A 72089-nucleotide genomic window follows, 5' to 3' on the forward strand; every position below is an offset into this window, starting at 1 on the left:
TCATTATCACGCAACACCGCAAACTCTTTAATTATAAAACTTTTGTCGGTCAATACAAAACCTTGAAAATCAACGAATGTCGGTGTCATTATCGTCGTCAGTCGCTCGATGCAATACTGAACGATCTTTTTTTTTTATCGCATTTAAGAAATTTCTTTTCCCCCTCCATCAGGGGAACAAATATGCTAAACGTATTAAAATTCAATGTTTTTTTTTGTTTTTTTTTTTTTTTAGAGGGGATAATTTCTAAGATTTTTTCCCATTGTAATTAAGGAAGAATGGACTCCTTATCAAATGTAACTTTATATTTTAAAGAAACGATAAAGTCTTTCTCTCGACGAAGATATTTCTTCGGATGCTTCATTTCAGTTCTTTTCTTCGTCGAGAATAGCGCGAGCGCAACGATGCATAGAATAACTCACATAATGGATATAGAAGGTTTCTTAGTTTATAAAAAAGAACTTAAATATAAAGATATAGCTATAATTGATTTAATAAGTAACCAAATTTCTTACGCATCTTTTCGTTTGCGTGACACTATTAACAACCTTAGTGAGAAAGACAAAAAAACTGTGTGGTATTTGCTCAATATGGTGCATGGTATAAAATACACTGATACGGGATTCGAGAAATACGAGCAGGAGGATGTAGAAGATTTTTTTGGAGATTGCTTAACCTGCGAGAATCCCGTAGTAGCCTACAAGGGAGGGAATATTGAAAAAAATATATTGAATAGGATGAATGTGGAAAATATCAATTTAGAAGTGTATGGTTGTCCTAAGTTTAAGGATTTAATTAAATAATATGATTTTGAAAAAACACCGTGTAATTTACACGTTCGAGAGAAGAACTTGGACAATGAACGTATCCACTGTCCTTACGAGGAGGTGTCAGTTTTTGCCAAGTGTATAAAGGCAAATATGTGATTCTTTGAAAACAATTTAGAGAAATAAAGAGGAGAACACAATTCCTCAAACTTCATTCAATCTTATACCGTTGTCGGTGCTGCACACAGGAAAAAAAAATGAGCTGCGAAAAGTGTAAATTAATCATGATTCAAGAGGATATTGTTCCCCTTTCACCCACTCTTCCCAGAGAATTGACAGAGGAATACGTCAATCGAATTAACGATTTTTTCAATTGTTACTTCGAAGAGTATGAACGGAAACTGCATCTTTATTTGCATAAAAACTGTAAGTATTAATTTTTTACATTTTTTCATAATTATTGTTTGTTTTTAATAAAGTGAAGAAAGACGAAGAGAAACAAGCTGAGGAAAAAGATATTGAGTCAAAGGAGACGAAGAAGGAAGAGGAGGAGGAAAAAGATATTGAGTCAAAGCAAACGAAGAAGGAAGAAGAGGAAGAGGAGAAAAAAGTAGAGGAGGAGGATATTGAGTCAAAGCAGACTAAGAGGGAAGAAGAAGAGGAACAACCACATTTCTATTTCTATTACTATTAAATTTTGTGTATAATATTTAAAAAAAAAAACATGAGAGAAAAAGTAGAGGTTAAATAAAAAATTATTGAAAAAATATTATTTTAAATATTCCCCTTCCTATTTCATCAGGAGTAAACAGAAAGAAATCTAATACGTTTTGATTAAGAGATGTAACTCAATCTAGAGTAGAGATAGATAAGGATTATTCGTACTGGAGAGCAATCTCGACTTCAGTAGTGTTTCTGACAGTAGACGAAATGGATTCAAACAAAAAAAAAATCAGTTTGCCAGACAAAAAAATTACATTATTGGATTATCAACAAACAGGAAAGCCTGTAGCAATCGTAAAGCCATTTAGGATTGTACAACAGCAAACACCGCAGTTAGTTGTACCAAATAGATGGAGACTTCTGCAGCAGCATCAACCAGTTCGTAGACCTTTAAATGCACCGCTGCAGCCTGATGCTGCTGGTGCTGGTGCTGCTGCTGGTGCTGCTGGTGATACCGATCATCAACCTATACCACGTATTGTAAGCTGTGCAATATGTGGTCTACGTGAGCATAGGGGGCGTGATTGCATTTAACAGCCACAATCACGAATCGGTAAGAAAAGTTTAAACTCTTCTAACATTAAGTACTTCACGAAATTAAAATTTAAGACTAATAATAAATCATTTTCAATTTTTTAATCACAGATTCTGGTGCTGGTGCTGCTGCTGCTGCTACAGTTTAGGAGCAATATTATTATGTGTATAATATTATTATTATTTTAAAAATATATAAGTTTTAATTAAAAACTCCAACGATCGTTCAACTCGCAACCCCCATCCCCCTGCTCCTCACCCTTGAAATCACGCGAAAAATGATAAAACGATATTATTAACGTTCGTCGTATCAGGATGCTAGTTAAAATATTGAGATCATCCAAAGTATGGACGAGGTAGTGGAAGATAGTAGTGAGATGGAAGAGGAGGATAATAACGTGTTGATAGCTATTGTTAGGTGGTGAAAGCTAATACGTATTGATAGAGAAAATAATAATACGTATTGTTAATATATTTCGTATTGAGCTTACATCTCTTCCATTCTCAGTCTACCGAGTTTGCTTAACGTGATAGTTCCTACAAAAAAAAATGGGTGTAATTAAATTGTACAGATTATTTATTGAACAAAATATTGATAACATTCTAAATATGGAAGAATCAGTGGAGGAAGAAGAAGAAGAAGTAGATTTGGAAGGAGATGGTGTGAAATTGAAGACGAGGATAACAACGTGTTGACCGCAATTGTGAGAATGTTGAGGAAGAAGCTTCAGCGGCAACAATCCCCACAGTCCGATGGGGATAATGACGATAATGATGATCGTCTCTCAGATTTTAGTAGTGAAATGGAGTGGGAGGGTATTGATATGGAACAAGAACTATATCCAGAAAACATAATACGGTTCGACGAGGATGCAGACGTTCTCCGGCTACTGTCCGATTCATCTACGGAGACCACCCACAATCGGTAAGAATCGATGAAAAAAAACAATTTTTTGACATGGAGTGCTTGGATAAGTATTATAATAAATATTTTTCCTTAAATTTTTTCTCGTAGATGATACCGCTCCTACTGCTACTGTCACTACCATCTGCCGCTATTTACTTAGAATAACCAATCAAAAATGATGTCAACATTTTTTCCCAGTATTTATTTAATGTATAGGTAAAACCTTCAAAATAAAAAATTATACTTCCTTTTTTTTATCAACCTTACAAATTAGAATTTGCTTTTAGAGGTACAAATAAAAATATACGAGGATGCTAGTAGGTCTCTATTGACATTCTCTTTGACTGCGTCCCACTTCTCGGAAAGGAAGCTAATACGTTTTGATAAAGAGAAGACTAATATGTATTGATAAAGAGGAAAGAAAGGCATCAGATTAACTAAAAAATACGTGCGTAATCGGTCAGTTCATATTTCATTGGAAGATCGTTTTGCATCTGAGCGACTAGTGACGAAAAATCTTGAGATCATTTTAACGCTAGCGACGGTAGTGTAAAGAACAATGTTGTGTGACATACCGAAAAAGCAAGAAGATGATTTGTGGGAGAATGTGGAGGTGGTGCAGGACATTGGGGATGACCCAGATTTTGCCGCCTTAGTTGAGGAACTTATGGAGATAACTAATGAAATGGAGGAACAAATGGAGCAAGAGGAGGAGGAAGAGCAAGAGGAGCAAGAGGAGGAAAAGGAGCAAGAGGAGGAAGAGGAGCAAGAAGAAAAAGGAGATGAAGAGGCGGTGTAAACCTAAAAATCGCGTGCTGAATTTTTGTAAGTATACTTGCTTTGTTAAAAAATAGAGCTATTACTATGCGAAAAGTAACAACATGATTTCAATTATGTCTAAGGTGAGAAATATTGGCTACGCAATCGGAGACTTTCGTCACGGGAACACAAGCTGCGCGCAAATGGAGCCTGAGGTAGACCTTACTTTGACGAGGCAAAGTGGACCATTTTGATTTTAGATGGAAGAACTAATCAAAACGCAGAGCCCAGCTATCGCGCTGCAGATTATCAGAAAAAAAAATGAAGATTGTGAAAAATATATATTTTAAATAATAAAGTGTGTTTTTTATGCCGCAAGGCTGTTTCCCAAAATCTACGTGTATTTATACGTTCCCTCAATTCCTTTCATAATAAATTAATTTTACAATATGTGTTCTCTCTCTCTCTCTCTCTCTCTCTCTCTTATATCTTTCGCGTAAAGGGCTGGGACGTTTGGCGGACCCGTTGCGAACACCGGCTGGAATTTTTCATTTGAAATTAGGCATACCAATGGATGAAATAACAAAATAGGCAGATAGGCGCGCGATGTACTACACAATTTATAAAATGGAATTTAGATTCGCAAACTTCTTATAAAATTATACTACGTTATCAGTACCAAGAGATCTAACGATATAAATAAACCTTTTTGTTAAAGGCTAAACAATTGGAATGTCACGTGATTAATTTTACCTCATCACCGGGCTTCCCCCACCACCCTGGAGTGGGGACAATCCCCCTCCGCTAAGAAGTGGGGGTATTTCCCCTACCTCCCCTTCCCCCGCGAAACCCCGACCCCCTCGCCACCCGGTCCCAGAATCCCTATAGCCACACTACTGGCAGCTTTTTCCCACAGCTGTGAAAGATCCATAGCTGTACGCGTAGTCTGGTGTGACTGGGTACCCGGAGGAGTACGCGGTAATGCCGAACTCTTTTCGCGCGAAAAATGTTTCCGAAGCCTCTGACGAAGGGTGGGTAATATGCCCTTGTCGTCCAACCGATATTGATTGAGGATCTTCCGAGCCTCATCTTCTGTCAATCCTTCGATCCGATCTAAATTGCCATAAGTCGCGGTAGCCATCGTTGGGATAAACGCGAAAACCGAAAAAGAATTAATAGAAAATGTCTATTTCCCGAAGCAAATCGAAGGAAAACCAACAGAAAGATTCCCGATTACGCGTTACCGAAAAGGGATACACACACAAATGGGTAAAACACAAATTAAACCATTAGTAATTCCTGAAAAGAAAAGGCCAGGCACACAAAAATAAATAAAATCCTAATTGGAAACTGAAACGATAATGTTCTCGATTTTATTTATATTCGGAGGATTGCGGAAGTGCAGCTCTGACTAATTTACGGAAGTCAAACCTTCCCAAAACAAAACAAAATAAAATTTAATATGAAATTACTAAGTGTAATTCGCAATTAGAAATTTAATAATTAAAAACTAATAATAATAATTAACTTATTAATTAGCAGGCGCAGTATTCCGTAAGTGTCCGTTATCCAAGCTCCCCTGAAAGTCACGAAAAACAAAAGGGGAAAAATGCTAAAGTAACTCGTAAAGATATCGAAAATAAAATTTATTCGCTTTGCGAATATACAGGGTGTAACGAAACGACCGCCTTTTCTCGTAACTGGAGGTTCGGGGTGACAAACTGAGTGCACGTGTAAAATTTCGTTCGAATCGTTCAAGAGGTTTAAAAGTTATTTCTATTTAAAAATCACCCTTTTTCAGTCCTTTTCGAACGACTTTAACTGCATAATGGAAAGTGGAGAAAGTGAAAAACAATTGATGAGCACCCAGCTAGAATGTTAAAATTATCGATCGCGTGCGGTAGTACTTTTGCTATTTAATTCTTTAATCTGGCTATTAGATTAATTTTAAAAATAACAAAATCCTTTATATTACAATTCCAATTCAATTCAGTACAAGCATCATTGACTGATTTGATGGAAAGAGCGAGTTGACGCAATGTAAAGGAAACTATCAAAAGCTAAGATATCGCGCGAGCGCAATGATAACTTAATAGACAATGCATGAGGGCAGTGAAGCCAGACTGGGTCTAAAATGCTTCCCCACTCTGCCTCCATAGGCTCACTAACACGTAGAGCTACTGAAGCATCGGTGAGAGCACCCCACTTCTACCTCCTCGAACGTTGCACGCATACCATTACTGCAGTACGTGCATGTTTCGTTGTCCTTCGTATAGCTCCGGTATATTTCGAGTACGAGAGAGAGCGGTATACTTTTCTCGGACCTCTCTTTCTCGCACTCCTTCTTCGCTCGTTTAGCCAACGAGCTTAAACGAGAGAAGCCGAGCTAGCCGAAGGAAATTAAGAAATGTCTTTTTCGCGGTCAGCTATGATAAAAGCTGAATACGCTAAATGTGAATGTATTAAGATAAAATATTTATAAGCAGCCGTTAACTTATTAGATTTTATAATAAATAAGGAAATGCGATGATATTACGTAACATTGGTCAATTGTCTTAAGACTCATGTTACGTATTATTGTTAAAAATATTTTATTTTCTTAATTTATTATTTAATCTAGTAGGTTAATGGTAATAAAAAAAATTAAAAAAGTTTGCATAAGTCTGCGGGAATCGAAACCCGAGCCCGCGTAAGTAGCAAGCAAGCGCCTTTCCATCTGCGCTACGGAACGTACTTGTTAACTGTGAAGCTTAGTAGCCTGATAGAGCAATGGAAGCTTTTTCTATGAAATTCAATTTACAGAATAAAATATCAATTATAATCGTACATATATTTATTTCGTATGTCTTTTCCTAATGAAATAAAATATTTCTTTTACATATTTCTAATCATTAATCACTTTAACAGCTGTAGCTTCAAAAAGTGACTCCAACATTACGAAGAATATTTTTGATAGCTGTGGAATTAAAAATAAGTAACCCAAGATTTGTATTTAGGATTTAATTTATTATTTCTATTGTAATCAATTTATTTTGAAATAGCTCATATATAGAAAAACGATTCATCGTTCTTGACAAGTAAACGCGCATGACTGACAGAGATAAGACGATGTAGCCAAACAAAGTATTTATATAGCATATATACTGTATTAAAAGGCTAACAGAATATAAAACTTATATATTGAGTAAGTACAACAGAGATCCCAAATACGAATCTTGGGTTACATATTGTTAATTCCACAGCCATCAAAAATATTCTTCGTAATGTTGGAGTCACTTTTTGAAGCTACAGCTGTTTAAGTGATTAATGATTAGAAATATGCAAAAGAAACATTTTATTTCATTAGGAAAAGACATACGAAATAAATATATATACGATTATAATTGATATTTTATTCTGTAAATTGAATTTCATAGAGAACGCTTCCATTGCTCTATCAGGTCACTAAGCTTCTGAGTCAACAAATACGTTCCGTAGCGCAGATGGTAAGGCGCTTGCTTGCTATTTACGCGGGCTCGGGTTCGATTCCCGCAGACTCATGCAAACTTTTTAAATTTTTTTTTCGTCATGATTTTTTTTTATTACCATTAACCTACTAGATTAAATAATAAATTAAGAAAATAAAATATTTTTAACAATAATACGTAACATATGAGTCTTAAGACAATTGACCAATGTTACGTAATATTATCGCATTTCCTTATTTATTATAAAATCTAATAAGTTAACCGCTGCTTATAAATATTTTATCTTAATACATTCACATTTAGCGTATTCAGCTTTTATCATAGCTGTCCGCGAGAATGACATTTCTTAATTTCCTTCGGCTAGCTCGGCTTCTCTCGTTTAAGCTCGTTGGCTAAACGAACGAAGAAGGAGCACGAGAAAGAGAGGTCCGAGAAAAGTATACTGCTCTCTCTCGTACTCGAAATATACCGGAGCTATACGAAGGAGACCGAAACATGCACGTACTGCAGTAATGGTATGCGTGCAACGTTCGAGGAGGCAGAAGTGGGGTGCTCTCACGGATGCTTCAGTAGCTCTACGTGTTAGTGAGTCTATGGAGGCAGAGTGGGGAAGCATTTTAGACCCAGTCTGGCTTCACTGCATGAGGGCATTCTCTTTCTACTAACGAAGCTAAAGGGAATGATTCAAAATCAATACATTGATGAAGGAGAAAACTAAACTCACCCATTAAATGTTCTGCAAGTTCCTTTAAATCGAAGTTTTTGAAAAAGCTTCAAACTGGCTCCTCGATGATTTCCAGAAAGCACACTATCACTGATTTTGCATTTAAACACTTGTGAATTTAAACAAATTAGGTATTAACCTACGTTTCTTCAAAACACTGGAGAATTTGACACTTTTGAACTGTTTGAAGTAGAGTGATTAAGAGTGGTCGAAACGAATTATTGATTATTCTATCTCTCTGTGTCTCTCTTTTCAGCCTACTTCAAACAGTTCAAAAAGTGTCAAATTAACCGGTGTTTTCAAGAAACGTAGGTTAACACCTAATTTGCTTAAATTCGCGAGTTCTTAAATGCAAAATCAATGAAAGTGTGCATTCTGGAAATCATCGAGGAGCCAGTTTGAAGCTTTTTCAAAAACTTCGGTGTAAAGGAACTTGGAGAACAATAATGGGTAAGTTTAATTTTTTCTATCATCAATGAATTGATTTTAAATAATTCTTTTTACCTTCGTTTGTAGAAAGAAAATGCCTTGATGTGTTTCCTATTAAATTATCAGTGCAGTCGCGTGACATCTTAGCTTTTGATACTTTCCTTTTCATTCTATCTTCTCCCTCTTTCCATCAATTCAGTCAATGATACTTGTATTGAATTGATTTGGAATTGTAATGAAAAGGATTTTGCTATTTTTAAAATTAATCTAATAGCCAAATTAATGAAATAAATAGCAAATGTATTATCGCGCGCGATCGATAATTTTTACATTCTAGTGGGGTGTTCGTCAATGGTTTTTTCACTTTCTCCACTTTATTATGCACAGTTAAAGTCGTTCGAAAAGGACCGAAAAAGGGTGAGTTTTAAATGGAAATAACTTTTAAACCCCTTGAACGATTCGAACAAAATTTTACACGTGCATTTGGATGGTCACCCCGAACCTCCAGTTACGAGAAAAGGCGGTCGTTTCGTTACACCCTGTATATATATATATATATATCACTATATATATGTCATATATTGTGAATCTAGAATACGGTGAGCCAAAACAAATTAATGTTACGGAGTGAATGTAGACGATTGGTGAATGTTTTGAAATGGAAATATTTACCAAAAAGAAGCTGGAGCAACCTGTCCATTGGACTCATTAGAATTTGGAGTAATCCTTAATGGGCTATTACCGCTATTATATAAACCTGTTAAGTTATTTATAGTAAAATACTTAAAATAAAATAATAACTTATATAAAATTACGTTGTTGAAAATATTGCATATTCAAATTAACACAAGAAGCTTATAAAATTTAATATAAAAGTTTGATCAAATTTAATAATTGTATACAGAATAAATAAAAAGATAATAATGAAATTGCTCTCTCCAGGTACTTTGTACCTTTCATGTTATTTGCACGTCAACACAGTAACAATAAAGCAAAAGTGTGAAGCTGTATTATATACATATACTGAATGCATACTAGTGATGGCGATATTGTATCGATATTTGTCAGTATCGATATTTTCATGACGATACTATCAATTTTTGTATCGATACTTTACTCTTCGATATAGGACAGTATTGATACAAAGGATTCAATATCAAAATAATCGATACATGCAGCAGAGCGTTTTTGAAATAATCGGATTTTGGATTTGAATTGACCTAACTGCAGTGATGTAACTGACGTGAAACGTCTAACAAAATGATCTCTAGTTTCTTATCCTAAATTTTTCACATTAACCACAATTGGAATTCGAATGGAGATTCAGAAGTTGATGGAAGGTTTAGGCTTACTCGTAGTTATAGGCAGAGTAAGTTGGTTTATCATGCTATTAAATTAATTTCATGGATAATGAGAAATAGTGCAAATTCATTGAAGGTAATATGATGATATATTTTTAATAGAAATATGCGCTGCAATATTATTAAATAAATATAATAATAGATAAATAAAATAAATAATCATAAATATGATAAGATTTAAACAAGGGAAGTAAAATATAAGTTCAAATTAGCTGGTAAATTAAAAAGTTATTGTTATAATATAGACCATGAGTAATAAATTATATTTTTATTAATTTCATTTACTTAATTATACTTGTTTAATTATATTATTTTGCATATTTCTTACTTTTTTAAAAATTATTTATCATTTTACATTCAGGAAATTTCTACTATTTCTATTTTTTGTTCGAATTTAAAAATGCAATAAACCATTTTAACTATCTTATAGAGACAAGTATTAGCCTAAGCCCCTATCAACTTTTTAATTTGAATCCGAGACCCTTATGTGATAATCGCGGCATGTTTATGATGACAATCTTGTGATTTTTTCGCTAGGCCTTTGGTCTTGGTTGCATTACTGCGGCTTGTTTAATCCGAAATGAATTCCGAATATTCCAATTGCAAATCAGAGACTCTTAGAATTATGTTATTTGATTTACATCTTGCTCGTAATAACATGTTCAATAATATTAGCGCCACGACCGCATTTAAAGCGCCATTTCACTTAACATTGTCTGCACATATAACGCCTTTGGCTGCAATACAGGGTCTTTTCCTAACAGCGGAGCATAGGAGATTCGTGTTAGTTGACTATAGCACTCGAAATGATGGAATCAGAGAGGGCTGATTGGTCAATATTGCGTATTACCAACATACAATAGGCCGTTACCGATAGTTGGATACGAAAAATGAGATTCATCCGCCATATTGGTGTGGAGAAATGGGTACACCCTCATTTGGCCTAAAATGGCGGCTGTTAAAAATGTATAGTAGTCTCCACTCTACAAATTTATAATCGAAGCATATGCTTCATCCACTTACTGTTAGAGTGCGCAATAATAAAGTTACTAGAATACAGGGACGCACATAAAAAGTTCATATTTTTGAAGGTTATAAAATGTTTTGAAAATATAATCTCCAAAAATAACCTTACACTTGTCAATTTTTACAGATGTATAATTGGCCAAAGCCAATAGCAATTTTATCAAGCAATAGTTTCAAATATCCTTTTCGATAAGTATATTTTTAAATATCCATAGTAGTTTACTTTGAATTAAGAATAAAATATCTTTGTGTAAATTTTATTTAATCTTTACAGAATCCAATTGTATTTCTAAGCGTAACATTATATTGTTACACTGGAGAAATTTAAATTGCACAGGCATAACATGGTGAGAGTGAAGCGTTAAGCTGCCCTACCTAAAATGAAAATATCTAAAGGCTAATGCGAAGACATAACATTATGAGATACTCAGTATAATTCAATGCAGGTGAATCAGAAAGGGTAAAATTCTATTATTTATATAATAATATTCTCCTAATATTTATCTTCAGAATAGGTACATTATAACTCCTAACCCTATGTTTGCTTCATATATAAGGTCTAATGGTGTAAAAGTGCGCAAACTCAATATTGAAACATATACAACATTTTATTAACAATTTTAAAGATGAAAGAGCACATTCATGTCAGTATAAACCTTCGATCATAATAATTAATTTAGGAATGACCTTAAGTTGGAATATTTAATCTATGTACTCTTAAGCACACTGCACAGTTTTACATCAACTTATCCTTTTATATCACTAATTTCTTCATAGATTATTGTAAGCATGGTATGAATTTTTGAGCATGTATAGGTTAATCTACGCAAAAGTATCACACCTAATTACTGGCAGAAGCTCATAGCTGTCCTAATAGTTTTTATAAACACTCCTCTCTACTTGTAACCATGTGAGTATAATTAATGGTTGAGCAATAAATTCTATGCCATATTTGGGGAATACTTACAGCTTCAATTCTAAATTATTTTCCTTTCTACCACTGGATTTGTGTATGCCATTACTTAGAATTAAAAGAACAACATACGCTCTATTTATTTACTAAATGTACTTTATTTATCTGTCTGTTGCAGATTTACTACGTTGCTTATGTGGTTATAGACTACAGAAATAATGCAAAGACAATGTTGATAGACTTCGAGTTAGAAACCGTATTCAAATATATTTCATCCAGATATTTTTCAAGCATGTGCAACTTTTTGGCTATAATTAAGAAATAATAGTTATTCTCTTTTTGTCTAAAAGGCCAGCTTATTTTCAATTATCTTAATTGCAAAGGTACATGTTTTGATAATCGAACGAATGTTGATTTTAATTATTATCATGTTATTAGAGATTTTAGTAAATTTTTTGTTTGCAATGTGGACGAACAAATTAGTTCTTAATTTGCATTTTCTGAAACCAAATACTTTCTGTATTTGGTGTAATTACTTATTTCAATCGTAGTAATTATATTATATTGCTTAAGAACGTTTCTATTCACTATTTATTGAAAGTAATTTTAATATTTCGGACAAGAAAGTTTTCATTTAAGAATCTTTAACTAATATTAACCATTTATGTAGAAGAGTGTCTTAATAGCATTGAATTACATATGATTTAAAGCGAGTATAATAAATGGTTTTGCAATATTCCTGTTGATTCTGGTAAGATAAGTCTTGTATACAAAAAGAAAAACACAAAACTGTTTATTTAATCTTAAACTTAGTACGTCTTCCCTTCGTATTTTACCCTAGACTTTGAAAACAGCGTTTACCTAAAGGTAATTATTATAAAATTAAATTAAATTGTGCATTAAAATTTTTCAGACTTGGAATATTTGTTTTATATTTCTTATCCAATAACTTTCTTAGTTTTTATAAAGGATTATTTTTTATAAACAGCCATTTCTATAGGGTTTATTATAATTATATCGCCCAAGGTTTATGTAAAACTTCGCTTAGCTTCGTTCATTATATATTATACCAATTTTAGCATTTTATATTCTTAGATTCATATAGAAACCTGCACTTTCAGAAAAGCTTTTTGAATAAAATTAATATATTTTGAATTTGCGAAGATACAATGAAGTTTTACATTCATGCTCTGGACCGAATTAAACACCACATACTGTATGAAATTATATGTTTATTCGTTGAAATACTTTTATATTATAAAACATTTATTTGTACTTTTTCTTATGCGTTGCGTCGTTATGTGTAACTTTAATAATGCATTAGATGTATATTTATCTATATTTATTTAACACTCGTTATTGTATTTCATTGATAAAAACAATTGACAAAATGAAAAATAACTAATTTGTGCGATAGATTTGTCGTTTTTCGTTGGGTGTCATCATTTCCTTGTAAGAAATATTATATAAAAATGAATACTACCAAAAATATTTATAAAGGTACTAACAGGATATACCCAGATGGCCATGCTTATCAAATTAATAGAAGTATATTTAATGTTAATAAAGGTATCACGACAACGTAAGTTTTGACAATCTGAATATTAATGTCATAATGTTGTTAGCTTTAATTCACATTGATTTGATAATAGTATTTCTCTTGATTCATCAGTCATCTTAATAATTAACACCTTCCCAATCTTAGGAGAGATATTTCGTCAACCTTTATCATTTGACCAAACAAAAATTTTGAGGTCCATTAATATCTCTTTAAGAAAGCGAAAGGGTTAAAGGAGATTCGTACAAAATAAAAATTTAACTTATATCTTTAAAAATGTACAATTTACGTTAATCTTAACCAATATTGTATAATTTTGAACAATTTATATTCTTTTAAAATAAAAATTAATTTAAAATATATAGATAACTTTATTCTGGAAAATATGAAACTTAAGAGGTTGCATTCTTATACCAAATATTATACATATATACTACACTACCTTACCTAATAAATTAATAAGTATTATATGTAACATGCAGAAAATCATTGTTTTTTAAATAGAAATGTTTCACAAAAATGTTGTCAAAAATTCCTGAAGCTTTCAAATTGCATTATAAATTTCCTTTAGCCTAAATAATTCTACACGTTCCTTGCTTTGCAGTAATCCTGAAAATGAACACAACTAGATACAAATATATAGTTGGTGTGGCATGCAATGTACATTTGTATTTAATTGTGTCTGATTGTGTTGACTTTCAGACTAACTGGAAAACCACCATTATTTGTGACTTTTTAATAGAAAAATGAACATTTATCCACCAGAAAATTTGAGCATAAAAGAATCTATTTTCAGAATATACAAGAATCATTTGTCATTGCAGCATTTTGTATCAATAATATTTTAGACATAATTTTGTTACCTTCGCGGAAGACAGATAATGATATATACCCTAAGTTAGATCTTATCATTTTAAATCTACGTGATTGTTATCTTCAGTCTCCCATACAGCATACATCTTGTTAAAAACATATTTTGCTCATTTATGCTTTATGTATTTTGAAAGGAATTATATTTCATGGTTTTATATATTCATTTATTGTAATCTATAATTTCAGTGACCTTGCAAAATACTATATTAATTTATGAATTTTCGTTTAATTGTTAATTGATTATTTCGATTACAATTTACATAGGAAAGCGACAAAGCGTGTGATGAGGGATACGGTCTCGCACATACACTGCTTCGATAAACCTACATTTTTTTTTGCAGTTTTAAAACGAAATATTTTTATTGAAAAACGGGATAAATGGTAGATCAATATAGTGTTTTGTAAACCTCTTGAGATCATCTACAAAAAAATGTAGAAATATATTGGGCTATACCATTTAAAATAACTCATGATAATTTTCATGTAGTCGATTAAATGAAACAAAAATGTTATGTTGCACCACCCTCTAATAAGTCAAACAACTTTTGTTAGAATAATATTTGTTACAAATGTTTTATTGATAACTATATAAGTATTTTTTTAAATGGAAATCCAGTATACGTACAAACTATTCTATTATTAAAATTAATTTAATACATTTCACAGATATTTAAAGTGTGTCATAAAAAATTGCCCGGGCACAGCTAAATTTATAACGAAAAAAGAAAACTTTTATCCTGGGAAGATCCATAATCACAAAATATTAGGAGACTTAAAAAAAAAAGCAAAATTCAGGCAAAGTTTGCAAAATGCTATAATGGATTATCCTTTGACTCCAAAACAAGCATATAATGCTTGTGTGAAGAAGTACGTATTACACAATTGCCGGAAGTTAATTATCACTCAATAGGACTCTGTTGATAAAAAAATATTAGTCATTCTATACTATTACTACATTAATAATAAATGTATGAAATTATATTTCATCCGTATTAATAACACGACGCGATTTAAACTCGATAAATCAGCTTTTATGTTTGAAAACCATAAGAAAATTTCCTAATAAGAAAGTTCTATTGAATGATAAAATTTTAAATAATAACACGCTGCAGTTTTTGTCGAATATGCAGGGTGCCCCGTTTTAATTTGTTTTCTCGATCATTTCCAAAAATGATTATTGTTTCAATATATGTTAAACAATAATTGTTTTGCTTAAAATGGGACAAATAATAGCGAAGCAAGCGTAAAGTTGACATGGAAAATTCATATGAATGGCTATGTTAAGATCACATTAAGTTTTTTAATTGAAAGGCCACATAAATTTTTACTCATTCTTATAGCAGGCCTTAAAAGCTATCCAAAACTTTGTTTTCATTTTTGCATTTCATTTAGTCTTTTGCGAGATATTTAAATTTAAATCTATACGTAGATGAGTGATTATACGTCTTTGGGGTAGCCTTTACGACCATTACTTCAGTTAAACTTACAATTATATTTGCAGTTTTAATTCAGTGTCTCATAAACCACTGGATGAAATGCAAAAATTAAAAAAGTAATTTGAAAATTTCTCGAGATTAGCTACAGAATAATGTAATAATACTAAAACCGCTCTATTTGAAAAACTGAAAGCAACATGAATACTGCCGTGCAATGATCTTTCCAAGTGAACGCAATGCCATCATCTTGTGTCACCCTCGAAATCAAAACAACTATTGTTTAACATTATTTTATGGGACAATTAGATTAGGTGACATTTGGGTAGTTCAATTAAAATAGGATATTCTATATAAGCTATCTAATCCATCCAAAGATTGTCAATCAATCTCACATGGCTAACATTACTCTGTAAGTTAAATTACGGCTAAAGGCAGAGAACCGTTTGTAGACTCTTAGGGATACCGTAACCGTAATCGTTGTTTTTAGTAGAGAAATCCATAACGTAATGCGTTCTCTAGTGAGACTGAGGTTGTTATCGGCGTTACCTTACAGATTTCACTGCCTTAAACTGCGGCAACGCTTACGGTATCCCTAAAAGCTTATGGACGGTTCTCTGCCTTCAGCCTATAGTATATTTAACAAAGGCATACATTTTCTGCAGGCAGCCTGGAATCGCACGAATATGCCCATTTAAACAAATAGAAAAGTCACTCCAAAAGTGGAAATCCGGCGATAAGTCTTGGACACTGAAGTCGTTAAATGGATTACAAAATGTTATATCCTCTAGGAAGTGGAAAAAATTGTTAAAATTTAATATAATAAATGAACTGCATAAAATACATTGTTATCAATTCGAAGATAACATGGTTAACTTTGTGATTTTCCATGATAAAAAATTGACGCGTAAACTAAAAAATACAGAAACTTGTTACATCGATGGAACTTTTGAAACGAGGCCTAAAATTAAGAATTGTAGGCAACTTATTACGATTATGGCTGACTATAATGGAAAAGTAAATTATAATCTGTTTTCATTAAGCGCGTTCTTTATTTTCCAATTTTCAATAATTTAAAGTTTAAATATAGAACAAAAGTAAAAAGGTTATGCTGTAAATTATTATAAAAAGATTTAAGAATTAGAGATTCTACAAAAGCAAATCATTTAAATAATTTTTATTGCAGGCAATTCCATTTATATGGATTTTAGCAAGTAGGAAGACACAAAATACATACAATAAGATTTTTGAATTTATAAAATTGAAAATTGTGCCACAATTGAACCCATAAAAAATCATCACAGATTTTGAAAAAGGTTTACAAAATGCAATTTCTTTTCATTTTACGAATACACATTTACAAGGATGCTATTTTCATTTTGTTTACGTAAGTTTTTTAATACTTTATAATTGATTTATAAAATTATGTAATAGCATATAGATAATTATACAGAATATACAATATAGTGGTCATCACGATTTTTTAGGCCTTTCTCGCGGTCTAAGAAAAAAAGCATAAGAAAAATTTTTTATGGCCTTAAAGAGTAGTCAATTTGGTAATATTCAATTGACTTCAGAAAATAATTTGAAGCGCTCGTCAGGTACTTTGTTATTTTTTTTTATCTCAAGAGCTTTTGAAAATACTACACGTATAATGGTTCACCTACATACAGTACTTTTAAGTTAAAATATAATCTGGCAAACAACTGGATGGAATAATAAATTAATATAATATTTCGAGAAGCTTTCGAGATCAACTAGAATTAAACATCTTTAAATGAAGTTTCAAGATAAACAAATAGTAACAGGATATATACTCTTTCAGGACATAAACCTTTTGTCAGATGCTTTTTTCTGTCTCAAGCAGCGGTAATAATTTAAAACAATATTATTAGTATATTCTGCCACATCCTGTATATGTTTCAAATTAATACTTTATATACCTTTTTTTTAGCAGAGTATAAGAAAAAATGCGAAAAAAAGAAATGTTTTTCATAATATGATAAATATGGAAATAAATAAGAAACTTAAAATTTTAATGGTCATGCGCAAACTTTATAATATACCATTACTGCCACCCCATTTAATAAATCATGCATTAGATTGTATATACTGCGATATTCAAAGTGAGAAGGAAATATTTGATGAGTTAAAACCGCTCTTAAATTATGTGAAACGACAGTGGATAAAAAAAGTTGATGCTAATATTCTATCTGTGCATAATCAAAAAACTAGAACTAATAATTGCATTGAGAGGTACCATAAGTTTCTTAAGGAAATCATGGGTTCTCGTCCTAATATGCACACATTTATTAGTAAGCATAAGAAAAATTAATCTAATATTATAATATACATAGTATATTATAATTTTATTGTTTAGAAAGTGTGGTAATTGGAAATTTTTGTTACAGCTAAACTAAAAGACATTCTCTCTTTATATTATGAAGAGCATTTGAGTCACAGCAATATTTTAGTGAATGGCAAGAGAGTCCCACCGCCATTTAATGATTATAATGAATTCTGTAAAGAATATAGACTTATATTTTCAGAAAGCACGTTATTGAAAAACTATATTGCGCTCTCTGTATTTAAACACACAAATTTTATGAAAAAAATGAAAAAAATGAAAAAAATTTTAAACAAGAATAAAGGTATGCAGAATTAAATACTTCTACGTTATAAAGAGTTTAATGTCTAAACCCTTGGGGTATATAATAACAAACTGCGGCCAAACTATCATCAATATTGATTTTATAATATTACTTTTACTATAATCAGACACTCTTCTCATTGATTCTTCATTTACTCCTTCGGTATATTGCTTACCATTTTTATATCATAAACCACTTATGTTCTATTAATATAGATTTTGGTATACTTTTTGTCTCTCCCCTTCTCTTCCTATTTCGATTTCTTCAATATCTTTCTTTAAGTTTCCTTTCCTGTCTCTCTCTTTCCTCTTCCTTCACTCAATCATCTCACTCACCTGAAATCTAAGCCACTTTAATCAACGCTTTCATCCCCTTCATTCATATAACTTTTTTACCTTTCTTCATATCATTCCATCTCTCCCTTGATCTCTCAGTCTCCCATCAAATATTGAAACCATTTCTGCTGCTAACAAACCCGATTTTCATCCCTTCTTCATCAAATCCTACACTACATATTCTAGTAACCCTGCTAGTTAATTTTGTATATACTTTATTTTCAGAAAACATAAGGTTTATATACACAAATTACGCATCTATAAGAAAAGAGAAAGAATTTTTTATTGTCAATTATTCAAACTGAATATTAATATTTTATATTAAATTAATTCGTGATTTAAGCTTTATAATGTTGCTGATTCCATCTAATGAGATCTGAAGTTTTCACTGCAGAAAACATTGTTAAAATAAAAAGAGTTTAAACAATAAATAGCTTTTCTTAATTATAGCCAAAAAGTTGCACATGCTTGAAAAATATCTGGATGAAATATATTTGAATACGGTTTCTAACTCGAAGTCTATCAACATTGTCTTTGCATTATTTCTGTAGTCTATAACCACATAAGCAACGTAGTAAATCTGCAACAGACAGATAAATAAAGTACATTTAGTAAATAAATAGAGCGTATGTTGTTCTTTTAATTCTAAGTAATGGCATACACAAATCCAGTGGTAGAAAGGAAAATAATTTAGAATTGAAGCTGTAAGTATTCCCCAAATATGGCATAGAATTTATTGCTCAACCATTAATTATACTCACATGGTTACAAGTAGAGAGGAGTGTTTATAAAAACTATTAGGACAGCTATGAGCTTCTGCCAGTAATTAGGTGTGATACTTTTGCGTAGATTAACCTATACATGCTCAAAAATTCATACCATGCTTACAATAATCTATGAAGAAATTAGTGATATAAAAGGATAAGTTGATGTAAAACTGTGCAGTGTGCTTAAGAGTACATAGATTAAATATTCCAACTTAAGGTCATTCCTAAATTAATTATTATGATCGAAGGTTTATACTGACATGAATGTGCTCTTTCATCTTTAAAATTGTTAATAAAATGTTGTATATGTTTCAATATTGAGTTTGCGCACTTTTACACCATTAGACCTTATATATGAAGCAAACATAGGGTTAGGAGTTATAATGTACCTATTCTGAAGATAAATATTAGGAGAATATTATTATATAAATAATAGAATTTTACCCTTTCTGATTCACCTGCATTGAATTATACTGAGTATCTCATAATGTTATGTCTTCGCATTAGCCTTTAGATATTTTCATTTTAGGTAGGGCAGCTTAACGCTTCACTCTCACCATGTTATGCCTGTGCAATTTAAATTTCTCCAGTGTAACAATATAATGTTACGCTTAGAAATACAATTGGATTCTGTAAAGATTAAATAAAATTTACACAAAGATATTTTATTCTTAATTCAAAGTAAACTACTATGGATATTTAAAAATATACTTATCGAAAAGGATATTTGAAACTATTGCTTGATAAAATTGCTATTGGCTTTGGCCAATTATACATCTGTAAAAATTGACAAGTGTAAGGTTATTTTTGGAGATTATATTTTCAAAACATTTTATATCCTTCAAAAATATGAACTTTTTATGTGCGTCCCGGTATTCTAGTAACTTTATTATTGCGCACTCTAACAGTAAGTGGATGAAGCATATGCTTCGATTATAAATTTGTAGAGTGGAGACTACTATACATTTTTAACAGCCGCCATTTTAGGCCAAATGAGGGTGTACCGAGAAATGTTTACATGCTAGTCCCAGGAGAAAGAGGTGTAAAATGGAGAAATGTCAAATGGTAAGGTTACTAAAGTAAAAATTGAAAATAATGAATGGAAAGTACGAATATTCTTCATTTTCATTCAAAGCATTCAATTTTTACTTTAGTAACCTTACCATTTGACATTTCTCCATTTTACATCTCTTTCTGCTACGATCAACATGTAAACATTTCTCCACACCAAAATGGCGGATTAATCTCATTTTTCGTATCCAACTATTGGTAACGGCCTATTATATGTTGGTAATACGCAATATTGACCAATCAGCCCTCTCAGATTCCATCATTCCGAGTGCTATAGTCAACTAACATGAATCTCCTATGCTCCGCTGTTAGGAAAAGACTCTGTATATCTAATGACCCGACTATTTAAAAATGATATCAATCTCACAATGATATTCTATCATTATCAAATTGTTTTCTAACTGTATATCGCGCTGCTTCAATTGAAATTTCGTAACGAATATTTTTTGTTTAGAAAATTCTTATATCTTTCTTAACCAAACTATTTAACAGGATTTAATATAAAGTTTTTATTGTTTTTTAGTTTTAATTGTTTAATGTATTAACCAAGATATCGTACTTTTTCTTTTTCATTGTTGATAAAGAAATAGATAATTGTTAAAAATATTATCCTTTATATATTTTAATGTATAATCTCATTTACTAAAATTTTATTACTCGAAAGCACATTCCTTCTCTACGAGTTTCACTCCTTTTTATTTTATTACCATAAAAAATATATTCTTAAGATGTCTTTGGGTCAAATATTAACAAAAAGCTTTGAGATCCCCACAAAAAACACTTTCGTGTAAAAAAAACAGCAAGTAATTTAATTTTTTCTCTTCACATAAATTTTAATCCCAATAAAAATCACCCAAAAAATACAATTATAGCAGAATATATACCCTAAACAGGGAAGGTGACACTTTACTACCCGTGAAAGTTATTTTTTGTCTACAGAGTTGGCAGCAGTGAGAGCATGAGACATTTTATTCTAGATGTAATCTCACATATCTTTTACGTTTACACTAACACATGTATTGCCCTGTATGTGTCTTGCTTCACCTGCTGAATTGGATTAATGGAGTCCGTAAAATAGAGTTACATGTGCAGTATAATAATTTAATAAGAGTATTTTAAATAACGAGCTAAATTATATGAAATTTAAATACATGGAACTATTAGATCAGATAAGTTATTGCATATATAAATAAATGTAAAAGTATGAGAACAAAATTCTTTTTTAAAATTTTGGCTTTATTTTGCAGGATATTTTAACTGAATGCCATTCCTCTTTTAGGTGTGTCAGTAAAAGTAAATCTTAAGTTAACAAGAAGAAGTTTTATAATATATATATCCAAGTATCAGTCGAAAGATGAATACGCAGAATCTAAAAAAGTAGCAGTAATATTGGTCCAATGCATATGAGTCGCAGTGCTTTGAAAAGTTGCTGTTTCTTAAATTAATGTAAAGAGCATAATTTAATTTATGCAATGTATTACGTGAAGTGACTCTAACACATTTATTGGAATGTGTCTCAGGTTTAATATACTTTTACATGCTATTATTATCCATTTGGTATTTACATGTAATACATGATTGCTGATTATAACTTGCATATATAATTAAATAGATCTTTGAATTTCAAATGATTAAAAAATGTGAGATTTTAAAAATACCTTTTAAAATCTGCTCTTACAAATTTTAGTGAATTTAATTTGAGATTCATCGACCCACTCAATGGGAGTCGGCGACATTTTCCCACCCGCTTATAGTAATTTTTATAATATACAGTTGGCAATTCTGAACTCATGAATCATAAAATATCAGATTAAAACTTAAGGCGTAATATTGGCCGGAAGTTTTGGTTTTTGACAGCTTTGAAAGGTACAATTGTGTATTTGATATGAAGTATGATTTCAAATATTTCAATGCACAAATATTATTTTTTGAGTGAAAGTGCTAAGCACAATATAAATAAAAATGAAGATAATTAACCCGCCAATAGGCGCGCGGGGTGTTCTGAGCACCCCAGGCATCAAAATTGATCGATAACTCTGCGACAAAATTTTTACCGACCGCGCACGTTACCATACCTTTCAAGGGGTTTCTTCCGTACATAACCTCATTCATAAAGATTTATTTTGCTGTAGCAGTTCCGTGTACAAAGCTGTTAAAACTGCCAGGGGTGTCAGGAGCACCCCACGCGCCTATTTGTGTAAGTTTTTGAATTCTCTGCATAATGGTAAGTAAAATGAAATTATTATAATAAAAGCAATATAATAAATCTCTTACTTGTCCAATATCATATCAGTTAACACTATTGCAGAATACAAGTAATACACTATGATTAATTGATTAATTGTACACTTCAATATAATAAAGTGTTTCTACACTTATAATTTATTTTACTAATCTATAATACAACGTTATTTAATTTCACTAAATATGTTTATTAGGACAGTTTTACTATTATTATTATTACTGTTATTTTTTATTATATGACCTTTATAGGCTAATGATTTAGAACGGATACAGAACATATTGAATTCTGTCTCCGATGAAGAAGTTGAAGTTGACGGCAGCTGCAGTGAAAATGACGAAGACGATCCTGTACAGAATTCAAGTCACAATAGTGAGTCAGAATTTGAAGGTGAGAGTTCGTCATCTCTAGAGCAATTGGACATAAAAAGAAGCAGTAAATATTTGTACGGAAAAGATGGTACACGATGGTTGAAAAAAGTGCCACCACGAAATGTTCGCACAAGGGCCATCAATATTATATCCTACTTGCCGGGACCAAGAGGTAAAGCAAAACAAGCAAAATCCGCAGATGAATGTTTTGCACTTTTTATAAATGATACAATTTTAAATTGTATCGTTTGTTGTACGAATATTTATATTGCACACGTTCGAGAGAAGTATGAACGTGAAAGGGATGCTAAAAATACAGATCTGGAAGAGATTAAAACTTTTATTGGTTTATTGCTTTTGACAGGTGTAACGAAATCTCGAAGCCTTCATTTGTCAGATATATGGAATAAAAATAAATTAGGCATTGCTGTATTTAGTGCTACAATGTCTGAAAAAAGATTTAGGTTTTTGTTGCAGTGCATTCGTTTTGACGATAAGAGAACGAGACAAGAACGATCCGAAATAGATGTACTCGCACCTGTAAGAGAGATATTTGAGCTGTTTGTTGCTAATTCTCAAAATAATTACAGTCTTGGTGAGTATACTACCATTGACGAACAATTAGTTGGGTTTCGCGGACGATGCAAATTCCGTATGTATATGCCAAAAAAGCCTGCTAGGTATGGCATAAAGATATTTGCATTGACTGATGCACGTTTATGGTATACGTCGAATTTAGAAATATATGCTGGCCTACAACCTGAAGGTCCTTATAGGGTTTCAAATAAACCGCACGACGTTGTTATGCGCTTAATCCAACCAATAGACAACACTCATCGCAATTTAACTGTTGATAATTGGTTCAATAGCATACCGTTAGCAGAAACACTGCTTGAACATGGCATAACTATTGTAGGAACACTAAGATCAAACAAACGTGAAATACCACCGAATTTTGTAAAAAGAAAACGTGATTTGTACAGCAGTGAATTCGGATATAAAGAAAAAATGACCCTTGTATCCTATGCGTCAAAACCAAATAAAAACGTTCTTGCGCTGTCAACAATGCATCAAACAGGAGATATAGATGCTGAGAGTGGACCGAAACAAAAACCGGAAATCATAACCATGTATAATTTAACCAAAGGGGGCGTAGATAAAGTGGATGAGATGATTGGCAAATATTCTGTTGCAAGAATGTGTAACAGATGGTCTTTGCGAGTTTTCTTTCATATCTTGGATATCGCAGCATTGAATTCATACGTAATATACTTGTGCAATAATCCAAATATGAACACTCCAAGAAAACATTTTTTATGCAGTCTAGGTTTCTCGTTAATAAATAAAACTTTAAAAAGGCGAGCTGATATGCCAACGTTACCCAAAGATATTCGAATCTCTGCAAAACGTATTTGTACACAAGGTATAGTTATAGAAGATGCTCCAGTATTGTCAAATCCAAACACCAAATCTCGTTGTACAGTTTGTCCTAGGTCCAAAGATGTAAAAATAAAAACTGAATGTTCACAATGCATGCAAAAAATGTGTTTAAAACACATGAAAACTATTTGTGATTCTTGCATGTTAAATTTACAAGAAAAAGTAGATTAATATTTTTAATATTTATGTTTAAATTCAAGATATTCTTTTTTTAATGTTTTAAAAGTTTAATACAAAAGTGTTTACAACCAATAAGAAACTCTAATACAAATAAAGTTAATATTGTTCCTCTAAGTATGTTTTCTTTTATTCATTATTTTGTGCTACTTTGCGCCCTCAGAAAATTTGACCATTTATATATTTTATAATAAAAATGCTATTATATGATTTGTAAAACCTTTAACTTTATTATAATAAACGTTAAAATCATTAAAAAAAATTATTTCAGTATAGGATTGTAATTTTATGAAAATTGTGCAATTTTGTACTACAGGAAACAGTCATTTAAAAGTAACAGGGTTTAATGGGTATAAATTATTTTAAATTTACTGATGATGTTATATATCTAAGAGGACATCCTACAAATGATATTTATTGAAAAATAAAATTGAATTTGTTGCAATTTTGTGCTAAATAAGAAAAAGTAAGTGGGGTGTCCGTAGCACCCCACGCGCCTAACTGCGTCAAAAAAAGGCACGCGCCTATAGGCGGGTTAAGCACGCTAGTTATAATATGCAAAATGAAAATAATATTTCTGCTATATTTTATTTAATGTAAAGTAGTGGGGATTAACTGTCTTAAATATTTAACAAAACTTTACTAATATTAACTGAAAATAAAAAGTAATGATTTCTTTTTTAGGTTGGAGAAAAGCAACTTAATATGGAAATGGTTATAATCTGCAAGATAAGAAATACCACTGAAGCTATAGCATATATCAGATAAGTTACAAATTATTTGCCTTTATATTATCAACTTTTACACAAAGAAAATGAATAAGTGTTACTTTGTGAAAATTTTAATTCCTTCCGCAGGCTGTATAATTAACTCTCATTCATCTTGCAAATGTTATCGACAAGAGTAACCTGGATGTTGGACTTCAAAGTAATGTCCCCTCGACAATTTATTGGTATACATATGATAGGAGCAATAATGTTGGTTTACTTTGTGCTGCTAGAGGAATATACAAATAAAGCGACAAATAAAACCATTGCATATATGTAAACATTTCCAGGTAAAAATACAATTTTCAACTATTTAACTGTGGTTGATATCTAAACAGTAATATATTCCCTTTTTTATTTTAATAAGACGGTTGCCTTAGATGATCTAAATATTTTTAATAAGACAAATTAATTTTAGGTGAAAATAGAGTAATAATTTCTTATTTAGATCATAAATGTTTTATTTCAATGTGAAAGCAGTTATAATATACATAATCAGAGATACCATCAGTTGTAGTATCGTATAGCAATTTTATAAGTGGAAGAAAACATTATCATGGTTTTATTAGATTGATCCCAATTAACTTTCAATATAATGCTTAACTCGTCTATATTTCAATTAATTACAACACTAAAGTTCAAGCTTAGTTCGGTATATAAATTTGGTCCAAAATAATTGTAAATTGTTTCTATCCATATTATCAATTCTTACAATAAGAAAATGTAATAGGTCTGTGTGTTTGTGTGGGTATAGAAATTTTAATTTCTTTGTAGGTCTTAATTATTTCTTTTTGCTGGCAATGTTATTGATATATGTAGAATAACAGGACTTTCGAATTGTAACAAAAAGTTCTATTTGGTTATTGATTTACAAGAGCAATAAAAGATAGTTTCAATTACTAATCTATCAAAGATACATTCAAATTAATAATATTGCAAAGATAAGCAAGTAAACAGTTAAATATCTATTTAACAATTAAACTAACATATTTATTTAATTATTTCTATTTATTATTTCAAAGATAAATACATCTTCATCCATCTTCCAATATCGATTCTTTAATAATATTAACTGATCTACAAAGTTATCGTATGAATCGTTATCTATTTCAATTTGTGGAATTAAGTTTTGTTTATATATAATGTTATCAATTTGTTTTAATTTAATATTTTGTAATTGAAGAATCATATTTTCCTTTTCTTTGTTTTTTAATTGCTGCACTTCTTCTAGGTTGTCAAATAAGTTTGTAATTTCCTCATAATTTTTTTCTTGCATTATTTTTTCAATTTGTTCAAAAAAATGGAGAATTTCAACATTTTTACGACACCTTTTTTTTCTCTGGATTTAAATGTGGTGTTTTTAAACATTTCAATAGTATTTAAATTTTCAGTGACAATACATTTCAAAGTATCTGCAATATAAAAATGGGAAAATTATTTAAAGTAAGTATTTTTTACATAAATATAAATCAGATTACAATATATTCTGAGATAGATTAACGTTAATATCAACCACAGTTAAATAGTTGAAATTGTATTTTTACCTGGAAATGTTCACATATATGCAATGGTTTTATTTGTCGCTTTATTTGTATATTCCTCTAGCAGCACAAAGTAAACCAACATTATTGCTCCTATCATATGTATACCAATAAATTGTCGAGGGGACATTACTTTGAAGTCCAACATCCAGGTTACTCTTGTCGATAACATTTGCAGGATGAATGAGTGTTAATTGTACAGCCTGCGGAAGGAATTAAAATTTTCACAAAGTAACACTTATTCATTTTCTTTGTGTAAAAGTTGATAATATAAAGGCAAATAATTTGTGACTTATCTGATATATGCTATAGCTTCAGTGGTATTTCTTATCTTGCAGATTATAACCATTTCCATATTAAGTTGCTTTTCTCCAACCTAAAAAAGAAATCATTACTTTTTATTTTCAGTTAATATTAGTAAAGTTTTGTTAAATATTTAAGACAGTTAATCCCCACTACTTTACATTAAATAAAATATAGCAGAAATATTATTTTCCTTTTGCATATTATAGCTAGCGTGCTTAATTATCTTCATTTTTATTTATATTGTGTTTAACACTTTCATTCAAAAAATAATATTTGTGCATTGAAATCATACTTCATATCAAATACACAATACCTTTTAAAGCTGTCAAAAACCAAAACTTCCGGCCAATATTACGCCTTAAGTTTTAATCTGATATTTTATGATTCATGAGTTCAGAGTTGCCAACTGTATATTATAAAAATTACTATAAGCGGGTGGGAAAATGTCGCCGACTCCTCAATGGTGTATGTTAAAGACATTCAATAAACTATATAAGAATTACTTTGCAGATTCAAAAAACTAACGGATGTATTAAAACAATGAATTTTTAGTTTTATAACACCATATTAAATAACCTGTATAAGCAGCGTTTTAAATAAATGAAATGTTTGTGCAGAAGGTATAAAATGATACATAATTTTTATTTATTTAACTTCCTTTATTTTCTAACAATAAACTGGATCTCTCCATCATTAACCAGGTATATATTTTTTATCATTATTAGTTTTTTTATTAATTCATCTGTATTATGTTTACCGATAGCAATTGCTGGAATATTGGTGTTTTCATTAATTTGTACTTCCTCTCTTCTTTTGCCCATATTTATTAAAGAATACCTCATACTCAAATTTTCTTGTTTTCTGAATTCTTGTATGGTAGTAAAATTTTCTAGCAAACTTAATATTTGCAAATATTTGTCTTCATTCTCATTAATTTTCTCTATATTGCTGTATAATTTTTTGACTTCATTATTGCAAGCATTGGTTTTCTGTTTCTTCTCTCGTGGCCTGTAGATATTATTTTCAATTTGATGAATTTCAATTTTGCTCTCTTCTATTAACATCTTTAGGAAGCCTATATAAGAATTATTAATCTTAATAGGTAACAAAGTGGATTGAAATGAAATGAGTTAAAATAGAAATTCTATTCTTAGAAGGATATAGAAAATGAATACGAAAATAGTGGCAATGATTTGTAAATGTAACAAATTATTAAGTTATTGTAAGATGTCATCTAACTGATTAATTTCTCTATTTTTTGAAGAATCTTCCACAGAGTTGAAAAATGAAACGATTACATTTTATTATTAATCAAATTTTTACAATTGAAGAAATGTGTTTACTTTTGCTGTTATTATTTTAGGTAGACTATATACAAATACCAATGGAAGGAAGTGTTCATTGACATTTTAACCTGAATTACGGCGAAGCATCGTTAGTTTTGAAATACACATTCTAATGTGAGGTTTGCTTAATCATTAATTTCATATTAATTACAATTTAAAGGTATAAAAGGAGCATTTTTAAGACTATTTACTACTTTACAAATCGTAGGAAATATTGTACTCACTGATGAAGGAATTTACAAAATTGACCATTATCTTAACAATTGAACTGTTTAGACTTTATATAATACAAAAATCTGAAATCAAAAATATTTGTGAAAAAGGTTAATGAGAAACAATATACTTGCTTTGTTAAAATCAGTACAGTTTGTCATTTGTCCTCTTTTTAATAAAATATCTGTAATGATTAAAAATCCATAGCTTTATTTACTTTTAATTTTGGTTCATGCTATAAATGGAATTAATTCAAACGCTTTTTAACCAATTTCTGAAAAATAATCGCTTACTTATAATATTGTGCAACGCACCCTGGTGCGTTTGTTTTGACATTATTTTTTGTTTAAAATAATGTCAAAACAAACGTTATACGACTGCGCTTTGCACAATATTAAAGTTGGTTAAAAAGCATTTGAATTAATTCCATATAAAGCATGAACCAAAATAAAAAGGAAAGAAAGTTATGGATTTTTAATAATTACAGATATTTTATTAAAAAGAGGACAAATGACAAATTGTACTGATTTTTACAAAGCAAGAATATTGTTTCTCAATTAACCTTTTTCACATATTTTTTTATTTCAGATTTTTGTATTGTATAAAGTCTAAACAGTTCAATTGTAAAGCCTATGGCCAATTTTATAATAACGAATTTCATCCAACTAATAAACATCATAATTACGAACCAGATATTAAAGGCAACAATAAAGCTTTATTTGATGAAAAAATGAAATGTTTATCAAGTAATGCTAAACTTAAGCCCAAACAAATTTATAACTCAACAATTTTGAAGTAAGAATACATACATTTGCGTGTATTGAAAAAATCGTATTTCATGTTTCGTTTTAATAATAATTCTTACTTTTTCTGAATATTAGTAATCCAGAAATCGAAGTTAAAACCACATTCACCACCTGCAGGCGAACGCTGCACCGTTATATTACAAAAAATAATAATAAAGCAAATATTACTTTAAGAGAAAAATCTCTCGTACATTTAGCAGATTTTATTACGAATGAGCAAACGAGTAAAGCAGGAATTAAGTTAAATACAAAAGTATTAAGAAATGATAATGAGAATCTTTTGAATATAGTATTTTATGAGTATCATTTTGTACAAAGTATATTGGAAAGTGCAGAAAATTTGTTTATTGACGGAACATTCAAATCAGTACCGAATTTGAAAGACAAAAATCTGCAATTACTTACAATTTTAATTTCAATGAAGGAGTATCCAAATAAAGTAAAGCTTTTACAATTTTCTGTTCCATTATAATTCTAGGGCTGCTAATTTATAATCATATTACTTTCTCATTCAGACTATTCCATGTTTCTGGGTACTGATGAAAACCAAACGAACGTTAGATTATGTACATATATTTAATTTCTTAAAAGATGATTTTATAAAGCTGAAGCCAAAAGTCGTGATGCTTGATTATGAAAAAGCTATGGCAAATGCTGTGCAAATATCTTATCCTCGTGTGAAAACTACACATTGTTGTTTTCATTATTCACAAGTAAGTTTTGCGACGTTTATAAAATTAGTTTTTCTTTTATTATACAAATGTACATTATCTAAATAGTTCAATCAATATGACAAGCATACGATATATTTATGAAATCACCAATCCAACAGTATTATAACAATAATTAATGCATTAATATACATTGTAAAATCATATATAATCAAGTACAATATATTGTATTCATCCGATACTGTATTTCATTATTATTTATTTGAAGGCATTATTTAAGAAGGCTGAAAGCCTTAAAATAATAAGCAAAAGTAAAAGTAAAAGGCTTTACCCAGAAAGGTTTGTAATTATTAAAAAATTAACGCTCCTAGCATTACTGCCACTTTCCTATATCAATGAAGTATTTAAAATATTAACAGAAAATACAAAATCCAAATTTGGAGAGTGTTCGAGATCGGGAGGAGTAGAAATGCTGAGAAGTAGATTCCACATTTCTGCTATATCTCCCTTTCTCTCTTGCGCTGACAGTAGACGGCTAGACCGACAGCGTCTAGCCGCTCTAGCTATCCTTATCTCTCCGCGGCGCGCTTGCACGTCTTCTGGCCCTGGCGCGTCGCGGCCGCGACAGCGACACTACTTGCGCACTTGGTCACTAGGTGGCCAGCGCCCGCAGCAGCTCTCTCGCTGGCAAGATTAGTGTCGCGCAATTACTTAGATGGGTCCTTGATAAGGACCCATCGCACCCCAAACTGGCTCGACAGCTGTTTAGCCGCAGCAACCGCAGCATTTTGACGCCTCATCGGCAACTTTTGACGCCTCTACGGCAGCGCCTCCACGGCCATCCAACGAGCGCCTCCACCAGCGAACTCTTCTGGTGAATCACTTTGGTAAGTATCACTAACCACCCACCGCCTACCAAGAGGAGACTTCCCCTCTGCGGCAATCTCCTCCCTCCTAAGGGAAATTTCTCCGGGGACTTCCCGAGAAGAATTAAACCCTCTCCTTCCCCTCCACACTGCCTCCGAGGACTACCTTGGACCCAGTGTTCCGAACCTAAATCCAGGGCTCGCGAAAGAGTCGGGTAGTGGGAGGGGTAGACTCACCCTAAGGGTTGGGGTGGCTAGGAGCCACTAGAGCTCTTGGAGAAGGAGACTGAGGGGTAAGGGGACTTCCCCTTCGCTAAAACCAATTCTCCACTTCCACTTCCTCCCGAGGCTGGGGATTTTACTGGGGAGTACCCCAGGGAAAATTGTACAGTCCCGGAGTTTTAAGTTCGCGTTCCTTTCTGGGGAGTTTTAGTCTCTAGGGTTCTTGGGAATCTTCGCCTACCGCGAAATTCCCTAGAATTTGACGACAACAAATTCCCTAGGAAGTCTATAATTAAGTATAGCGTTTCTTTTGTATATATTTTTGTAAGTTTTGTACAATACTATTTATTGAATAAATCTCCTTTTCCCCGTTAAACTGTGTTTTGACAATTTTATTCCAAGAACAAAAAACCTTCCCGTCTGACCACAGGTTCGGAGCCGACTTGGGACGCTGTTTCGCACAGAGAGTTTTTTGACAAGTATTTAAAACACTATGAAAATTTTTGGATGAAAGATATTGAGCTTCAAAAATTTTCAGTTTATAATTTGAAAAATAGAACAAACAACTTTTCCGAGTCTTACAATAAAAAATTAAATGCAAATTTAAAGAAAAGACAACACATCAATTCCTTCATCAGTGAGTACAATATTTCCTACGATTTCTAAAGTTTAAATAGTCTTAAAAATGCTCCTTTTATACCTTTAAATTGTAATTAATATGATATTAATGATTAAGGAAACCTCACATTAGAATGTGTATTTCAAAACTAACGATGCTTCGCCGTAATTCAGGTTAAAATGTCAATGAACACTTCCTTCTATTGGTATTTGTATATAGTCTACCTAAAATAATAACAGCAAAAGTAAACACATTTCTTCAATTGTAAAAATTTGATTAATAATAAAATGTAATCGTTTCATTTTTCAACTCTGTGGAAGATTCTTCAAAAAATAGAACAATTAATCAATGAGATGACATCTTACAATAACTTAATAATTTGTTACATTTACAAATCTATGCCACTCTTTTCGTACTCATTTTCTCATCCTTCTAAGAATAGAATTTCTATTTTAATTAATTTAATTTAAATCCACTTTGTTACCTATTAACATTAATAATTCTTATATAGGCTTCGTAAAGATGTTAATAGAAGAGAGCAAAATTGAAATTCTTCAAATAGAAAATAATATCTACAGGCCATGAGAGAAGAAACAGAAAACCATTGCTTTCAATAATGAAGTCAAAAAATTATACAGCAATATAGAGAAAATTAATGAGAATGAAGACAAATATTTGCAAATATTAACTTTGCTAGAAAATTTTACTACCATACAAGAATTAAGAAAACAAGAAAATTTGAGTATGAGGTATTCTTTAATAAATATGGGCAAAAGAAGAGAGGAAGTATAAATTAATGAAAACACCAATATTCCAGCAATTGCTATCGGTAAACATAATACAGATGAATTAATAAAAAAACTAATAATGATAAAAAATATGTACCTGGTTAATGATGGAGAGATCCAATTTATTGTTAGAAAATAATAGAAGTTAAATAAATAAAAATTATGTATCATTTTATACCTTCTGCACGAACATTTCAATTATTTAAAACGCAGCTTATACAGGATATTTAATATGGTGTTATAAAACTAAAAATTCATAGTTTTAATACATCTGTTAGTTTTTTGAATCTGCAAAGTAATTTTTATATAGTTTATTGAATGTCTTTAACATACACCATTGAGTGGGTCGATGAATCTCAAATTAAATTCACTAAAATTTGTAAGAACAGATTTTAAAAGGTATTTTTAAAATCTCACATTTTTTAATCATTTGAAATTCAAAGATCTACTTAATTATATATGCAAGTAATAGTCAGCAATCATGCATTACATGTAAATACCAAATGTATAATAATAGCATGTAATAGTACATTGTGTTACAAGGGCCGAAAGTTGACGATTGCAAACGAGTCTGAAGTTGGCAGCACGAGCGAAGCGAGGGCTGCCATCACACGAGTGCAATCGTCAATTTCTGGCCCGAGTAACACACGATATTTTTTATGACAAGTGTAGGAAAAGTTGCTGTTTTTAGCAAACAGTCCGAATATTCATAATAGGTCATTATCAAGTTAAGTAGTATAAACAGATGAAAACAAGAAAGGGGGGTCAAGGGGGCGAAGCCCCTCGTAGGGGTCAAGGGGGCGAAGCCCCTTGTGGGGGTCAAGGGGGCGAAGCCCCTTGCGGGGGGTAGGGGGGGCGGAGCCCCCCATAAAAGAAACATAGCAGGCTTAGAATAAAAATTTTAATGTATTTCACTTTAATTAAAGGTAATGGAACAATTTGTTGAATTGTTAATAACAATTGAAAATGGAGTTGTTTGCTTTTGTATTTTAGCTTCGTCTATAATTAAATTATTAACTGAACTCGTTGAACTAGTCGATGGAACCTGGTATATTGACGTATTATCTTCGCTTGATTCTAATTTCTCAGCTTGGGTCGATTGCACTTTTACTGCTGAAGTTAATAGATGTCCTATTCTTTTTTTATTGTTAATTGATTCCTCGATATATCCTTCTGCTACGCCTTCAGATCTCCAACCACCATGCCTCTTAATTAAAGTGATATTAGCTCCTGCATCAGCAAGTAAGGTAGCAGAAGTTCTTCTGAAGCAATGACCTGTGTAACTATCAGGATTATTTAAACCAAGAAATCTGAAAAAATGATGTGTACATTAAGAAATTACTATTTGAAACCTTAAAAGAAATTAGAATTGAAATATTACTAACCTGGCTATTTCTTTCGGTATTCCTGCAATCTTATTCTTTCCAACTGGTTGTTTGGTACATTTTCCATGTTGGTAGTTCAGAAAAAATCGGTTTATATTTACATCCTTTGGTTTTAAATCCATATATTTCTTTACAAACCCATAAAATTTTTCATCAATAACAAATGACCTCGGTTTATAATTTTTTGTCAAAGGAATTTTCACGATGAAAAGCTTATTATTTTCTTCAACATCATCTGTTTTGATATTGACAAGTTCAATACCCCTGCATGCTCCGCAAATACCAAAAATTAAAATTATCTGTAAAAAAAGAACATTTGCTATTGATATTTTTTAATGTATATATTTATATATATTGATTTACTTATCTAAACACTTAATTGTGTATAATTTGTATAAAATTACCTTTGCACCTAAATAATCAATGTCAGGCGCTGTTTGTAAGAATTTTTCTACATCTTGTGGTGACAAAACCATAGCCTTTTTACATTTATAATCCTTTGATTGACGTTTTAAATAGGTTATAAGCTTGTGATAAGAGCTTATATTAATGTCATTATTTACTTGTAGAGTACTCTTCAACATTGAGAACGTTGACCACAATGTAGATGATTTAAATTTTTTAGCCAGTCCATTAAAATAAACTATCAGTACCTCTTCAGATATTGTTTTAATATTTTCTGACTTCTGCCACTTTAAAAACTCCTTATATGCTATATTATAGCGTTCGCTGCTCTTTTCTGGGAGCAAGTTTTTTGTTATCTTAGCGGCAATGGCATTAATATTTTGTACAGCTGCTTCATTTTCAGACATGTTTAATGATGTAGAAAATATTTTAACGTCTTGTAATTATCGCGAATAACAAAGCTGTGTAGTCATGGGAACTATTAGTTTTGTTTGGTTTTGTTGCTATGTAATTTTGCTGTAAATACAGGTTTTTAGCATTGGCAGTATATAAGCGAATATAGCCATACTATCTGTATAAAAATTTCAATAAATGTCGTAATCGATTGATCTTCTTTTTTTCAATATATATACGCTATTTAATTTTCAGCCCTAGGGTCGAAAGTAACTTTTCGTTCGATTAAAAACTCCCAAGGGACGAAAGTAAAGTAAACCGCTATTGCGCATGTGCGAGTAAGACTAGCATGAAAACAGTTACTTTCGGTTCAAAAAACTAGGCTGAAAACAGCCACTTTTCATGCACTTGTCATAAAAAAGTATATTAAACCTAAGACACATTCCAATAAATGTGTTAGAGTCACTTCACGTAATCCATTGCATAAATTAAATTATGCTCTTTTCATTAATTTAAGAAACACAGCAATTTTTCAAAGCACTGCGACTCATATGCATTGGACCAATATTACTGCTACTTTGTTAGATTCTGCATATTCATCTTTCGACTGATACTTGGATATATATATTTTAAAGCTTCTTCTGGTTAACTTAAGATTCACTTTTACTGACACACCAAAAGGAGGACTGGCATTCAGTTAAAATATCCTGCAAAATAAAGCCAAAATTTTAACAAAGAATTTTGTTCTCATACTTTTACATTAATTTATATATGCAATAACTTATCTGATCTTATAGTTCCATGTATTTAAATTTCATATAATTCAGCTCGTTATTTAAAATACTCTTATTAAATTATTAAACAGCAGAAGTAACTCTATTTTACGGACTCCATTAATCTAATTCAGCAGGTGAAGCAAGACACATACAAGACAATACATGTGTTAGTGTAAACGTAAAAGATGTGTGAGATTACATCTAGAATAAAATGTCTCATGCTCTCACTGCTGCCAACCTTGTAGACATAAAATAACTTTCACGGATGGTAAAGTGTCACCTTCCCCCTAAACAAAAATCTCCAAAAACAGTAATTCCAATAAAATATCAACAAAAAAATGTTTACAGATAGTAAATCCCAAACAAAATACCAGACACTTAAAAGATTGAGATAATTTACATTAGACAAATAATTATATATATTCCCAATAAAAGTAACAACAAAGAAAGTTATAATGGATAATAAATCTCAAACAAAAATACCGGCAACACAAAGGAGTGAAATCACTTATAAATTCAACAAGTAATTAAGCGGTACATAAAGCAATGAGATAGCATAAATTAAGCAAGTAAAAAAATGAATGAATAATTAATTATTATATAATTTTTGTATATGCACTACTTGCCGGGACGGGATAAAAAGAGTAAATTATATTTAAATCTTCGTTACAGTTGCATTTTGAAATATCTACTACTATACACTTTTTGACCCGTCCCGGCAAGTAGTATGTATAGAAAAATTATATAATAATTAATTATTCAATCACTTTTTTTAGTTTCCTAAATTATGCGATCTCAGTGCTTTATGTTACCGTTTGATTACTTGTCGAATTTATAAGTGATTTTACTCCTTTGTGTTGCAGCTATTTTCGTTTAAGATTTATTTTCTATAATAACTTTTATAACGAAGTTCCCCGTTACGTATACGAGATACCGAATATAAAGCATAAAAGCTACCGAACAGTGGATATTATTAATCCCTACGTTACCGACTCGTGAGATAGACTCACGAGTAGATTATAGCTAACGTCAAGGATAGACCCCGTTGACAGGCAGAGGCCTGGATGAAAAGACCAGCGCTCCAGTAAACGATGTTCAGGTTACCCTGAGAAGTAAGGCAGGGGCATGCCAAACAACCCAGGTAACCTGAGATAAGGAGAAGCGGCCTCGGGGAGTCCTAAAAAGAATGACCGTATCTATAAGTCCCCGCGAGGAGGGGAAATAGAACATCGGGTCTGGCTTGAACGCTGGTTACGCGCTTCAAGCAGGCTTCGTGAATGTCGTGCGCAGACTGCTATAGCAGGCAGTCGGAACGCGACCGTGGGACTGTGCTGTTGTGTCCGTGCGTGCTGGTGAGCGCGTGACGCGGCACTCAGACAGCCATGGGTCCGTTCGCGTACGTGAGGTGTGTGCTATAGGCCAGCCTGCACGTACGTCACGACAGGATACCGGCCAATGCATAGTGGGTTATGCAGGCGAGTAGTTAGCCCGTTGGAATGTGTCCCGGTGCCCTCCGTAATCCCATAGGCTTGCGCTATGGCTGGACGGGCCACGAACATTGCCTCCGTGGTGGTCCGCTCCTGGCAAACTCTATGCTTGGCAAAGATACCGCATGTTCCCGCACTCCTCACCACCACCTGAGTATGGGTGGTGAGGGATAGATATATGCCCCTCAGCAGATAGGTCTGCGAGGCTCGGACTTCCGCAAGGAACCTTCCCCTCTCTCCACGACTTAGCATACTGAGCGACCCTGGCTACCGCTACCGTCCAAATGCATTGCCGCAGGGCCGTATAAGATGCATCAAGAAAGGGAGTCGAAAGATTCCAATGATAACGTAGGGTTGTTGGCCACCCAACTGACCAACTGACGCACTGATACCGATAAATAAGGACGGGCGAAGGTAATGAGAAAACCCGTAGTGTGAGTGGCCCCTCACACTGACGAGAATAACGTTACACTTTCTTTGTTGTTACTTTTATTGGGACGAATTATAATTACTTGTCTAATCTAAATGATTTTAACACTTTATGTGGCCGGTATTTTTGTTTGCTATTTATTCTCGGTAATAATTTTTCTTCTTGGAACTACTATTTTTGGAGAGAAAGGGCAAAATTACCTGCCGCCTTCTTTTTAATCGAAAGTGTTTTTTGGGGGGATCTCAGGACTTTTTGTAATATTTTGCGAAGTCCTCTTAGGAATATATTTTTTGATGAAAATGAAAGAAACCGTAATAAACTCATATTGATAGTATGTGTATTCGATTTGTTGAATTTTATTGAACGGGAATATATATTAAAATATATAAATAACAACATTTCGTAAGAATAATTAAATTTATTTTACAAGAATAGATGATAAAAAGTATAACATTTAAGAAAATATTTTTAACATTTAAAAGTAAATAAAACGAAGAAATCAATTTATAAAATCGTAATGAATATTTTTTTTTCTTTTGAAAAAATACAATATTTTTATGAAAAAAAAATTCGTTATATGATTTTAAATTAAATGGCGCTTTACCCAGTAAAAAACTATTTGAAATGATAGCATCTTTTTGTGCAATTAATATCATTTTCAAATAATTTACTAAATGGGAAAATTGCAGCCGAATGCGAAATAATTACTGCTATTTTTTAGTGAAATGGTGTTTTAAACGCAGACGTGGTGCTAATATTATTGAACATGTTATTATGAGTAAGATGTTTTTACCCATAATAACAACTTTCAACATTTATAAAAGCAGCCGTTAGAGATAAGAATAACGTAATATTGAATGAATTAAATTTCTTCAAAGAATATGATATACGCACCTTTTAAATTTCTGGACCATGTTTCCTTTTGAACGATATGATCGTTCGCATATATCCATGATTTATCCTTACGTATCATAGACGTATAATGACCAGTTGTAGCATCCTTGCCATCATGGGAAATCGCACAATTTGCTTTATAAACTTTAACCCCACTTTTTAATTTCTCAGTAGGTATACTTTTAATGTTCCAGTTTTTAAGAACATTCCAATTTTTAACGTTTTCTGTATTTTCTGTTTTGGTATAAAATAATGATATAATTTAACAATCAGAACTTAGTTAGTAACTATACTAGCAATTTTTTGCTGAAGTTCTAAAGAACTCATGCAATTACTGTAAAAAAGAATTCTAGTTTTTTCCACTTAGAGAAGTTGCTCTGAATTATTTCTAATATGCCCCAAGAAATACTTTTGTATAATTTTTTGGGAATTAACAAACTCTTCATACCATCAGATAGCGAAAATAATAAAATATTGGCCCCGTTCCGCTATTGACTGCGAATACTGAAAAGCTATATTTAATGTCACGCAAACTATATATTACTAGTACTCACAGTAAATAACGGAACGCGCCCATTATTACAAGATTGGGTAATACCTGTATGGCCACATGAAGTACTACATATAACCATTTTTGTTAGATAATGTTCCACAACGCGATTGAAGCAACTTAATTTATCACACAGAGCAGTGGTAAAATCACTAGCCTCATACTGCCGCATTCCAACAAATTAAATTTCAGCATATTGTCTAAAATCAATATTCTCTAAAGTTTCATCAATAGTTTCTGTAAGCAAAAATAAACGATTTTAGAGCATTGTCCTCTTCTATACGAAATAGTATACTTCTAATTGAATAACAATTTACAATGCATTGTATAACTGCATTTGCGTATGAAGAAACATTATCACATTTCATTATTCCTCTTATGTTTTAATCAATATATCATATATATACACCAGTTAATGAAAAATTTAGATGATGAAAGTTCTACTTATTACTACAACTTTCTATCTTCATTAAAATTAGCCACCAAAATTATGAGTAGAGGAGCTATGCGGTTCCGATGACAGGGAGTGGGGGAAGCTGTTTTGTGGTGTGGAAGGGGGATGGGTGGGGATAAGACTCTCTTAGTATGGTAGTGGTGGGGATGAGGAAGGAAAGGGTCTTATAGTGGGATCGAGTTTGGTTAGGGAGGGTGGGGGTATTTTTCACCCTATGTCACAGTTGGAAGGTCTTATAGTGGGACCGAGTTTGGTTAAATAGGTGGTATTTTTCACCCTATGTCACAGTTGGAAGGTCTTATAGTGGGACCGGGTTTGGTTAGGGAGGGGGTATTTTTCACCCTATGTCACAGTTGGAAGGTCTTATAGTGGGACCGGGTTTGGTTAGGGAGGGGGTATTTTTCACTCTATGGTACCGTTGGTTAGTTATCCTACGGGGACCTAAGTTATCCTACGGGGCCCTAGTTGAGGGAAGGTTTTTTCACCCTTCGAAGTCGATGGTTAGTTACCTTACGTAGCCTAACTATTTCCGACTCTGCTACACAGATAAACTAGGTTGAGTTAATTGCTAGGTCCAGTAGTCACCGCTAGGTGACTGCCTTCCTTAATCTTCTTTCGCGCTAATGGTATTTTAATATTACGTAATTACACACACGGGTGAACTAGTTCAATTTAATTGATAGTACCAGTAATTTCCGCTAGGTGGCTACCGCAATCCCCCCTTTTCTCGTTATTTAAATTGCAGATAGCTATTGTGATAAGTTGCTGATATCGTGCAAGGAATTAACTTTCCATCGAGCATGGAATTATAACTTTGCATGGTTTTAACTAAACCTATGCAGAGAATCACTAAAATATCCTTTAAATGAAAGGGTATAGTTTTAATAGTCTCCCCTATTGGGGAGAATAACAATTTAACATCAATTTCAGGAATATTAATATTTTGATAGGGCAACTTATTAAGTCCTAGCTGTTACTATACCCAGGTCAGGTTCACCAATTTATTAGGCCTTACAGCTCCTCACTTATAGTATGTCCTTAGAGGGTACTATTTGACCATTCAGAACCAATCCTAGACCCTCCCACTATTCTCTCCTTCTATGGACCCTCTCTAGACTTTCATTCAAGAAATCATTTACCTTTCTACTAGCGAATTAGTTAGAGTGATAAAAAGATGTTTGACTAAAATTATACATTCGCGGTACCACGGGATACGGCTATAGAGAAGCTAGCCTTCAAGAGGAGGATGTGGATGAAAAAGGAGGAGGAGGAGGAGGAGGAGGAGACATGGAGACTGGATGAGTAACTGATAGTAAAACTTTAGTTATTGAATAAAAAAACAGTTTTAAGAATTTTTATAGCCATCCCTGACTTATCCTTTAGCCATTTGTAGCTTTTCAGATAAGCATATCATACGATCCATCTAACAAGCAGGCTAGGTATTAGAAAGGGAAAGAGTTGTCAGTGCACTTCATTTTTTTGAAGGGTAAAACAAAACATAACTTTTACCTAGACATTAAGAAGCTGTATTGGCACCATTCTAGCGATTGGAGAACTGATTGCTGAGTGTGCTGATATCTTCTAGAACGGATATGCTCGAGTACATGACGCCTGAGATCATGTCATATCATGACTTGTTACTTGATTTATGACCTTTTAAATCCTCGATTTTTTCATATTCTCTCAATTTTTTATATGCCTAGCTATCGAGAGGAATGTGCTCGTAAATTTTACCGTTTCACTTAAGAAAAGTCTGCAACACGTTTATGCAATTAACAGAATTCTGGAGAAACCACTAGTAACGTGTCATGACCTGTTTGACGCAAATTTTCCCCAGTTCACTTTAGAAAAGTCTACAACATGATTATGCAATTAAAAGAATTCAGGAGAAACCGCTTGTAACGTGTTACGACTTGTTTGAGGCAAATTTCGTAGGCGGGCAAGAATACCCAACCACCCAAATATTAACTTCCAATAAGAATGCATCTCATCCCCTTCCATGAATGCATCTCATCCCTTCCACCATTTTTAAAACCCTTGTTGTTAGCAATCGGGAAATTTCAGTCAGTCAGTTTTCATTAGAAGCTTCAAGGAGGTGAAAGATCCAGTGCAAAGCTATATTCCGAATATTTTCCTTGCTGTACCACAGAAACTCTTTTGGGTGGTAAGAATTATTCTTTTATTATTATTCTCTTTTCTTGCTATTCTATTTCAATATTTTTCTTTTCTCAATTTCTATGTTTTTTCACAGAAAAATGGATTTAACCAAGATCAATGCACTTGCAAGTGTAACTTACGAACCTAAGACTTTCGTAAAGCTGAATACTTTTGAGGAGAATAAGGAGTATCAAATCACTGAATTAGTGAAAATTAAGACCAAATATGGAGAGAAATTAATAGCGAAGCTGGCTACCGACGAATGGTTCTTCCTACCCTCAAGGATGATGAAATTACTGGAGTCGCCTGAACTAATCAAAGAACTTCAAAATGCTGCATCAGCGAATACATTAAAAATCTTATATGTTGGAGGATGATACAATAATTTAGAATTTAAAGTTACCCAATGATAATCATAAGATAAATTTTGGAAATGTTTGTAAGGAATGTTTTTAAGGAATGACATCAATAAATGTTTATTATATCTTATTTATTTATTTTTTCTTTATCCCTCACTACATTAGTAAGATACATATAAATCTAGTCTATTAACTTACATTTCTAACAATACTAGTAAGCGGGTTATATTCAACGATTTTATCATGTATAATTAAACAAAACGCAGTAGTATTACTTGGAATATTTCTAGTACAATCAATCTCAATTTTAACATCAACAGTGCCTGACTTTATAGATTCATTTTGATGCGAACAATCGATGACGAAGAGAGGACCGTATTCCACAAAGTTTTTGTAATTAAGCATTGGTTTCGACTGTTTTTCTCCTGCATAATATGAATGGATAAATTTAACATACATATCATATAGTACAGAATAACGGTTTTTTTCGCTATCACTATCAATTCGGTCATATGGATAAAATTCTGAATTCAGATAGACTTTAACATCACGAACAGAACTGTCATTGAATCTAAGCACCTCCATATGCTGCGTACTCTTCTTATTTTGTCTAAATGCTAGTATAACATATCGAGGTTTCTCCAATTGTGTTGCAGCTTTTACGGCCCATGTATGCCTCTGTGTTTCAGATAGAAGTGGATATTCGTAGAGTTCCCAGGAACGAAAAGCCATGGTTAAACTTTTGTTTTGCTCAATCAAACGTAGAAATTTAAGTTTTGTATAATCATTCAGTGATACATGAGGAATCCTCCATTGCACTTTTTGCAAATCAATTTTGGAGTTGAAGATTTTTCTCGAAGAATGTAGTGAATTTATATCATCACGTGCTCGAATAAGAACGAGTTCATGACGTGCATTTATTATAACTCTTCTGTAGTCTTCACAAAAACCCAACAGCATTTGCAATGGTACACAAAAGTTGAAATGATTCGTAGACCTGTGATCTGTTAGAAACCATCCTGAATGACGTAGACTTGCACTTTCCTCAGCAGTTAAGGAGATGAGATTCTTCATGGAGCTAGTAATACCCACATTCTTACAGCGATCAATCTCAATACCATTCAATTCATAACGAATTTCATCAAACAAGAATGCCATGGAATTACAGTCAAGTCCTACGACATCTTGGGCTGTTGCATCTGGAGCACGGGTTCCAACGATTATCTTTCCCTCAATGTAGAGATAACTTTCACAGGGTAGAAGAATTAAATCTTGCTGTTGTATAGGAATTCGAATTTCATCACTATTTCCCAATGAGGCATTTGCATAAGGATTGTATGCATGCATTTCCATTTTAGTGATGCGATTGTCGAACACCGGTTGAGCGGTTACATCTAATGGATCCATTTTTATTTCTAACGTTGAAACCCAGTGATTGTAGAAAGGTGGTATTTCTTCTTGTTAATGATGCGCCAACGTTACCTTCGCTCAATGTATTTTGTCCTCCAGCGTTACCTTCACTCAATGTATTCTGTCCTGCTGCAGCAGTTGGACTGATAGGCTCATCGAGTATCGGTGATTTATAAGTATTCTTGTAAATCAACATTTTCTAATATATAAACGAATTGTGATTTCTTCACCTCCGAAATTTAATATACGATCTTCCTGATCGAGAATACGCAAGGTGAGACGGTCAATTACTTTCGCAATGACTGGCAAGTAAATGACGTTCTTCGGTGTTTCTGCGATTTTATAACCTGCCGGAACACTCGGAAAAAATTCATGTATAACATGTCGAGGTCTACCGTTTGTGTACGCACCAGCTGTAATGTTGCATTCAATTCGTAGAATATTTACTCTTATAATGTTTACGGGCTCGTCTGATTCAGCTAGTGTTTTCGATGAAATAACACGATCTGATGAAAAACCCAACAAAGAGCCTATATTGTTAGGTTGTGTAAAATCAATCTGATATTTACACTTTATTTCACTTTTTAATGTATTATTATTAGCACGTAGAACAATTACTTCTTCTTCATCACCTTCGAACATCTGAGCACGTAAAAAGTCATTTATAGCATTGAGCTCATAACAACCTGTAGGTATAGTTAGCTCCTGATCATCAACGTAAAATATATTGTTTGTCTCATCAACATTAGAGATTGAATTGAAGCTCTGAAAGTCTACGAGACCGAGTTCATAATGTCCATCTCGAAGATCGATCGGGGGGAAAAAATCTGACCCCAATACCGAGTCACGGCCAGAGAGTGTAACTGTTAAAGACATTGTTCACGTAGAAACTTGACACACAACTGACCGCATATGCTTGAATCATACGATTGATATTGGTCGTGGTTGTAGTAGATTATAGCAGAAGGTCCAAAATATTCCACAAGTTCAATTGGTGGTTTTAAATTTCCGAAGGAATCGAAATACTTAACGTGCTTATTACGTTTAACGTAAGCGACCCATTGTGTTCCAGGACCTTGTTCGTCATCAAGATTCACAATTGCGCACTCATTGCGTTGCGCATTTTGAGGTAGAGATGTACGCATAAAGACTCCCCGAAAATGCGGTATTTTACGGCAGACGTTTGATAATTGCATATTACTAGTAGGTCCAGATTTAGGAAGTCCATTTATTTTCTTTTCCTTTTCCTTTTCACTCCCTCTCCTATTCGACTGTATGGTGCGAGGTATAAACCTTGTCTCCTTCTCGCTTCCATTAAGCGATTGTGTCGATGCATTTCTTCCAATTGTTTTTTGGCTGCTTTGGTGTCGTTTACAGCCTTTGCTATACCTGCTGCACCGCCAGCTAATGCGCCCACCGCACTCAGCAGCGGAAGCAATGGTAATAAACCCCCCCGTTTTGTTTTAGTAAGTGACTTTTTCCTCAATAAACCACCTCGTTTTTTCGGTACACGAATTTTTCTTTTCTTCGTACTTTTTCTAGGCACTCGCAGTCCTAAGCCGAGTTTCCGTTTTGCATTCATTGATGCCCAGACAGCAGTCGCTGTCGCTCGTTCACCTACGGATGAGTCACTAGCTATGATACGTTGTCGTGCACGGCGTGCAAGTACTTTATCAGCATGATGACGCGAGGGCAGGTCCTTATATACTGAATATGCGATATCATGCTCACGGCAAGCATCATCCAGAGGGTTTATTCCTCGATCACCACGTGCTAACCGTTCATGAAGGCGAGTACCTGGACCGCAATAATTGTGGCCAGGTACATGCAGCTCGAAGGGTAGTTTATTTAGCAGCTTATTGAAAAAAGATCCACAACCATATCTCATCATGTCATGCTTTCCTAACGGGTTCGTTGGCACATCCAGGAATTTTTTATTGAAGGCGGTATTCCATCAAAATGATCTTGATTAGGTAAATTATAATGTTCCGTACAGGCACGATATTGTTGCACTTCAGGATCTGCACGAATGTGCTCAGGTAATTTACACCAAACAAGTCGAATACTGTTTGGAAAGCGCTTCAATAGTAAAATTTTTGGAATGTATTCAAACTGCTCAATAGTTAAATCCTCCAAACGTAGCACATCTAACATTAACAACGACATAATGAGAACTGATGAGATAATCTGCTTCGAACCTATAAATAGCTTGCATGATCATAGAGTTTTACAGTTATGGATTTCGTAAAGCAACCACTGCACATTCGTGTCTCCAACGCCGATCGTTTTATTGTCGGTGGGGGTTGTGGAGGAAGGAGTAAACGTCATGGATCCCTACTTCCATCTACAATTCGTAGTATAATTTGCGGACCCTCGAATTGCGGTAAAACAAACGTACTGCTTAGTCTCGTAGAAAGTACTAACAGTGTGAGATTTGAAAATATTTATGTATACTCAAAGTCGCTTCAACAACCCAAGTATCAATACCCTGAACAGTTATTAAAAGGACTAAAAGGTATTGGATATTTTAAATTTTCAAACAATAGCGACGTTGTAAAGGTAACTGAGGCGTTACCCAATTCTATTTTCATATTTGATGATGTTGCTAACGATAAGCAGGATAATATCAGAGACTACTTCTCCATGGGTAGACATTCAAATATTGACTGCTTCTACCTCTGCCAGACTTATGCTAAAATTCCTAAACACATGATTCGTGATAATGCAAACCTTCTCATAATCTTTAAGCAAGATGGTACTAATTTAAAACATATTTATAACGATCATGTAAACACGGATATGTCATTTGAAAAATTCAATGAATTGTGTTCAAAGTGCTGGCATCATGATTATGGATTTCTAGTGATCGACAAGGATAGTACAATTCAAAATGGTAGATATCGGAAAGGTTTCGATGAGTATGCTATGATTAAATAGTATACCGTTTGCTTAAGATTGTTCAGTTTAGAGCTAAGTTTCCATCAAAACACACACATCAAATGAGCATGGAATAAACCTAGTATAAACGTGGAAATAAAAACGTGGACTGAATCTAGATTGAACGTGGATTGAACGTGGATTGAACGTGGATTGATCGTGGAAAGCAGGAAAATGGAAGAAAAGATGCTTCTAAAGAAGATTGCCGCGAAAAGTAAAGTAATTCGTGAAAAATATCGTGCACTCAAATCAGGAAGAGCAATGATGGAAACCAATTTAAACGAAACTTTTAAACCAATTGTTGAGCCATTGAAGAAGCTCACTGAACATAATGAGATGACCTTCGTGTCCCCGAAATATGAGTATAAACAGGAACCGCTACAGAAAACTACTGTAAGCGATAATTCTTTAATTATTCCATCGGAACGTAAATGAACTTATTTCTCATCGACTCCACAACGTAAATATTTCGCAGACAACTCTAGAATTAAAATTCCAACCCCTTCATCTGATGATGATGATGATGAGCAAGGAAATTCACGACCTAATGAAACATTATACCTTTCTCTGGAAGAGGATGGGGATCAGTGAAGCCAGACTGGGTCTAAAATGCTTCCCCACTCTGCCTCCATAGGCTCACTAACACGTAGAGCTACTGAAGCATCCGTGAAAGCACCCCACTTCTGCCTCCTCGAACGTTGCACGCATACCATTACTGCAGTACGTGCATGTTTCGGTCTCCTTCGTTTAGCTCCGGTATATTTCGAGTACGAAAAAGAGAGGTATACTTTTCTCGGACCTCTCTTTCTCGCGCTCCACCTTCGTTCGTTTAGCCAACGAGTCTAAACGAGAGAAGCCGAGCTAGCCGAAGAAAATTATGAAATGTCTTTTTCGCGGCCAACTATGATAAAAGCTGACCACACGCTAAATGAGAATATAAAGATAAAATATTTATAAACAAACAGCCATTAACTTATTAGATTTTATAATAAATAAGGAAATGCGATGATATTACGTAACATTGGTCAATTTTCTTAAGACTCATATGTAACGTATTATTGTTAAAAATATTTTATTTTCTTAATTTATTATTTAATCTAGTAGGTTAATGGTAATAAAAAAAAATTCATGACGAAAAAAAAAATTAAAAAAGTTTGCATGAATCTGCGGGAATCGAACCCGAGTCCGCGTAAGTAGCAAGCAAGCGCCTTATCATCTGCGCTACGGGACGCACTTGTCAACCAAGAAGCTTAGTGGCCTGTTAGATCGATGGAAGCTTTCTCTATGAAATTCAATTTACAGAATAAAATATCAATTATAATCGTACATATATTTATTTCGCATGTCTTTTCCTAATGAAATAAAATTTTTTTTTGCATATTTCTAATCATTAATGACTTTAACAGCTGTAGCTTCAAAAAGTGACTCCAACATTACGAAGAATATTTTTGATGGCTGTGGAATTAAAAATAAGTAACCCAAGATTTGTATTAGGGATTTAATTTATTATTTCTATTGCAATCAATTTATTTTGAAATAGCTCATATATAGAAAAACGATTTATCGTTCTTCACAAGTAAACGCGCATGAGGGACTGACAGAGATGAGACGATGTAGCCAAACAAATTATTTATATAGCATATATACTGTATTAAAAGGCTATCAGAATATAAAACTTACATATTGTGTAAGTACAACAGAGATAGCCTATGTTATGCAGCGAACAGGTAAACTAAAGCGTGCGCTAGAGAGAGAGCCCGCTATTTAAAGTGCGAGAAGAAGACAGACTGATAAACACACAACACTCGGGTAAATGCCGCAAAAACCAAAGGCTATTGAACCCACAGTAATTGCTTCGAAATCAAACAGCTGATCTGTCAAATAGATCGAAAAATGATTCCTTCTTCTCTAATATTCACATACGGAAGGAGAAAATCATTTTGACTTTTAACATAGCACAATTGAAAGTGACAATATTTCTTAAAGATATAAATGCATATATTAATGCTCTGTGGATATAATAAGTATTTATTTTAGCAGACACATAAACATCCACTGTTATTATCGGACAATCATTTTCTGATTACATCTGTATTGATATTTATTAACTCCTCTGTGTTTCAAAGTTAAAGGAGTAAATGCTTTAATATCCGAAAGATACTTATATATGTATCCAATGATTTAATAACCAACTGCTTTACATTTATTTTAATATTTATTGGGATGGGATTTTTTTTTCTTTTTTTAAAGAGGTTAAAATGCCTTTATGCACACCATCAAGCAGACTTATCATTATAAAAATTGTCTCCTTGTTGGTAGTGTGGGACTCATGACCCCCATGAATTACCATTGCTCCGATTATTTCAAAGTTGGTTCAAGCTCCCTGGTTCTTTAAGGTCTAAACACTACCCACTAAACAATCCTCCTTTCATAACCCTTCACAAATTCGAAGAATTATTACGAAAATCCCACAAAAAACAGACTTCGCCTGTAAAAAATGGCGGCAAGTACATAAAGCATTTAGCATAAATAATATAGTAAAATTATCCAATTAAAAAAAGTAGTGAAATCCAAATATTAGGCAATCGTATTTTTTCACCTTAGCAAAAGTTAAATTTTTGAAAAAAAAAGGAACAACTAAGTTACTTGCCGGGCCCGTAATGTCCATGCACAGTGGGAAATTGAATCGTGTGTGAGATTCAGCTATAGCGTAGTACAGCAAATTTCATGTTAAAATACAGAGTGAAGTTAGCCGAACCACAGACGATTCTATTTCTCACTGTGCATGGACATTACGGGCCCGGCAAGTAACTTAGTTGTTCCTTTTTTTTTCAAAAATTTAACTTTTGCTAAGGTGAAAAAATACGCTTGCCTAATATTTGGATTTCACTACTTTTTTTAATTGGATAATTTTACTATATTATTTATGCTAAATGGTTTATGTACTTACCGCCATTTTTTACAGGCGAAGTCTGTTTTTTGTGGGATTTCATAACGTTTTGTAAGAGTATAATATTTAAAAAATTAAATAATTATTTTAATTTTTCTACAGAATTTAAAGAAAATTTTCACACTTCTCATTTTTTGAAACAGCAGCGCTTAACTAATAAAATAAAATATATTAACGTTGAAAAAATATCACAGTCAACACATTGAATTTATTGATATTTGTAATGCAATCTGCATAAATGAACTTCATAATTAATGCCCCGGCTACTTGTTTAATGTTTTCAGTTTCACTATAATAATAGTTTGATTAAATTTTTCATAATCAATAAACATACTTTCAACATATAAAAATAATTAAGTAAAATGTATGTTTTAATTAATTTACATTTTCTGTTTATCAACATTTAACTTTTACCACCATCTGACCTTGCCAGACTTGACTAGTTTCATTAACTACTTGAGTTGATACTGGGGCTAGACTGGACAAGCAATTCGCAAAGCTTTGAATAAGCTACAATCAAGCATATATTCAAAGCTGACAATGTCGTTTTGTATACCACGTTTCTTTTTAGCACCAATTACTATCACATTTATGCTGCTAATTCTTGACAAACGTGATATAGGAGATACATTGGCGAGTCGTCCTTATAACATTTCCTGTGCCAAAGTCCTCAAATGTTCGTTTCGCTAATTTCTATACACTGTTGAAACTGGTCCGATTTCTGGTGCTGCAAAATGGAGTGGAAACCATTAATTTTTGGACTGAGTTTCAATTGAGAATAAACGTGCATTTTTTCATCCATACCAATGACCAGTATACTGTCTTTGGCCTAGAATACTAGTATAGGTAACAGAGGAAAACAATCAATAGTTATTAACTCAATTTTACAGAATTTCATCCAATGAGTCTCATCCTTAAATTATGGCTGAGCAATGGATGACGTTTTTCTGAATATTGGCTTATTCTTACTTTGCCAATCTTTCAATGCTTGCATCTTTGCCTGTTTCTAGTACCAGAATGCAGGAGTGAAAAGCCCAATTGTTGATTCAACTCCAATAGTCAGTATGTGTGCGAACCATCCTCCTTGGATTTTTAATTCAATTGTACCAAATGTATTTAAGTCAAAGCACAAGTATTACTATTTGCTATAATACACTTGCACAGTGACTGTAAAATACTAAATGATAACATCTGAGTAAACCTAAATTCAAATTTATCATTTAAAAATCTCAATTCTTCAAAGAAAATAATATTTTAAAGAAACATGAATCATTCCATTTGTTAATCAACATTTGACTTTTTACCAACATCTGACTTTGCGAAACTTCAGTAATTCCATCAGCTGCTTGGGGTGATACAGGGGCATGACTGGACAAGCAATTCGCAAAGCTTTAAATAAACTACAATCAAGCATATAATTAAAGCTGACATTGTCTCGTTTTGCATACCACATTTCTTTTTAGCACCAATTAGTCACATTTATGCTGCTAATTCGTGACAAAGGTATAACCTATCGGACAGATGAAACCCACATCAATTTAAAGAGAAGAAACAACTAAAAATGTATTTTGTTAATGATTTCAATACCTGGAAGTTTAGCATATGGTTTTCAAATACTTTAACAATTTCTTGCAATTAATATGCTCTTGATAATCACCGATGCACATAAATGTTGAAAGTATACTTCTCCTTGGCACAGTGTTGAAAATGAATCTTACTTCATCCAGTTAGCTCTATCCTCAGCAATGACTCAATTCACATAGTTTCATCCTCAGTATGATATAACCTATCGGTCAATTGAAATCCATATCAGTTTAAAGAAAAGAAACAGTTAAACATGTATTTTGTTAATGATTTCAATACCTGGAAGTTTAACATATGAATTTCAATTACCTTAACAATTTCTTGCAATCCTGATAATCACTGATGCACATAAATGTTAAAAGTATACTTCTCCTTGGCACAGTGTTGAAAATATATAAATATTAATCTTACTTCATCCAGTCAACTCTATTCACCCCCAGTATGATAACCTATCGGACAGTTGAAATCCACATCAATTTAAAGAAAAGAAACAGTTAAATATGTATTTTGTTAATGATTTCAATACTTGGAAGTTTAGCATATGGTTTTCAAATACCTTAACAATTTCTTGCAATTTATATATACTCTGGATAATCACCGATGCACATAAATGTTGACAGTATACTTCTTCTTGGCAGTGTTAAAAATATATAAATATTAATCTTACTTCATCCAGTCAGCTCTATCCTCAGCAACTCAATCCACGTAGTTTCATCCTCAGCAATCAAGAGACACGGTGTATATTATATTTTAATCTTTCACTCCACACAGCTCGACCCTTAGCAGTAAGATAATAAACACATCACTATTTAATCTGCAATAAAATCACACAAAGTACCAGAAAATATATTACATTTTAAATCATAAAATTCATTTTTATACTTATCTAATCTGTTGATTCCTTTATGTAATTAAAAATCCTTTTAATGAGTATAACCTCACCAAATTTAAATAAGAACAGCCTAATCATGTTTTTTCATTTATTTATTTCATAATTAGGTTCAAATTGTTTTAAGGTTAATACTGTCAATCTTGCAGCTTAACCTGATTTACCGTAATAAACGAAGTAAAACATATATCTAGGAGATACACACAGACACACTGTTTACGATTGTGTACAACTATATTTACGTTTACGTCTACTGACGTCACTAAGCCTACGTTAAGCAGCCAACTTCAGCCCGAGACATACACTCTGGCTGGAGAAGAAGAAGAAGATTATGAAGGAGAAGAATCTCAATTTTCGATATATATATAGCTAACTCAGTATGAGATCTCTGGATTGCATGAACCGTTTTTAATATTCATGGTCTTAAATGAAAGCTTGTTCTAAACTAGTTTAAGGAAAGCTTTACTTAAATCATGACAATGGATCATTCACGGAAATAAATCGGTTTGAAAAATGAGGCGGCCAAACCTACTGTATAAGTTAACGGTAGTGCTCGGCGGTATAGACATGTCATTATCTACTTTTATATGTACTTGCCGTCGAGACACTACCGTGTCTCTTGATGGGATAGGATAAGATGAATAAGTAGACCTGATTACATTTTAATATAAATTTTATTTAAAAATTGAAATAAAAATTTTTTATTTCCCCGCACCTCCCTCTTCCTCCACCTCTTCCACTTCCTCTCCATCCTCCTCTTCCACCACCTCCGTTCAATCCTCCCCTTCCTCTCAATCCTCCTCTTCCTCTCCCAACTCCTCCACCGCGCATTTGCGCCCAATGGCGCCGGGCCTTACCCCCTCGCAAAGTTCCTGCAATATAATACATGCAATAAATTAATAGTTAATTTAATAAGAGAATTTTTACTTTTTTATTTAAGTACAATTATTTATAAACGTATACAGAGTTCAAGAACATTTAAATGATTTTAACAAATGGCTAACAGTATTTTTAAGAATTTTTAATCTTCCAACAACTGCAGTTTTTTATTGCAATTTTTTATACATTAAGGAATGAATCTGAACCTATACCTATTTCAACCAGTGGACCGCGGGTATGATAATTTTAATAATTTAATAAATATGTATGCTTACGGGTTCGCTCGTCTGTGGCCACCGCCTGCCCCACACCCTCACCCACATTGTTTTGTGGGTGGGAGGGCCCTTCTCCCGGCCACTCCAGCTGCGGCTGTTGCTGCCGTTGTTGTTGCTGTTGTTGTTGCTGCTGTGGCTGTGGCTGTTGCTGTGGCTGTTGCTGCTGCTGGCGGACCAGCAATGCGCGCAACATTCGCTCCAATTTTTGGAGCTGGTCGCCAATGCTGGGGTTGTCGTCTATTGATGATAAAAATTATAATAAAAAATTAATATAATTTTATAATTTAAAATTATTTAGATTATGAGATAAATATGCTTACTTTCTGAGGCTTCCTCTATGTATGGCATTCTGGAAAACAAAACAAACGAAATTTTAGACCAAGAATAATATACACTGTTTTGGTAAGAATTGCGATTATCTCTCAAATTCTAGAAAATGGATATTTTAAAGATAAAATTTTTAATTGTAACACTCAAACGAATATATTATTATAAATTGTTTTTAAGTATTAAAATTTGTCATTAAATCTGAATATTTAGGACAAAATGAAGTTAGAGTACTTACGCTTCAAACTGACGGGCCAGCTGATCCATTGGAAATGAGACGTCTACTTCAACCAGACCTCACACGGGCTGTCAATATTTGTTTACTTTCGCACCAAATTGATACCGGTAAAGGCTAACGCTTAAGGCTTAAGGAGGATGATCCAGTTATATGTATTATGTATCTCTTATTAGAAAATACAAACAATAACATGATTCTCCAGCTAATGTATATACAGGGTGTAACGAAACGACCGCCTTTTCTCGTAACTGGAGGTTCGGGGTGACCATCCAAATGCACGTGTAAAATTTTGTTCGAATCGTTCAAGGGGTTTAAAAGTTATTTCCATTTAAAACTCACCCTTTTTCGGTCCTTTTCGAACGACTTTAACTGTGCATAATAAAGTGGAGAAAGTGAAAAAACCATTGACGAACACCCCACTAGAATGTAAAAATTATCGATCGCGCGCGATAATACATTTGCTATTTATTTCATTAATTTGGCTATTAGATTAATTTTAAAAATAGCAAAATCCTTTTCATTACAATTCCAAATCAATTCAATACAAGTATCATTGACTGAATTGATGGAAAGAGGGAGAAGATAGAATGAAAAGGAAAGTATCAAAAGCTAAGATGTCACGCGACTGCACTGATAATTTAATAGGAAACACATCAAGGCATTTTCTTTCTACAAACGAAGGTAAAAAGAATTATTTAAAATCAATTCATTGATGATAGAAAAAATTAAACTTACCCATTATTGTTCTCCAAGTTCCTTTACACCGAAGTTTTTGAAAAAGCTTCAAACTGACTCCTCGATGATTTCCAGAATGCACACTTTCATTGATTTTGCATTTAAGAACTCGCGAATTTAAGCAAATTAGGTGTTAACCTACGTTTCTTCAAAACACCGGTTAATTTGATACTTTTTGAACTGTTTGAAGTAGGCTGAAAAGAGAGACACAGAGAGATAGAATAATCAATAATTCCTTTCGACCACTCTTAATCACCCTACTTCAAACAGTTCAAAAGTGTCAAATTCTCCAGTGTTTTGAAGAAACGTAGGTTAATACCTAATTTGTTTAAATTCACAAGTGTTTAAATGCAAAATCAGTGATAGTGTGCTTTCTGGAAATCATCGAGGAGCCAGTTTGAAGCTTTTTCAAAAACTTCGATTTAAAGGAACTTGCAGAACATTTAATGGGTGAGTTTAGATTTCTCCTTCATCAATGTATTGATTTTGAATCATTCCCTTTAGCTTCGTTAGTAGAAAGAGAATGCCCTCATGCATTGTCTATTAAGTTATCATTGCGCTCGCGCGATATCTTAGCTTTTGATACTTTCCTTTACATTGCGTCAACTCGCTCTTTCCATAAAATCAGTCAATGATGCTTGTACTGAATTGAATTGGAATTGTAATATAAAGGATTTTGTTATTTTTAAAATTAATCTAATAGCCAGATTAAAGAATTAAATAGCAAAAGTATTACCGCACGCGATCGATAATTTTTACATTCTAGCTGGGTGCTCATCAATTGTTTTTCACTTTCTCCACTTTCCATTATGCAGTTAAAGTCGTTCGAAAAGGACTGAAAAAGGGTGATTTTTAAATAGAAATAACTTTTAAACCTCTTGAACGATTCGAACGAAATTTTACACGTGCACTCAGTTTGTCACCCCGAACCTCCAGTTACGAGAAAAGGCGGTCGTTTCGTTACACCCTGTATTCATCGTTCAGTCGGTTTCAATCGTCTACATTGAACGACTTAAAATAATAACGCGAATAAAGATTACACAAATATTGAGTAATTAAGTGAGCGTGTTGTGCCTTTCAAAAATTATTAATTTTTGAAAAGATATTTATAATAATTACTAGGTTCATTCAAGTGTTTTACCTTTGGTGACTAGTGATTTTTATTAAAGAAACGATAAAGGATTACCTGTAGAGGAATACATTAATATTGTGAGTACAATATATTAATAATAATATAAATAGAAAATGGAAGAAAAGGGGAAATCATTAATCTCCAGACGGAAGCGTTTTCAACCTCAATGGTTTGATGAAAACCCTTCTTGGAAGATTTGGCTACGGAGCGTCCCCAACGACAATTATAAATTTTTTTGCGTTGCTTGCAAAAAATATTATGAATCCGGTAAAGCAAAAGTCATTCAGCATGCTAATTCCGAGATTCATAAAGTAAAAATAAAAGAATTAGATATTGTAGAAGACGAGGAAATGACATATCCTGGTACTTCTAAAGAAGGTCACCTTGATTTCAATGATAAAGTTAAAGTCGCTGAAATCAAGCTAGCAACTTTCTTCGTGGAACATAATATTCCATTTACGTACAGTGCAGAGTTGTTGACAATCTTCAAAGAAATTGGTAAGGAACCGGATGTTCTGCAATCAATGTCTTTGGGGAAAACAAAACTAAGAAATATTATTACTAATGTCTTATGTCCTTATGAAACTGCACGGATAACTAATAAGTTACAAAATCATAAGTTTTCCGTATTTGAGGATGAAACTTCAGACATTAGTAATGAGAAAAAAATGACACTACTTACGCGATACGTGGAGAGTAAATCATTACGCGTGGAAGTAAATTTACTTCAATTAATAAACTTAGATGCAAGCGACTGTTCAGCAGATAAACTGTTTAAAGCATTTAGTAGTGAACTTATAAAAAAAGAAATACCAATATCACAGATAATTGGATTAAGCTGTGATAATGCATCGGTAATGGTTGGAAAGCACGATTCTTTCCAAACTAGACTTTTAAAGAATTGTCCACGATTAGTAACAATGCCATGCATTTGTCACTCCTCTGCACTAGTAGCTTCTAATGCATGTAAAACGTTGCCAGTAGAATGCGGAAACTTTATAAAAAAGATAGTCACTTTTATAAATGGAAGTCCTAAAAGGACAACTATTTTTAAAGATTTTCAGCAGTCTTTTGAGAAAGAGACTAAAAATTTATTAAAATATGCAGAAACGCGTTGGCTCTCTCGTCATACATGCATAGAACGGATTTTAGAACAATGGAACATTATTCATACTTTTTTATTAGAACAAATGTCAGAAAATAAAAGTCAAGCAGAAGAAATGCTTTTATCAATGAATAATCCAGAAACAAAGGCTTACTTATATTTTCTGGAAAATGTATTGAAAAAATTTAATTCTTTTAATGCATTTTTTCAAGCAAGCGAAACTAGAATTCATGTACTGCATAAATCGTGCATGAAATTCTTAATGTTTTTGTTACAAAAATTTATCAAGCCTGCTTTATTAAAAGAGGAAATCTTAATTCCTTATTTACGGAATATTGATTTTGGAAGAACTGATAACCAGCTTCCCCTTCAGTCAATAGATATCGGCCCTGATTGTGCTGAATATTTAGAAGATGGATTGATTGACGAAAAATTGAACGAAGAACCAATTCAATTAATTCGTCAAAACTGTTTATCTTTCTTGATAAAAGCCAGTCAAGAGGTTCGTAATCGTTTTCCAATATTTGATAAATTTTTGGAAAATCTAAATATATTTCAAATGGAAAAAGCATTGTTTGATGAGGATCGAGAAACCAGTAGTATAAAATTACTGGAAATTTGCCGTCGTTTAGGATATTTTGATGAACATTCAATCAAAATTGAATGGACATCTCTGTATTCTAATGAAACATATGATGTAAAGACATACTGGTCGAAATTATCATTCGATAATATGTGGCAAGCAATATGTTCAGCAAAAAATAGCAATAAAGAGCTAAGATATCCACAATTACGAGCATTACTAAATTTAGTAAGATCTCTTCCTCATTCAAACGCGGAAGCAGAAAGATGTTTTTCTATCATACCTGATAGTAAAACAAGAAAAAGAAATAAACTTTCACATGAAACATTGAATGCAATTTGCGTAGTAAAATACGCACTTCGATCCAAAGAAGAAACATCACTATCAATGACTGTAACCAAACAGCACTTAGAATTAATGAAAAATTCATTATATTCTTCAAAACTTGTTACAGCTAAAAGTAACTTAAATCTGCATGCATATGAAGATAGTGATGATGATACCGAAGTAGAATAAAATGTGAAAGGAAAGTCTGCACTTAGCGACTACTTTGCAAAGCTTCAAAAAATTATTTCAGTCTGCATTTAGCGACTACTTTGCAAAGCTTCAACAAATTATTTCAGTCTGCATTGAGCGACTACTTTGCAAAGCAATAATAAATAATTTCAGTCTGCATTTAGCGACTACTTTGCAAAGCTTCAACAAATTATTTCAGTCTGCATTGAGCGACTACTTTGCAAAGCAATAATAAATAATTTCAGTCTGCATTTAGCGACTACTTTGCAAAGCTTCAACAAATTATTTCAGTCTGCATTGAGCGACTACTTTGCAAAGCAATAATAAATAATTTCAGTCTGCATTTAGCGACTACTTTGCAAAGCTTCAACAAATTATTTCAGTCTGCATTGAGCGACTACTTTGCAAAGCAATAATAAATAATTTCAGTCTGCATTGAGCGACTACTTTGCAAAGCAATAATAAATAATTTCAGTCTGCATTTAGCGACTACTTTGCAAAGCAATAATAAATAATTTCAGTCTGCATTGAGCGACTACTTTGCAAAGCAATATGAATAAAATCATTACAATTGTAAGGAGTAATGAAAGGAGGATTGTTTAGTGGGTAGTGTTTAGACCTTAAAGAACCAGGGAGCTTGAACCAACTTTGAAATAATCGGAGCAATGGTAATTCCTGGGGGTCATGAGTCCCACACTACCAACAAGGAGACAATTTTTATAATGATAAGTCTGCTTGATGGTGTGCATAAAGGCATTTTAACCTCTTTAAAAAAAGAAAAAAAAATCCCATCCCAATAAATATTAAAATAAATGTAAAGCAGTTGGTTATTAAATCATTGGATACATATATAAGTATCTTTCGGATACTAAAGCATTTACTCCTTTAACTTTGAAACACAAAGGAGTTAATAAATATCAATACAGATGTAATCAGAAAATGATTGTCCGATAATAACAGTGGATGTTTATGTGTCTGCTAAAATAAATACTTATTATATCCACAGAGCATTAATATATGCATTTATATCTTTAAGAAATATTGTCACTTTCAATTGTGCTATGTTAAAAGTCAAAATGATTTTCTCCTTCCGTATGTGAATATTAGAGAAGAAGGAATCATTTTTAGATCTATTTGACAGATCAGCTGTTTGATTTCGAAGCAATTACTGTGGGTTCAATAGCCTTTGGTTTTTGCGGCATTTACCCGAGTGTTGTGTGTTTATCAGTCTGTCTTCTTCTCGCACTTTAAATAGCGGGCTCTCTCTCTCTAGCGCACGCTTTAGTTTACCTGTTCGCTGCATAACACAGGCTATCTCTGTTGTACTTACTCAATATATAAGTTTTATATTCTGATAGCCTTTTAATACAGTATATATGTTATATAAATACTTTGTTTGGCTACATCGTCTCATCTCTGTCAGTCTCTCATGCGCGTTTACTTGTGAAGAACGATAAATCGTTTTTCTATATATGAGCTATTTCAAAATAAATTGATTGCAATAGAAATAATAAATTAAATCCCTAATACAAATCTTGGGTTACTTATTTTTAATTCCACAGCCATCAAAAATATTCTTCGTAATGTTGGAGTCACTTTTTGAAGCTACAGCTGTTAAAGTCATTAATGATTAGAAATATGCAAAAAAAAAAATTTTATTTCATTAGGAAAAGACATGCGAAATAAATATATGTACGATTATAATTGATATTTTATTCTGTAAATTGAATTTCATAGAGAAAGCTTCCATCGATCTAACAGGCCACTAAGCTTCTTGGTTGACAAGTGCGTCCCATAGCGCAGATGATAAGGCGCTTGCTTGCTACTTACGCGGACTCGGGTTCGATTCCCGCAGATTCATGCAAACTTTTTTAATTTTTTTTTTCGTCATGAATTTTTTTTTTATTACCATTAACCTACTGGATTAAATAATAAATTAAGAAAATAAAATATTTTTAACAATAATACGTTACATATGAGTCTTAAGAAAATTGACCAATGTTACGTAATATCATCGCATTTCCTTATTTATTATAAATTCTAATAAGTTAATGGCTGTTTGTTTATAAATATTTTATCTTTATATTCTCATTTAGCGTGTGGTCAGCTTTTATCATAGCTGGCCGCGAAAAAGACATTTCATAATTTTCTTCGGCTAGCTCGGCTTCTCTCGTTTAGACTCGTTGGCTAAACGAACGAAGGTGGAGCGCGAGAAAGAGAGGTCCGAGAAAAGTATACCTCTCTTTCTCGTACTCGAAATATACCGGAGCTATACGAAGGAGACCGAAACATGCACGTACTGCAGTAATGGTATGCGTGCAACGTTCGAGGAGGCAGAAGTGGGGTGCTTTCACGGATGCTTCAGTAGCTCTACGTGTTATTGAGCCTATGGAGACAGAGTGGGGAAGCATTTTAGACCCAGTCTGGCTTCACTGTAAACAGTCCTTATAGTCCTCGAAGGTTATGTTTCTAGCAACAACGTAAGTCTTAATACCTTTAGCTTTTTTGATAATTTTATTTTCTATTTTAAATGTGTATATTTTTTATCTCAGTCCAATAAACTCTGTCATTATCTGCCCATTATTCTCATCTTTCATCAGCTCAGGGACTTTTTTATTTACTAGAGGTAAATTGTACTGATTGTTGGGAGAATAATCGCTTGTATCGAATCTAGCAAGATTCTCCCTCATAATAGTGTAAATATCATCACACTCAATGCTGTATATTAGACTATCCGTATCGGTATATAACGCTTTACATTTGCTACCGAACGTAGGAAGCATATAATCATAATGAAAATCATACAAACATGTTTTCGAAATATCAAGAATGCTCATTCCTACGTATATAGGCGTATCGAATTTAGCTGCTAATTTTGTTAATTCAATCGTGACCAAATTCTCACTGAATATAGTGCGACTGTGAAAATTAGGCTTAGCAATCATTGCTTCAGCACCATATCTTCCCTCCCACCTACTCACGAGTCTCACATCAACTCTATTTCTAACATTCTCCATAGTCTTACCGAACACCGCATTGTTCATTAATTTGAAAAGATTTTTCTCAAACTCATTTTTAGATGCTGCACGCAAATTAGTGTTCAGATCGATATATTTACGTAACCAGGTGGACTGCTGAAATCCTAAAACGCGATGAATGTGTTTTAAGACAACACCATTACGCATATATTGCTGTAAAGCACGATAGTGTATAACATAGCGCTCCTTATCTTCTAAAGTTGCAAGTAGCTTCTTCTGACGTGTACCCGATGGGGCATCACGTACGGGACAAAATGGAAGGTCGGAATGTTTATCGTGAAGCATGCTTGGATACTCTAAGTCAACCTCTAAAATATAACCCTCGGGTGAATCTATCGGTATATTAGAGATATCCAAATTATTAACATTTTCAATCCAGCGAAATCCGTGAGTAGGGAGCGGTTGAGGCATTGCCCACCCATACAAATTATTTACATCGTAGTACATTAAATACTTAGAAGGTTCCTCGGGATTGTAGTTTTGCATGTACCGATTGTTAGCCTTTTCATAGCGGTGCGAGCATTGGCTTAAACCACCACGTATGCCCCGTTCTACGAAAAGCAGCATTTCTACGTCAGTAAAAAGTTCTAATCTTATTCCTGTATGTTTGAGCATTGCATCCCAAGTGAAGCCTGGGAGTGTATAATAATGAGCAGGATCCGAATTATAAGTTTGCATGCAGCTATCACGAAAATTTTCGAAAACGTCAGCCAACAATAGTACATCAGTTTTCAAATAGAGATCGCTATACTCCCCAAGTGTTCGTATTTGAAATTTGGTCCATACCTCCTTAGCGTGATTATACGCACCCCCACTAATATCACTATCGGATAATCTATTATAGAATATCTCGCGTGGAGGTAAAGCAGTTTCTTCCAGACGGTTCAGACTATCTATGTAATCGTAAGGAAAAATACCTTTCCTTGTCAGAAGGTTAAATTGTTCTATGTTTAAATATGAGAATTCTGACTCTAAATTTTTTAACTGTGATCTCGTTAAATATGAACTCAATTTGTCTAAATTAGATGCCATAAATTTGAAAGAATCGATAAACCTTAGTTGTATATTATATTTACGTATGAATTTAGTGAATGAAATATACTTCTCCTTATGTACAGGTAACAAGTGTGCTGAACCTTCATACAAGTTAGCGATTGTACCGAAAATAAAATGTGCATCATAACCTGATAAATTATGAAAAATTACAGGTATTACATGTGAATCGTTAAAGTTTAAATTACAATTATTATGAGTAGGTCCCCTATATTTACCAGTTAAATGATCATGATCGCGAACACGTATTTGATCTGGAAGAAACGTCTTTTTACATATATGACAGTTGGGCTCAGTATAATGCCTTGAATTTTCACTAATACTTAGCGTTCTCATAGGCACTACAGTCTTTAGTTTTTCGCTCGCTATGCTAGCAATTTTATCGAGTTCTCGCACAAACCATTCTATACACTCGAGTCCACGATATGATTTGTAAGTTGAGACCGATGAATCACGAACGCTTTTAAAATAATAACCTATACTAAAAGGTATGTGTTTTTGATAAATACCAATAACGTCATCCGTTTGCTCAACTTTTTCAAGCAAGCATTCAATGTCAGCGTATATGACAAATGGCACCCTCTCACTGTTCTTCATGTTATTGAAGGAAACCCAAAGGTCCTTGTCAGGTAGCACAATTCTGATGTTTTTTTTGAGTTGCGCACAATCACGTTCATGCGATTTTAGTTTCTCATCATTGTAGAAATAGTGTAAGCAACTATAGGAGGGAAAAAGTAATATTAGAATATAGAAGCAGTAATTATATATATATATATATATAGTAAAACATACCGATCACAAATAAGATGAGAGCGTTTTCCTCTAGTAAGCTGTCCATTTAGCAGTCTGGAAAGGTTCCTGATGCATATAAAATGTGCTGCTGCTCCTTGATGCTCGAGAAGAAGAAGATTAGCGTGTCAGGTCCTCTTGCATTTTGTTAATTGTAGAGGTTCTATGATTGTATTCTCATTCGTCTCAGTCTCTTCCACCATAGTAAAAATATTAATAGAGACATCATTATCTTCCTCAAATTTCGGAATCTGTTTTAATGTAGTCGGAAACGTTATACTTCTAACATCGAAAACAGTTGTAAAATGAGGATATGAAGATTTTCGTTGTAGATGAGTATTCGGTTTTGCCGGATAGAGTGCAGCCGTTACAGCCCATGCAAAACATGTATTATCATCACTGTGTATGTTTATCACAGCCTGTTTATTCTTAATAGATTCTGGAAGCTCGATGGCACAACCTATATGCAGCGGGTTATAATAATTTATATTTATAATTAAATTCAGAATTTTTTCCAACGCCCATCCACTATCACGCTCTTGAAACTCACTCAATTCTTTTAGAATTTTGTCTATTATATTTGTATTGTACCATTCACTAAAACTATCAGTTTTGTATAAAACTGCATTGCGGGTTGAGATATGTTTAATATCACTTATCTCTTTACAAATAAATTGTCAGTTAAAGATGCAATTTATCTTAACTGCGTTCACGTTATTAAACACTTTTTCTGTGTAGATCTGTACTAAGTCTTTTGCACCTGTTAGAAAATCACGTGGTTCTATATAATTATAATTTACAGCCATTCCGCTACATATTCGAGATTTAAATGAAGACTCGAGATCTTTCCAAATAAGCTTTCTCACTCCAATTGATTTCTTATTTTTTGCCACATGCAGAAGTAGACGCTGGATAGTTGTTATTTCAGTCAGATTTTTGTGTACTGTATCGGGAGCTGCAGATCTATTAGCATCTCTTAAACTTCGAATATAATCACGACACTTGCGTACCCACCCATGATAATTATGCTGATTTCCTAAATCAGGATTCTTGAGAGCATGATTCAAACAATAACTCTTATCCTTAGCTGCTCTAAGTAGAAGACACTGTATTTGTGCAATTTCTGCAAAATTTTTCTGCAGCGTGCCTATAGGTGCGTTGCGATTAGAGATTCTGAGTTTATGAATATATTCACGACACTCGCGTACCCACTCGCGATATTCTTCTTGCGTTTTCAAAACTCTATTTCGTAGAGACATCTTTTGTTCTTTTCTTCGAGAGGACTAATCAGGAACTGAGGAAAAGTGGGTGGGAAACTGAGCTCTTTTTAGATAAAGGATCTCTGAAACACTTCAGGGGGTAAGAGAACATTGAGGACAGGTAACGACATGTTAGAAAATAGATGCAAGCGTTTTTCAGTTATACATATATTCCAGATTTTTGCTCATACATATATTTCATATAATAGACATTTTTTAAGGCACATACACCTTCATGATTCAAACATGCTGGAAGATGTGAATTATGCAAGCTATCTTCTAAATCAAAATCCCCCCACATAAAATTATCTACAGTAGTTATTTCTAAATTACAAATATCTCTTAACCAATTTGTATTTTCAATTCCTTTCACAAAAATCTCATCCTCATCATCATAAATATACTTCCTTATAATATCTTTATATTTATAGTAGGGTGAGTAGCCATCCGCCCAATTTAAGCAGTGATAATTTAGAAAGAACCAGCTAAAAAGAAACATTATATTAAACAAAAATAATATATATTTTTTCTTTTTCATATACTTACTCTGTCCGCTTTCGCTCCTCTTCACTTAGCCACGAATATGAATAGGGCGGTAAAAATAAAATATGGAACACTTTTTGTTCTTGTATAACAGCAAATTCTTTGATTATAAATGACTTATCCGTCAAACGGAATCCTTGAAAATCAACGAACGATGGTGCCATTATGCCTACGTTTTTTATACTAAAATAATTCTATTTAAATATGAATGTTTCATAAAAATTTCTCCCTCTCTTCAAGCTAATTGTTCTTCATCCCTCCTACTATCCTCACCATAGGTCAAAACTATCTCCCACTATACGTAGCATAGGTCATAAATATTTTCTTGAGGACCAATGACGTTTCCGTTCTTCCAAGAGTGGCAGGTCAGTCATTTCCCCATCGTAGGACAAAAGTTTTGTCAACCCTTAAAGCATCTTAGAATTACCGCCCACTACATGTAGCATAGGGCAGAAAATATTCTCTCTTAGAGCCAATGACGTTTCCGTTTTTCTAAGAGTAGTATAGGCATCTTCCTACCGTAGATTAAAAAAATTGTTGACACCTCCCTAACAGTGCTTAAAAGCTCGAAGAAATCGTAGGACAGGCATCAGTATTGCTTGAACGTTTGATTCGTACGACAAATAACATTCCATTTTAAAAATGTCTTCACTGTTTCATATTACACATATAATCGATTTTGACGGGTTTATGATAAACAGAAAGTTTGTGCATAAAGAAGTGGCAATCAAAAACTTAACTACGGGAAATACGAATTACGGTGCATTTCGTGTTCATGAGCAGTATAAAAGTTTATCGATTAAGGACCAAAAAAGCGTAAATTTCGTCTTCAAAAATATTCACGGGATAAAATATTGCAACACAGGATATGAACATTATAATCAAGAAGATATTTACAAATTTGTGAATAGCATTAAATTGGATTGTGAATACCCCCTAGTAACTTATAAAGGGGGGCATGTAGAACGGGATGTTCTGAATTACTTGGATATCCCAAATACAAATTTGGAAAGGTTTGGTTGTCCTAAATTTGATAATTTGATAGCCACTATAAAACCTTGCAACGCCCCGTGTAAACTACACGTAAAAATGTTCACCAATCATACGAGAAAGCCTATACATTGTGTATATCAAGAGGTAAACGTTTTCGCACGATGGGTACATCAACAAATAGATGTGAGTATCAAATGTTAAACTTACAATTTGTAAAATATTAACTGGATTTCTCTGTTTCAGATGATTGAATAAAATATATATATATATATATATATTGATATAAGTTTAATTATTAGTTTAATTGTAAAACATTTAATTTTATATATTTGTATAAATTGATGTATATTTCCTTCATTTTTTATATATTTGTATATCAGATCAATTATAAGTTTTTATCATTTATATAAATTTTATGTATATTTGTTTAATTATAAGTTTAATTGTAAAAACATTTCATTTTATATATATATAAATAAATTCCGTCTGTCATGTAACTCTTCTACCAATTGTTTCTTCTCCTCACTTCCCATGACTATTCCACTACGTATTATGTTTACACTAGCTCATCAATCACTGGCGGTAATATAAGTTTCTTTAGAGCATAATTCCAATCATTTTCTCTTTTCTTCTCATTGGCAGTCGTGATTTCCTCTTTTTGATGCTCATTAGAGATATAATTTGCAACAATTTTCAATCTACCATACATATCTTTCCGTAATGCCTCAACTTTTCGATCCAATTTATTTTCAATATAATCGACTTTATCATTCAATTGATTAATTCTTTCACTAATATCATTAATTTTTTCATCAATTTCATCAGTTTTTTTCAGCAGAGTTGTAACTTTTTCCTCAAGGCGGTTACCTTTTAGGTAATAGTGAGTTAGCTTTTCAGTGTATTCATACAATTCCCTCATTAAGCTATCACGTACAGTCATCGAATTACGTAACAGAGCAGCCATATTCACAGCACTTGTCTCATCAGTAACATCACATTCTAAGTTTGAAATTATTTTCTTCTTGGCATTAAATGCATTCCTTTTTTTATCAAACTTTAACGTATCATTGTCAATTTTGTGTGAATAATTTCTCACTTTACCGGTATTGAAACCAGATCCGAATTTATTTATCGACATAGTGAAGTAGCACGTTGAACTAAGAAAATCTTGAAACTGCAATCTCTTTTATAAGATACATAGGTTTAGAACAGCTAGGACTTAATAAGTTGTCCTAGCAAAAATGTTAATATTTCTGAAATTGATGTAAAATTGTTATTCTCCCCAATAGGGGAGACTATTAAAATTGTATCCTTTTTATTTAAAGGATATTTTGTAATCCTATGCATAGGTTTAGTTAAAGCCATGCAAAGTTATAATTCCATGCTCGATGGAATGTTAATTCCTTGCACGATATCAGCAACTTATCACAATAGCTATCTACAATTTAACTAACGAGAAAAGGGGGGATTGCGGTAGCCACCTAGCGGCAATTACTGGTACTATCAACTAAATTGAATTAGTTCACCCGTGTGTGTAAATACGTAATATTAAAATACCATTAGCGCGAAAGAAGATTAAGGAAGGCAGTCACCTAGCGGTGACTACTGGAACTAGCAATTAACTCAACCTAGTTTATCTGTGTAGCAGAGTCGGAAATAGTTAGGCTACGTAAGGTAACTAACCATCGACTTCGAAGGGTGAAAAAACCTTCCCTCAACTAGGGCCCCGTAGGATAACTTAGGTCCCCGTAGGATAACTAACCAACGGTACCATAGGGTGAATAATACCCCCTCCCTAACCAAACCCGGTCCCACTATAAGACCTTCCAACTGTGACATAGGGTGAAAAATACCCCCTACCTAACCAAACTCGGTCCCACTATAAGACCTTCCAACTGTGACATAGGGTGAAAAATACCCCCAACCTCCCTAAACAAACTCGATCCCACTATAAGACCCTTTCTTTCCTCATCCCCACCACTACCATACTAAGAGAGTCTTATCCCCACTCATCCCCCTTCCACACCACAAAACAGCTTCCCCCACTCCCTGTCATCGGAACCGCATAGCTCCTTTACTATTATGTTTCACCTGCATATCTTTATGCAAACATGTGACTGCTTAACCTATTAACCACTATTCTAGATGCTCCTTCTTCTTTCTGAAATAACCTGTAAAAAAGACTAAATTATAATATAAACAATGCTAATTAAGAGAAAATTTGTTATAATTAGTATTGGATACATATTATACAATATAATTTTCTTTCAATTGTTGCTTTGTTACTTAAAGCTAATCTCATACATAATAGTGCCCAGCCTTACTATTTAAATATACATATACATCAATTAATGACAATTTTACATGATGACAGATCTATTTATTACTAAAACCTTCCACCTTCAATAATTAGTTACCGAAAGTTTACATATATTAAAATGTTTTATCCGCATATCTTTACGCAAATATGTGTTATGTACATAGAATAAACATACATAACTCGTTGCTACAATAAGCATTTTATAATTAGTATTATTAATATTATTAGCATTTAAAGACATAATTAATAAATCTAAATCTATCATAATTATATTAAAATATCAATAGCCTCATTGTAAAAGAGAAATACTCCTAAAAGCGACAAATTCCTAAATGTAATACGAAGCGCCAGACGCAGCTCGTGCACACTGTCGCCAAGGCTAAGTCCCGACACGTGGCAAATGCACTTCGACGGCAGTCGAATGTTCTAGAACAATGACGCATTTGACCATTGGGACCCGCAAATGTTACCATATAAGGTAATGTTTGACGCTGCACTTTGAGGGTAAGAGCCCCAAACGTGCAGCCCCAAAGTTCTGTTCGAGTCAAAAGCTAGAAGGAACAAGTCGAGTCTCCTAAAACCTCTCAGTCCTCTTATCTCTTAATTTTATCCAGGCAATCCTTTGTCTCAAAAACTATAATTATCTAGCTCGTAGCTCTGGTTATCAACTTGTATAAAGAAGAAACATTGTAAATCAAAAATCAATAAACCTTATTATACAAAAGAATTTCAAGTTTGTCGTGAATCAGCGATTGAACCACAACAAACTGGTGGCAGCGGTGGGATCCGTTGATTGGTGAAGATCAAACCTACATAAATCTTCATCCCAAGGAAAATCAGGAAAAATTTATTTCTCCGATCGACCAACCTCTACAAGGACGAACCGACGTGGATGATCATCGATACTCAACGAGACATCCGCCAACTTCGCCTTTCTCAGCAACGGAGCGACAAACCCACAACTTCGAGGTTCACCCCGCATACTACCGCACGACTACAAGGAATCAACGACTGGAAACCAGCAGAACTTGCAGCCAGCCAGCCAGTGAAAATGAGCTTTTGGTGAGTACGGTACCAATCATATCAGTAGCAATTTTATTTGTGAACATTGTAACCGCGAGCCCATAGCGTTCGTAGTAATAAATTTCTTCCATGTACCGTAATCCCGATAATTTAGACCGAACTCAATCTGAACCTAGTTTAACTCCCGCGATACATAGTGTACCTCGACCAAATCGTGTTTCAATTACCCGAGAGATAGATAGTTGCATCTCTCATTTAGGGAATAGAACCTTACGTACTCTTAGAGAAACTGACGAAGGAACCCAATTTCGAAACGTAAATACGCGAAGACGGAATAGACTAACTATGGCTAACCGTGGCAACGCGAACAACGACGCCCCAGAATTAGACCATAGTTACACCGCAGAACGTCTGCCTATCAGAATAGAAGACGGACCAACAAACACGATTCCTCATGACGAAAGCGTCCCTCCTAGCGCCATAGATGCTGAAATTAGAAGATTACACAACAGCATAAGGCCCCGCGAAATTAGCGCAATTGAAGAAGAAAACGCGAGACTGAGAGAGGAACTCTCCAGACTGTGCCAAAATTTTAATAGGTTCCCAGCGAGGACCTCCACGGCAAGACCGGCACAACGAACATCGTATGTGACTCCCTGCGAAAGACCTCGATATGTGCCAGATTTAGACGATGAGGAAGAAGAAGAACCTCATCACGGATATGCTTCCCTACATGTAACTCTCGGAAGAATTCCAAAGTATAAAGGAGACCCAGACGAGCTAGAACCGTTTGTGAATTCTATAGTTATGGCAAATCAAAATCTACACCCGTTAGATAGAGAAGAATTTCTACGGCAGGTTAGATTCACAATACTAAGAGGCAAAGCTTATACTGAAACCAAGCACAAAGTAATCGAAAATATCGAGCAACTAATACGAGAATTAGAAGAAGCGTTCAAACCCCGACGGTCTACCGCGACCCTCCAAAATAGTTTAAATCGATGCCGACAAGGAAAAGATGAATCGATACGATCCTATGCTTCACGACTAGAAGACATATTATCAGGTTTGAAGGAAAGATGCATCACGCCAGCAAATGACCCGGCTAAAAACGAAGCCATAGAAGAACTGTTAACGCAACAAGCAAAACATCAATTCATAAAAGGATTGAATTTTAAACTCCAAGTTATGGTAGCATCTTGCGAACGTGCAACTCTAAGAGAATCAATTGCTATCGCAATCGATCTTGAATCCTTGACTCGCTCCGACGAAGAGTACAGAACTCAACAGGGCTCGACCCATGGCAGACGCGATAACCAAGGACAACAACGACCCTCCGGACAACGGAATAATTCGCACCTCCATTGCAAACGCTGCGATAGGAAAGGACATGTAGCCGAAAAATGCTACGCGCGACTTAGCAACGCAAAACGGACTCAGAGTCACTCATCTTCCGTTAACAAGGTATTCACCTCTTGCAATTATTGTAAAAAACCAGGACACACTATCCAAGAGTGCCGCACCCTAAAAGCAAAGCGAGAAAGAGAAGCTCAACGAATGCAAATAACTCAGAACAGCCAATTAACGAAAATATAAATCGACCAACACCTGTAGGAAATCTAACCGCTAATATGGTATTATATACTCCCATAAAAAATTTCATCGAAGTACAAACCGCCGAATTCATACGACCAGCAACCTTACTCTTCGATACTGGAGCCGATGTCTCCATAATTAAAATAAAAGTCCTGCGCAAGGAAACGATAGCTGACAAAACTCCGATTACGCTAACAGGAATAAGTGGAACACCTGTGAAGACACTAGGATCAGTTTACCTACATGTAAAAGTCGGAAAATACACTATAACCCATAAATTTCATATAGTACCAGACACCTTTTCGCTAATATCCGACGGACTAATCGGTATGGATTTCTGGAAAAGAAATAGCTTCCATTATGAAAAGGACGTGTCCTTGACGATGCTGGGACACACCTGGCCAATGAAACAAGTAGTATCACGCACGGTATCACTAAAACTGAGATCCCAAACATTAGTAGCCGCGTTAACGGATAGCAAACAAGACGGCATTGTAAACGGACACCAAATACTACCTGTGCTGGAATTCTGTAACTTCCCAGCGATGATTGTCGGTATCGCTAACTACCAATAGTTGTCGCTTGCAGTAACGAAAACAGCGATTCTGTAACTTCCGTCTATATGGATTCAGTAACTAGTTACCGACAACTGTCGGTAATTGAATCGAGTTACCGAGAGATATCGCTAAGAGCGATTCTGTAACACAAAGTTTTCGATAATTGTCGTTAAAAATGTCGGTCGCTACCGAATTCTATCGTTAACTTAACGACGACCGTGATAGGCGTCGGTAGAAGCTTACCGAGAAAGTAAATATAATAAATGTCACAAATATTTCTTAAATTAATATTTAAAAATCACAAAAAAGTACTTACAATAAATTTTCTTTATAAATTAAGGCTTGTACAATAAAAATTGTAGGAAATAAAATTTAATATTTTTCTAATTTTTATATTTAAATATAAACTATGTGTACACACATATATATTTATATATGTATATATATGTAGGAGTTTTCTCTAAAATGTAGAATTGTATTCTTTATAGCTCATATAGGCACTTACTATACATTATCCAACTCAAAAAAATGTTAAAGCATTAATTTTTAATGCCTATTTTAATACAAATATACTTATGTTTAATACTTCGTTTAAATAAAATATGATAATTTTGCTATAGTCAAAATTTCTATAGTCAAGTGACACGAAAATTACTATTTCGGTTGGTATTACAAAGACCAAAATTACCAACTTCCCTAGAAACTTAACGAATTTTATCGTTACGTTACAAAAATGAGTGGCACCGACTATTGTCGTTAAGCCAAAGTTACAGAATCGCTCATTCATTAGCGCAAGCGATAACTGTCGGTAGTTAGCGATACCGACAGTCGTCGTTAAGGACCGTGTTTCAATTAAGGCCGAAAACACTTATAATATAATAGTTGATGTGACACATACTATTGTATGCGTTATGAGCCTTTTAGTGTATCGAATGCTCCGAAGAAAAATAAAGTATTTTTGCAAAATCTACAGTTTTTTTAGTGAAATATTTTATAATAGGAATTGTGAAACCAATCGTTTACCTTTTCACAGCGAGCTCTAACCTATTAGTAGGTAAATTTCTGTTAAATATTTCTAATTTATTTATTCCATTTTCAGTTTTAATATATTTATTGATAATTCTTTTTCATTACAATTAAAATAGTAATTTATATATATTGATTTATTTGAAGAACATATTGTTACAAATATAAAAAATTAATCATTTGTGTGTTTTCTATTAATGGTTGAAAATTATACTCGCAGTAAGTGACAGTTGTCACATGAGCTATTGCATTATGAATATTTTGAGCTTTAAGTGGAAAACACCCTTTAATTAGATGTTGTACACATTGGATAAATTTTAATCTGACTCGGGCATAGAATTTATATTTAATTTCCTTTCATCCTTAGAC

The 72089-nt window shown here is 33.2% G+C and overlaps 3 protein-coding genes and 1 long non-coding RNA gene across 4 annotated transcripts; 3 read left to right on the forward strand and 1 right to left on the reverse strand.

Annotated features, from left to right (window-relative positions):
* Positions 1–11191: 11191 nt before the first annotated feature.
* LOC136774282 (uncharacterized) lies at positions 11192–13026 on the forward strand. Its single transcript, XR_010822776.1, has 2 exons — positions 11192–11607; positions 11789–13026. It is a non-coding gene; the product is annotated as an uncharacterized lncRNA (long non-coding RNA).
* Positions 13027–20274: 7248 nt separating this feature from the next.
* Positions 20275–24522, forward strand: LOC136773474 (piggyBac transposable element-derived protein 4-like). Its single transcript, XM_066727183.1, has 2 exons — positions 20275–20292; positions 22792–24522. The coding sequence occupies exons 1-2, from the start codon at positions 20275–20277 to the stop codon at positions 24520–24522; spliced, it is 1749 nt and encodes a 582-aa protein (XP_066583280.1).
* A 9067-nt stretch (positions 24523–33589) lies between these two features.
* On the reverse strand, positions 33590–34870 carry LOC136773480 (tyrosine recombinase XerC-like). The gene is made up of 3 exons (XM_066727196.1): positions 34463–34870; positions 34059–34357; positions 33590–33983 (listed from the first exon to the last, which is right to left on the reverse strand). The coding sequence occupies exons 1-3, from the start codon at positions 34868–34870 to the stop codon at positions 33590–33592; spliced, it is 1101 nt and encodes a 366-aa protein (XP_066583293.1).
* Positions 34871–55432: 20562 nt separating this feature from the next.
* On the forward strand, positions 55433–57523 carry LOC136773490 (zinc finger MYM-type protein 6-like). Its single transcript, XM_066727208.1, has one exon. It carries the CDS (start codon positions 55433–55435, stop codon positions 57521–57523), a length of 2091 nt encoding a protein of 696 aa, XP_066583305.1.
* The last annotated feature ends 14566 nt before the right edge of the window (positions 57524–72089 follow it).

This window comes from Prorops nasuta, unplaced genomic scaffold, assembly GCF_024137725.1.
Source record: "Prorops nasuta isolate Cenicafe-Biocafe unplaced genomic scaffold, Cenicafe_Pnas_1.2 PNAS00001, whole genome shotgun sequence".
NCBI lineage: Eukaryota > Metazoa > Arthropoda > Insecta > Hymenoptera > Bethylidae > Prorops > Prorops nasuta.

Bases quoted from the DNA above. Each gene is read 5' to 3' on its own strand.
- LOC136773480 (XM_066727196.1), bottom strand. From the start codon at position 34,870: ATGTCTGAAAATGAAGCAGCTGTACAAAATATTAATGCCATTGCCGCT. The intron at 34,358-34,462 runs GTAATTTTATAC...CTTTTTTTACAG, and splicing joins TTGATTATTTAGGTGCAAAG to ATAATTTTAATTTTTGGTAT. The intron at 33,984-34,058 runs GTTAGTAATATT...TCATTTTTTCAG, and splicing joins ATACCGAAAGAAATAGCCAG to ATTTCTTGGTTTAAATAATC.
- LOC136773490 (XM_066727208.1), top strand. From the start codon at position 55,433: ATGGAAGAAAAGGGGAAATCATTAATCTCCAGACGGAAGCGTTTTCAA.